General features: G+C 49.3%; 1 protein-coding gene across 2 annotated transcripts; it reads left to right on the top strand.

Annotated features, from left to right (window-relative positions):
- Positions 1 to 23,250: 23,250 nt before the first annotated feature.
- Positions 23,251 to 68,535, top strand: MIDN (midnolin). 2 transcript variants are annotated; one of them, XM_035118677.3, is made up of 8 exons: positions 23,251 to 23,661; positions 39,275 to 39,497; positions 41,855 to 41,942; positions 42,809 to 42,871; positions 54,402 to 54,788; positions 56,406 to 56,538; positions 57,792 to 58,088; positions 66,327 to 68,535. In XM_035118677.3, exons 2-8 carry the CDS (start codon positions 39,283 to 39,285, stop codon positions 66,587 to 66,589), a joined length of 1,446 nt encoding a protein of 481 aa, XP_034974568.3. In that variant the 5' UTR covers positions 23,251 to 23,661; positions 39,275 to 39,282; the 3' UTR covers positions 66,590 to 68,535. The 2 variants fall into 2 exon arrangements, with proteins under 2 accessions (XP_034974568.3, XP_034974569.3); XM_035118678.3 differs by lacking the exon at positions 23,251 to 23,661 and adding an exon at positions 38,425 to 38,819.
- The last annotated feature ends 2,195 nt before the right edge of the window (positions 68,536 to 70,730 follow it).

Raw genomic sequence — 70,730 nt, 5'->3', positions numbered from 1 at the left:
CACTGCCTCTTTCCATATGAACCTACCCTGAGATCATCTTCTGAGTCCTTCCTTTCTGTGCCTCCTCGAGAGGTCCAGAGGGTGGCAACACGAGAACAGGGCCTTCTCTGCAGTGGCTCCCTGTCTCTGGAATGCTCTCCCTAGGGAAGTTCGCCTGGCGCCTTCACTATACACCTCTAGGTGCCAGGCAAAAATGTTCCTTTTTAACCAGGCCTATGGCTGACCTGATCAACACCCTATACCCTTTAAAATGTGGCTCTTTTGGGGGGGGGTTATTGGATTATTGTTTTTATTTTTATTTTATGTCTTTTTTTGTGAACTGCCCTGAGACCTCCAGGTATAGGGCGGTATATAAATTGAATGAATGAATGAATTTACTTTTGATCCAGCATTGCAAATCCTGGTCAGCTCCTTCCCTTTGACAAAACGCCTAAGCATCTGTCCCGAACTTCTGGCCCCATAGCAGCAACTCATAGAATCATAGAGTTGGAAGAGACCACAAGGGCCATCCAGTCCAACCCCCTGCCAAGCAGGAAACACCATCAAAGCATTCCTGACAGATGGCTGTCAAGCCTCTGCTTAAAGACCTCCAAAGAAGGAGGCTCCACCACAATCCTTGGTAGCAAATTCCACTGCCGAACAGCTCTTACTGTCAGGAAGTTCTTCCTAATGTTTAGGTGGAATCTTCTTTCTTGAAGTTTGAATCCATTGCTCCGTGTCCGCTTCTCTGGAGCAGCAGAAAACAACCTTTCTCCCTCCTCTATATGACATCCTTTTATATATTTGAACATGGCTATCATATCACCCCTTAACCTTCTCCTTCTATTCTCTAGGCTAAATATACCCAGCTCCCTATGCCGTTCCTCATAAGGCATCGTTTCCAGGCCTTTGACCATTTTGGTTGCCCTCCTCTGGACACGTTCCAGCTTGTCAGTATCCTTCTTGAACTGCGGTGCCCAGAACTGGACACAGTATTCCAGGTGAGGTCTGACCAGAGCAGAATACAGAGGTACTATTACTTCCCTAGATCTAGGTCTTGCAAAGCTGACCTCTTGGCTTGCTGCAATCAGCATTCACCCCCACTGTGGCAGCCTAATATTAAAACAGCCGGCAGCCCTCTGCCGGGATCCTGTGATTCATCCAGTCCTCCGGGGAGCTGGCGCTGAGGTTATTCGTGGGCACAGGGAGGGCTCTCTCGAATCCTTTCGCGTCTCTCTGGGCGTTCTAGGATCTGAGGCTGGTTTTGGAGGAAAGGAGCCTCGTGCCAAGGAAGAGCGGGATGCCAGAGCCGGGAGCATCTGCCATTCCCGATCATTCCAGGCCAAACAAGCCCAGCTAGACAAACAGAACCATCTGCCGCGAGTCTAGAAACCCTGGCTCGCAACAACTTGCTGGCTGCGGGGTTTCAGCCGGCGCTGGGAAAAGGAAGAGGCTGGGATTTCTGGGTTTCTGGGTTTGCAGCAGGAGGGAGGGGGGAACCTCCTGTTGCCCAAGGGCCGCATTCCCTCCTGGGCAACCTTCTGAGGGCCACCTGGCAGTGGTGGGCGGATCCAGAGGCAAAAGCAGGGTGGGGAAAACCCAACGTAAAGCTGGGTTCGACAGGGGGACGGGACTGACTGCCTCGGAAAGCAGCCGCCTCTCCTTCACCGGCGATCTTGATGCCAAGGATTCTACATTGCCGGGGTTGGGCTGGATGACCTTTGGGGTCCCCTTCCAGTTCCAGTTTCTGCACGCACGCAAACCTCTCCATCCCCCTCCCTTTGGCGCAGGGTTCAAAAAGAGCACATCCCAGCCGAGCAAAAAACACTTGGGGCGGGGTGCAAAGCAGGCCGAGGAGTGTGGCCTGGGGAGAGTTTCAAGGGCCAAATAGAGCGGCATGGGGGACCCATTTGGGGAGGCTCTAGGCCTAGGCCTCAGGACGTGGGTGACGCTGTGGGTTAAACCACTGAGCCTAGGGCGTGCCGATCAGAAGGTCAGTGGTCCGAATCCCCGCGACGGGGTGAGCTCCCGTTGCTCGGTCCCTGCTCCTGCCATGGCTTTGGGTTCGAGAAGCGCGGGGACCACCCTCACCTTCCTGAGTCTCGGGCAGCGTGAGAAACTCAGATATAGAAGCCCATCGCCGAATAGCACCTTAGACCTGGGTTACGGTTGCCACCATGGAATAGCTAGATGCCTTTTTTCTTTAACAATGAAATTTATTATTGTTGTTACTGTTATTACTGTTATTATTATTGTTGTTGTTGTTGTTGTTGTTGTTGTTGTTGTTGAAGGGACCCAGGTGGCGCTGTGGGTTAAACCACAGAGTCTAGGGCTTGCTGATCAGAAGGTCGGCGGTTCGAATCCCTGCAACGGGGTGAGCTCCCGTTGCTCGGTCCCAGCTCCTGCCCACCTAGCAGTTCAAAACCACATCAAAGTGCAAATAGATAAATAGGAGCCACTCTGGCGGAAAGGTAAACAGCGTTTCCGTGCGCTGCTCTGGTTTGCCAGAAGCGGCTTCGTCATGCTGGCCCTATGACCCGGAAGCTGTACGCCGGCTCCCTCGGCCAGTAAAGCGGGTCCCTTTAGCCTTTACCTTAGGTCTCAGGTTCCCGACCTGTGAATTATAGGTGGCTGGCTAATATCAAGCCATAGTATTGGTTGGGATATAGCTATTGTTGTGACGTGGGGTTTGTGATTTCAGCTCTCTTGACAAAACATGCTGGAGACAGTTCTCTAGTAACAGCTCTTTATTAAAGTGAACAAGACTGAAGACTGAGGAGAGGAAAGCTACATTTATAGGGACAGGGGACTAGCTAGGAAGGGATACATTTTGGAGGGAACAATATCAAGCAATCACAGTGCTGCCTTTTGGAGGAAACCAATAAGACAGAGGATCCAAACACAGCAGCTTAAATGAACCAATAGTAGCTGTACCCTCTGGAACCAAAAGGCAGTTACTTTATCCTAATGCAAATACAGACAATAATAATACAGATATAAAATCCTTTGACTCAATACACAACACCCCTCCCCCCCTAGTGAGCACAGCAGACGTAATCCCTCAGGTACTGTGGGGTCCTACAACTTCTACCTGATCTCCTGACAACAGGTGTTGCAGGTTCTGGATTGGGTGTTACCTGTGGTGGAGGGGCTGCTATAGGGGTTTCATCAGGAACAGATGGAGTCCCAGACATCTCAGGGTCCCCGACCTGTACCTCGTCATCATGAGGACTAGCAGACCCTGGTTCATTTGCTGAAGCCCCTGGTGACTGTACCTCTGGACCATTTTCACTCTGGTCTTGCAGCTGTGCGTCATTAGCCAGGGATGAATTATCTGACTCCTCCCTGCTGAGCGCCCGGCGCCTCAGCTGATCTATATGTCTCTTCCAAACTTGCCCATTTTCCAAGGTCACATAATAGGACACAGGTCCACTAGCCCGGGTGATCACACCGGCCACCCACCGCGGACCTCGTGAATAGTTCCTCACCCAGACCAGATCTTCAGGGGCGAGATACCTTGTTGTGTCAGTCTCAGCCTGGGGGGTTGCTCTTGAATTACGGTTTGGCATTTTATCTGGGTGGACATAATCCAGCACCGTTACCAGTCTTCTACCTAAGAGCAGCTCGGCTGGCGACTTGCCCGTCGCAGTACACGGCGTCGCATGCTGCAAAAATAACATTCGCGCAATGCGAGCCGACCAGTTACCCTCCATTAAGCGCGCAATGGATTCTTTGGCTGTTCTTACCATGCGCTCAGCCTGCCCATTGGAGGATGGGTGAAAGGGCGCGGATGTGACCCCTCTTATAAAGTTATCAGCCAAGAATGCCCTGAATTCTTGGGATACAAAAGCTGCCCCATTATCTGATACAATGGTCTCAGGTAACCCGTGGGTAGCAAACAGCTGCCTCAACACCTTGATTACGGCAGCTGATGCCATGCTAGGGACCATCGCCACTTCTAACCATTTGGAATATGCATCAACGATAACCAAAAAGACCTTCCCTTGGAATGGCCCAGCAAAATCTATGTGCAGCCGGCTCCAGGGAGTCCTGGACTGCTCCCACCAGTGGACTGGTGCTCTGGCCACTTCTGGCCGCACCTCTTGGCATGCCTTGCATGTTCGTACCCATTGTTCTATGTTCTGGTCCATTCCAGGCCACCACACATAACATCGGGCTAGCGACTTCATCCTGACCATTCCCGGGTGTCCCATGTGAAGCGTCTCAAGAACCCTGTTTCTCAGTGGTGCTGGGATTATCACCCTATCTCCCCATAGGAGACAACCCTTATGCATGGACAATTCGTGCTGCCTTGTCGCATAAGGCCTGAATTTTTCTTCATGCGGACCACCTGGCCACCCCCTCCCCACCCAAGTGAGCACACGGGAGAGAACAGCATCTTTCCTAGTTTTCTCAGCATCATAATGTGCTCCGCCGGAGCAGGATCCTCATTGCTCCCGCCAGGAAGGGGCAATCGACTCAGCGCATCAGCATGGCACAACTGTTTCCCCGGCACATGGGTCAAGGTGTACTGGAACCCATTCAGGAATATTGACCAACGCAACATTCTGGGGGAGAGAATTTGTGGCGTTTGTTTGTTTGGGTTGAACAACCCTAACAGTGGTTTGTGGTCCGTTTCAATGGAGAAATGGCGACCGTACAAATAATCATAGAACCTTTTGATTCCGGACACAATAGCCAGTGCCTCTTTATCAATTTGAGCATAGTTGCGCTCTGTGGGCGACAACGTACGGGAATAGAAAGAGATGGGCTTTTCCGACCCATCCGGTTCCCTATGACTCAGCACAGCCCCCAGACCGTATTGAGAGGCATCACATGCCAGGACCAGCGGCTTTGACTCATCATAATGAGCAAGGACGCTCCTGCTACTCAGCATTCCTCGCAAGGAGTCAAAAGCCTTCTGCTGCTCCCGCCCCCATCGCCACACATTCTTTTTCTGCAATAGTCTATGTAATGGTTCAGCTACCGAAGCTTTCTGGGGTAAGAACGAATGATAAAAGTTAATAAGTCCCAGGAATGACTGCAACTCCGTCTTGTTCTGTGGTCGTGGTGCCTCGATGATGGCCTTAATCTTAGCATCTGTGGGGTGGATGCCTGATGCATCAATTTTAAACCCCAAGAAATCCACAGTTGGCACCCCAAAACTGCATTTTTCTTTTTTCAGTTGCAACCCCACCTCCTTGAACTTGAGCAACACTGCACGGACACGCGCAACCAGTTCCTGTGGGTCTTTTCCAGCAATCAAAACATCATCAAAAAATGGCAAGACCCCCGGCAGACCTCTTAACAGGCGTTCCATGAGCCCTTGAAAAATCCCTGGGGCCACACAAACTCCGAACTGTAATCTGTTAACTCTGAACGCCCCTTTATGTGTGACAATAGTCTGTGCTTCCGCTGATTGTGGGGTTACTGGCAGCTGTTGGTAAGCTTGTGCCAGGTCAATTTTGGCGAACACCTTGCCCCCAGCCAGTTTAGCCAACAGATGTGATACGACTGGAATGGGGTATGAGTTTCCCCTGAGTGCCTTATTGATAGTACATTTGTAATCTGCACATATCCTGACTTCCCCATTTGCTTTAAGGGGTGTGACGATTGGAGTCTCCCACTTAGCAGAGTCCACGGGTGAGAGAACTCCTTGCTTGACCAATTTATCCAGCTCTGCCTCGATCTTGGGTTGCAGTGCAAATGGCACTCGCCTTGGTTTGAGTCGGACTGGAGCCACCCCGGGGTCCAACTCGAAGTCAACTGGGGGCCCTTTATAACAACCCAGTTTTCCATTAAAGAGACCAGCAAATTCCTTGCATAATACCTCACTCATCTCAGGGCAGGTTTGGATTGAATTAAGCCCTGAGATACTCAGTCCCAGGGCAGGGAACCAGTCAGTGCCCAGGAGACTGGGGCGACTGCCCTTCGCAATCACCAGTTTGAGTACAGCCTGTTTGTCCCGGAACTGTACTCTCACGGCACACATTCCCATAACATGGATGCGGCCTGCTGAGTACGACTGCAAGGTTGCCGGAAAGGGCTCCAGAGGGGGCAACTTACCCCTGGGGAAGAATGTCTTCGCGGTCTGGTCCGACACGATGGTGAATGCGGATCCGGAGTCCACCTCCATGTCGCACTGCTGACCCTCAATCTTCACCTTGACGTGTGCCTTGCCTTGCGCTGGAAACTGCACGGCCCTCCCGTTGATCTCCGTTACGTAGTGGCAGTCCTTTAGAAAACGAGTTGCTGTGGGCGGTCTGCGATGCTCCAGTCTAGGTGCTCCTGTCGCTCCCGACGCCGCCGATCTACAGACCCTGGCGATGTGACCCGTCTTTCCGCACGTCCGGCAGATAGCATCTCTGAAACGACAACTCTTCCTTTCATGGTTTCCGCCACAACCTGGGCAACTGCCTCGGCGATCTCTGTGCACTGTGCAGGCCTGACGCACCGACTCGACCCCACGGACTGGGCTCTGGCTCGGAGTAGCCTCTAGCTCGTCCATGGCATGCGCAACTTCTATCTGTGGCTTAGTGGCCTTGCGACTGGCATCAAGCTCCTCTCTTTCATAATTCTCCGTGGCGGTGGCCTCTTTCAAGGCTGAAGCAAGGGTAACCTCTTCTTTAGCCACGATGCGTCTTCTGGCTTTCTTGCTGCTCAGACCACCAATAAACCGATCCAGGAGAGTCTCTTCCAGATTTTGGAAGCCGCAGTGCTGAGCGAGCTTCCGGAGTTCAGCCAGAAATGTGGATACAGACTCCCCAGCATGCTGCTGCCTCTTATGGAACTCCATCCGCCGGGCCATCTTGGTCTCAGTAGGCGCCAAGTGGCTTGTTAGGCAGGCAAGAATATCTTTGAGAGATGTCTCACTCAGCTTCGCTGGAGCAAGTAATGCCTTGGCCAGCTTGAAGGTCTCGGGCCCACAGTAGCTCAGGAATGTGGCCCTTCTTTTGCTGGCATCGGTGATCCCTTGAGCCACTGCAAAGAACTCGAAGCGTTCGACGTAGTCTTCCCAGGTGTGGGGCTCTGATGGCTGGAAGGGCTCCAATACCCTTGGACTCTCCATTGTCCTAGCGGGCAGGGTCGTCTTCTCAGCTGGCCAGTGAGTCTTGTTCTCAGCTGCAATCCGGACTCTGAGGCAGGGTTGTGTTTAACCGCTCCTCAGCATTCCGGATCCCACCTTCGTCGCCAGTTGTTGTGACGTGGGGTTTGTGATTTCAGCTCTCTTGACAAAACATGCTGGAGACAGTTCTCTAGTAACAGCTCTTTATTAAAGTGAACAAGACTGAAGACTGAGGAGAGGAAAGCTACATTTATAGGGACAGGGGACTAGCTAGGAAGGGATACATTTTGGAGGGAACAATATCAAGCAATCACAGTGCTGCCTTTTGGAGGAAACCAATAAGACAGAGGATCCAAACACAGCAGCTTAAATGAACCAATAGTAGCTGTACCCTCTGGAACCAAAAGGCAGTTACTTTATCCTAATGCAAATACAGACAATAATAATACAGATATAAAATCCTTTGACTCAATACACAACAGCTATGAATGATAAATTAACACGTGCCGTTAAGGTAAGATGGGGAACATGCAGGAGAAATGATTTTGAGGAAACATGGAAGATGTTTGTAGAAATTGTACTGTTAAAACGGAAAGGGGTCAAACCATCTCAAGAGGTGTTGAAATTTTGGGAGGTTGGATAGTTACAATGGAATGGTCTCATTGGTGGGGGGGCCCCACATTTTTATTCTTAATTATTTATTATCATCACTTTGTCAAAAAATAAAATAAAACCCATAGGATTTTTTTTTTCATCTTGCCCAGAGTTGTTATCCGTGACCTGCCAGTAGGGTCTCGGGCAGCCAGGAAAGGATCCTTCTTCCCACTATATACCACAAGTGGTACCGGTAATAATGCGGTTGCGTTGGGGAACAGCTAATAGAATCGTAGAGTTAAAGAATTGAAAGGGAACCTCAAGAGTCATCTAGACCAACCCCCTGCAATGCAGGATTCACAGCTGAGAGGAAGAATGTGAGAATGCTCGGGTATAAACCCAGCTTGAATCCACCAGGAATGCACGGTTGTCATGTGAGAGGTTCGCTCAAAACTCCTGTCTGGAGGGGCCCTTGTTGTTGTTGTTGTTTAGTCGTTTAGTCGTGTCCGACTCTTCGTGACCCCATGGACCAGAGCACGCCAGGCACTCCTGTCTTGCACTGCCTCCCGCAGTTTGGTCAAACTCATGTTCGTAGCTTCGAGAACACTGTCCAACCATCTCTTCCTCTGTCGTCCCCTTCTCCTTGTGCCCTCCATCTTTCCCAGCATCAGGGTCTTTTCCAGGGAGTCTTCTCTTCTCATGAGGTGGCCAAAGTATTGGAGCCTCAGCTTCACGATCTGTCCTTCCAGGGAGCACTCAGGGCTGATTTCCTTCAGAATTGATAGGTTTGATCTTCTAGCAGTCCATGGGACTCTCAAGAGTCTCCTCCAGCACCATAATTCAAAAGCATCAATTCTTCGTCGATCAGCCTTCTTTATGGTCCAGCTCTCACTTCCATACATCACTACTGGGAAAACCATAGGTTTAACTATACAGACCTTTGTCGGCAAGGTGATGTTTCTGCTTTTTAAGGTGTTGTCTAGGTTTCTCATTGCTTTTCTCCCAAGAAGCAGGCGTCTTTTAATTTCATGACTGCTGTCACCATCTGCAGTGATCATGGAACCCAAGAAAGTAAAATCTCTCACTGCCTCCATTTCTTCCCCTTTTATTTGCCAGGAGGTGATGGGACCAGTGGCCATTATCTTAGTTTATGTTGAGCTTCAGACCATATTTTGCGTTCCCCTATTTCACCCTCATTAAAAGGTTCTTTAATTCCTCCTCACTTTCTGCCATCAAGGTTGTGTCATCAGCCCTGGGACGATGCAATAAAAACTGCGGGTGTTTGCCTACCGGAACCTGAATATGGGCAGACTCTGGACAGATCGAAGGAAAACCTTCTTCACATGGCGCGTATAGTGTTGGATTTACATATAAGCTAAACAAGCTGCAGCTTAGGGCCCCACTCTCTTGGGGGCCCCGAAAAGTTGAAAGGAAAAAAACACCTGCATGTACATTTCAAAAATATAAGATAAAAAACTAATAAAATAAAACCCACATACAGCAACAGTGTTTTGTGTTGTGTAGGCTCCTATGATGTAAGTCATGGGCCCCGCCTGCTAGCCTGCTCCCTAAAATATCCCTGGTTTGCTCCTTTCTATATAGAGGGTGCCTACATTCTGCATGGACTGGTTGCTTGGCAATATGTGCAAATGGCTCGAAATACCTATTAGGTCCACAAATTAGCATATATTCAACACCAAAAAAAAAGTGACAATTTGTTGTTGACAAAGGACAGCTGGACATATAATGGGCCCCATTACCTTCAGTAGCTGAGGGCCGCATCAAACCTAGATCTGGCTCTGGGCGCGTAGTTAAACTGCGGAACTCGCTGCCACAGGACGCCACCAGCTTGGATGGCTTTAAAAGAGGATTGGGCGAATTTGTGGAGGAGGCAAAGTTCTATCAATGAACGGCTAGTCCGTAGGCAAGGAAGGGAAACAAAAGATGGTCTCAAGGAGAAAACTTTTTTCTGCTAGCGCAGATTGTTTGCAGAACCTTGAAGCCTGCCAGGTGTGTGTGTGTGTGTGTGTGTTTCTAGTTGGGCTGCTGAGTTGCACCACCTGTCTATGGCCTTTGCACTCAAAGGTGTGGGTCGGGTCTCCAGGCAGAACTTGTGCAAGGAATGTTTGCAAAGGGCAGGAAGCAAGCCATGCCAAGGTGGAATCCTAAGTCTGAGAATCTTGCTGGGTGGGGAGTATGCTGGAATCTGTGCTAGGCTGGCCCAGAGATAGAAAGAAGACAAACTCCCAACTAGAGAAGAATGGCTGATTAAATTGATGGATTATGCAGAAATGGCAAAAAGGACCAGAATCGGCAAGACCAAAATTTTAATAAGGAATGGGGGAAATCTTTTTAAAAACCACTGTAAACAGCTAAAATAATAGTAGGATTGGAATAACACTTGTTGTTTAATGTTGAGTTTTGGATATAATCAGTGCCGGATTTGCGTATAAACCAAACAAGCTATAACTTAGGGCCCCACTCTCTTGGGGGCCCCCAAAAATGTAAAGAAAAAAACCGTATGTACATTTCCAAAATATAAGATAAAAAACAAATAAAATAAAACCTAATGCAGCAACAGTGTTTTGTGTTGTGTAGGCTTCTAGGATGTAAGTCATGGGTCCCACCTGCTTGCCTGCTCCCTAAAATATCCCTGGTTTGCTCCTTTCTATATAGAGGGTGCTTCCATTTTGCATGGACTGGTTGCATGGCCACATGTCCAAATGGCTTTAGATACCTACCGGTACCTAGCAGGGAAGAATGGCTATGTAAACTTTGTGAATACTTGGGAGTTAGCCAAACTGACGGACATAATAAAACAAAAACCAAAAAGTTTAGTGAAGAAGGAATGGGGCTGTTTGAATGAATACTTCAAAAAAAACCAAGGTTCAAGGGTAAAAATCTGGTTGAGTTTAGAATGACCTCGTGAATAGAAAGGGAAAGAAATATATATATCACACACACAAATTAGGATTGAGATAATAAGGAAATACAGAAAGATATAATGAGACTGAAATGAAGTGTCATGAGATCGGTGGAAGTCTTTGTTTTATCAACTTTGGTTATGTAAGGATGAATATGGTGTTGGGAATATGCCTGTCTGTCTTCTTTTTTCTTTACAGGTGGGTAGCCGTGTTGGTCTGACGCAGTCAAAACAAAATAAATAAATCCTTCCAGTAGCACCTTAGAGACCAACTAAGTTTGTCATAGGTGTGAGCTTTCGTGTGCATGCAGGTGTCTGAAGAAGTGTGCATGCACACGAAAGCTCATTCCTATGACAAACTCAGCTGGTCTCTAAGGTGCTACTGGAAGGATTTTTTTATTTTGTTCTTTTTCCTTTGTCTTATATCTTCGTTTCGTTCCTTTTTTTCTTTTTTCTCTTTATTTTCTTTCATTCTTTGTTTTGTGTTTTAATCTGTAAGATTCGGAATGGTTTCTTTTTTTGTTTTGGTGTATTGTTAAATTTTGTTGTTAATATTAATAAATATATTTTTTTTAAAAAAAGGAATGTCAGAGGGAGGGACACTCCCCACCCCCTTGCAGGTTTCCACCCAGACGAGAGGTGCCAAGTCCCTCTTGAGTCTGTGTGTGGGAGAAACTCAGCCACAGCCCAGGAATAGCCAAAGGAGGTTTGCACCAGGTCAGGGTTTGCTGAGAGGCGTTTATTGAGCCAGGCAAGCTGTGTGGGAGAAAGCTGGAGCCAACCGGAGACATCCCTTACCTGCGACTGAGGGATTTAAGAGGCATGTGTAGGAGAGAGCTCCCAGCCTAGGAATAGCTGGAGGTGCCACAGGTCGGGATATTAGCACAGCCTGTGTGGGAGCGTTGGGAGAGAGATTGAGGGCATGTGTGTGGCCCTGAATGGATCGGAGATCCGGGCCCTAAACGAACAAAACGAATTTCAACAGGGAGCGACGTCAGGTTCCGCACTGGAAGAACCAGATGCACAAATTTTACAGCAGTAGCTTGGTTCCCGGACGGCTTGGCTACCGAATAAATTGGCTCCCGAACACCGCAAACCCATAATAATAATAATAATAATAATAATAATAATAATAATAATAATAATTTATTATTTATACCCCGCCCATCTGGCCGGGTCTCCCCAGCCACTCTGGGCGGCTTCCAACAGAAAAATAAAACACAATAATCTATTAAACATTAAAAGCCTCCCTGAACAGGGCTGCCTTCAGATGTCTTCTAAAAGTCTGGTAGTTGTTTTCCTTTTTGACATCTGTTGGGAGGGCAGGCGACACCACCGAGACGGCCCTCTGCCTAGTTCCCTGCAACTTGGCTTCTCGCAACGAGGGAACCGCCAGAAGGCCCTCGGTGCTGGACCTCAGTGTCCGGGCAGAACGATGGAGGTGGAGATGCTCCTTCAGGTATACTGGACCGAGGCCATTTAGGGTGTTCCAGTTTACGAACGTTTTTTGGAAGCTGAACATCCAACGCGGCTTCCGATTGAGCGCAGGAAGCTCCTGCAGCCAATCGGAAGCCGCGCCTTGGTTTTCGGACAGTTCCGGGAGTCGAACGTTCGACAACCAAGGTACCACTGTACATGTGAAAAGTATCTAAGGTGTCTTGGTGAACCATGAGCTGAACATGAGCCCGCAGTGTGATGCAGCAGCTGCCAATAAAAATAATCTAAGGCTATTCTAGGCTGCGTCAACAGAAGCCGTGTTCGGGTCAAGGAAAGTCATAGTCTCACTCTATTTTGCCTTGGTCAGACCACGCAAGGGAATACTGTGTCCAGTTCTGGGCACCACAATTTAAGAAAGATATTGACAAGCTGGAAGGTGGGCAGAGGACGGCGAACCGAGATGATCAAGGGTCTGGAAACCAAGCCTGATGAAGAACAGTTGAAGGAGCTGGGTCTGTTTAGCCTGGAAAAGAGACTGAGAAGGAGATATGAGAGCCTTTTCTGGGAGGAGATAGGAGAGACTTTCCCTACGCTCAGAAACAGGCCAGATCAAGTCACGTTTCCTAGTGTGCCAAGAGTGACCCTCCTTTCAATCATCTCTCAGCTGTGAAGCTCAGTGAGTGACCTTGGCCCAGTCCAACTCTCTCTCTTTAAGCCTGTCCTATTCTGCAGGGTTGTTGTGAGGTTAAAACAGTGGAGGGGTGATCTCAACGCCACCATACTCATTTTATTTATACGCCGCCCTTTCTGTACCTGGAGGCTGCTTGCAACACGAAATATTTGCGCCATTATTGTCTCCCGAGGCAGACGGATGCCGGCTAATAGTCTCTGGCGGTAAACAAAACACACAACCGAACGAGTTCTGTAAAAACAAAAATACGGGAAAGGGCTTCGGGTGTCCTGCCGAGTGCAGTGGCGAAGCAGTGCTCCGCCTGTTGGATTTCTGCCTGTTGTTGTTGTTCAAAAGCCAGGATCCTCTTCCTGGGCCTGGAAACCAGGGTAGCACCTCATGACTGCCGGGGAAGGTGACTCAGGGTACGTAGATGGAGAGGGAGAAAGGAAAGGTCACCGCTTCCTCGACTTGCCAGCGCTGTGATTGCTCTGCCACCAACCCTCTCTCTCTCACACACACACACATACACACACGCGCACACTGAACGCATGCAAATCTATTTGTGCAATCCGAACACAGCCCCCTCCCACCTTGCGACGCCGTTCCTGGCAGGGGCCGTGTGCGTCGCAGAACGTTTACACAGAGGAAGAGATAAATATATCTGGAAGCTTTGCCTACGTCAAGAGCCAGGGAGTTTGCGGGGAGTGGAGGCTGGTTAGCTGACAAAAAGTGTCCTGGTAGGATTGCGGTCCAGGGATCGGTGGAAGGGTTTTGAAGCCCCGATCTTCCACCGCTGAATCTGGCAGCAACACAGACCCTTTCAAAGGAGACGCGCCGTATTAGTGTCATTCATTAATGCATTTATAGCCCAGTTTTTTTCTTTTCTTGTCTTTTTTAATAAACATTTTATTAGATTTTCCAATTTAAATATCTAATCCATTTTCCAATTATACAAATTATACAAAAATCAATTAAACATTTTATCCAAATCTTCTGCCAAATTATAAAAATTTATCGACTCCCCGTGCTCCAGACTCAGAAGGCCTAATCCTTTTATAACGCTGCAATTCTTTCCCTATATCCCAGCTTCTTCTGACCAAGGAGCTGCAGGTCGCTGGCCCGGTTCTGCTCTCTCTCTCTCTCTTCCCCCACCTGAATCGGTACAACAACCCTGCGAGGGAGGATAGGCTGAGAGAGGCAGCGACTGGGCTAAGGTCACCCGGTGAGCTTCGTGGCCAAGGGGTGGGGATTCGAACCCTGATCTCTCCCTGCTCCTAGTGCGATGCTCTAACCACTAGGCTCTTGTGCTGTCAGATATGAGTGTGGGGGGAAATAAGGCTGTCATTGACGGCTCATTGGGACACATGTGAGGAAATAGCTGGTAGAGCATGAGATCCTTGATCTCAGGGTCATGGGTTAGAATCATAGAATCATAGAGTTGGAAGAGACCACAAGGGCCATCCAGTCCAACCCCCTGCCGAGCAGGAAACACCATCAAAGCATTCTTGACATATGCCTGTCAAGCCTCTGCTTAAAGACCTCCAAAGAAGGAGACTCCACCACACTCCTTGGTAGCAAATTCCACTGCCGAACAGCTCTTACTGTCAGGAAGTTCTTTCTAATGTTTAGGTGGAATCTTCTTTCTTGTAGTTTGAATCCATTGCTCCGTGTCCGCTTCTCTGGAGCAGCAGAAAACAACCTTTCTCCCTCCTCTATATGACATCCTTTTATATATTTGAACATGGCTATCATATCACCCCTTAACCTTCTCTTCTCCAGGCTAAACATACCCAGCTCCCTAAGCCGTTCCATGGGGTTAGAGCCCCACGTTAGGCAAAATACCTACCTTCAAAACCCCAGCTCCCAGGGACAGGTGATAAATGAGCCGTACACCGAAAGCATCGCCAAGGCACATTTAAAACACGTGACTTCACACAGAGAGAGAAACCCGGGGAGTTTTCTAAGGGTGCTGAAGAGTTGTGGCTCTGCAAAGAAAACAGTTCTTAGGATTCTCTAGCGGGGAACCGGATGCAGTTGGGGTGCACTTTAAATGTAGTTTCCCCACCCCCACCCCCGTCTCCAGGAGTTGGTGTTTCATGATAGACTGCCTCTAAACGTGGAGGTTCTGCCTAGCCTTCCTGGTCCACACAGGTCTTTGGTTCTGATGCAACAGGACTCCTTGCATGTTTTGTCTCTGCTCCTAACCCTTGAATGCGTTTACCCGAGAGCAATTCAGAGGTGCTTACTTCCCCGTAGACGTGCCTCAGATTGCTGTGTGAATTGGTGCACTCAGTGCACAGCCTGGGAGTCAATTTGGACTCACAGCTGTCCATGGAGGCACAGGTCAATTCTGTGTCCAGGGCAGCTGTCTACCAGCTCCATCTGGTACTCAGGATGAGACCCTACCTGCCCGCAGACTGCAACTTATCCAGAATGCGGCAGCCAGACTGGTGACTGGGAGCGGCCGCTGAGACCATATAACACCGGTCCTGAAAGACCTACATTGGCTCCCAGTACGTTTCCAAGCACAATTCAAAGTGCTGGCGCTGACCTTGAAAGCCCTAAATGGCCTCGTCCCAGTAGACCTGAAGGAGCGTCTCCACCCCCATCGTCCAGCCCAGACACGGAGGTCCAATGCTGAGGGCCTTCTGGCGGTTCCCTCCCTGTGAGAAGTGTGGTTACAAAGAACCAGGCAGAGGGCCTTCTGGGTGGTGGTGCCCGCCCTGTGGAAAGCCCTCCCACCAGATGTCAAGGAAATAAACAACTTTCTGAAGGCAGCCCTGTTTAGGGAAGTTTTTAATGTTTGATGTTTTGTTGTGTTTTTAATATTCTGTTTGCCGACAAAGGTCCGTATAGTTAAAGCTATGGTTTTCCCAGTAGTGATGTATGGAAGTGAGAGCTGGACCATAAAGAAGGCTGATCGCCGAAGAATTGGTGCTTTTGAATTATGGTGCTGGAGGAGACTCTTGAAGCTGAGGCTCCAATACTTTGGCCACCTCATGAGAAGAGAAGAATCCTTGGAAAAGACCTTGATGTTGGGAAAGATGGAGGGCACTAGGAGAAGGGGACGACAGAGGACGAGATGGTTGGACAGTGTTCTCGAAGCTACGAACATGAGTTTGACCAAACTGCGGGAGGCAGTGCAAGACAGGAGTGCCTTGCGTGCTCTGGTCCATGGGGTCACGAAGAGTCAGACATGACTAAACGACTAAACAGCAACAATATTCTGTTGAGAGCTGCCCAGAGTAGCTAGGGAAAGCTAGCTAGATGGGTGGGGTATAAATATATTATTATTATTATTATTATTATTATTATTATTATTATTATTATTACTGCTACTACCAGGACTGGTGGGACTGAATTCACGGCCTGCTCCTGAGCAAGGATCTGGCCCTTCCTCCTCCAGGCTTATCATCCAAGCCTCCGCAGAAGCAGATTTCTGAGTCACTGGAGGAAGTGGGAGAGATAACCGGCAGGAACCTGAGCAAATGGACTGTCAGAAGGAAAGGACTGTGTACCCTCCAAATGTCCCAATTCTCCGGGGAATTGCAGAATCAGTCCCAGTTTCTGATTTTATCCTGCTTTCCCCCCCCCCTTTTTCCTCCCCTCCACGTCTTGGAGAACAATTAAAAGTGATCTCTCTGCGTGCAAAGAACGGAGCCTCTCTTTATCCTGAAAATAAAATCCCTGCGCCAAATGAAGGAAGCGGGGGTGCTGGGTTGCAAAGCCCTTCCTAAAATTTTGAAGGAAAAGGTCACCTGCCCGCTTTGAATCGTTTCATTGCAATGCGGCCTTTTCTCTTAGGAAACGCAAGAAGCGTTGGTTCCTTTGTTGGAAACGGAGCCTGACGCCCTCTGCTCAGAAGGAAGTCGCACTATATTCAATGGAGTTTACTCCCAGGTAAGTGGGTCGAGCTTGGACAGCCTTACGCTGCAATCTGAAGCTTTCCACAGAGTTCAGCAGGACTTGCTGTCTGGTGTGTTCCTGATCCTTCTCACAGTATTATTATCATCATCATCATCATCATCATCATCACCCGCCTTTTCCCCTGACAGGGACTCAAGGCAGCTTACAGCTAAAATTGTATTTTGTTCCCTTTATCTGCGGAAGGTGACGTACGTGATCCCTTCCCTTCTCCTTTACAACAACCCTGCGAGGTGGTGCAGTTGCCATTGCCTCAAGGTAACTGATGTCGATACATAGTTGATGTCTATGCATGATCAAACGCGGAAGAACTTTCCCTATTTTCATCGGACAAACGTTGGAGGCTATGGGACCGTCCTTCATACCATGGCGATGGGAAGAAACAGGCCCCGGGGGCCAAAAGCAGCCTCTATATATATGGCCCTCAGAACTCTCCCCAAGCCACACCCCTTTTCCCCAGGCCACGCCCCTTCACCCCGCCTCCCCGGAGTGTTTTTGCCCTGCTGGTGGACTGAAGAGACTAGCCATGCTCCACCCAGTTTTGCCTCTGGCCCCGCCCACCGCAGCCATGTGACCCCCCCCCCCCTAACAGAATGGGAATGTGGCCCTCAGGAAGAAGAAAGACCCGAAGAATATAATAATATTAATAAAAGCACTCAAATAACATCGGCCGTAACTGACTCGCAGCGTCCCATAACCCGAAAGCATTATCAGGAAGGGGAAATGGCCAGTTGTGTACATATTACAGTAACATACCGGTAACAAGGGGACGCAGGTGGTGCTGTGGGTTGAACCACAGAGCCTAGGGCTTGCTGATCAGAAGGTCGGCGGTTTGAATCCCTGCGACGGGGTGAGCTCCCGTTGCTCGGTCCCAGCTCCTGTCAACCTAGCAGTTCAAAAGCACATCAAAGTGCAAGTAGATAAATAGGTACCGCTCCAAGCGAGAAGGTAAACGGCGTTTCCGTGCGCTGCTCTGGTTTGCCAGAAGCGGCTTTGTCATGCTGGCCACATGACCCAGAAGCTGTACGCCGGCTCCCTCGGCCAATAAAGCGAGATGAGTGCCGCAACCCCAGAGTCGGTCACGACTGGACCTAATGGTCAGGGGTCCCTTTACCTTTACTTTTACCGGTAACAAAATACTGTGCTGCTGACTCACCGGCTACAGCTTTCAGCTGGCAAAAAAACCCCATCACATTTAAGGTTTCTTTATATCTGCTTCATTCATTCATTCATTCATTCATTCATTCATTCATTTCCTTACAAAAGCTTCTCACACAGAGAGAGAGAGCAGGCAGAAGTTGAGCAGGGCTTGCGCACCAGGTGATGGGAGATACTTGGCACACTTTCCTCACCTCTCTGCCATGCCCAAGGCACACGCTATACTGTATATTGTATGGATTGGGCAAGATTAATATGCCTCTCAAATAGATAAATAATCGTAACCTCCCCGAACAGCGTGGAACACCGGTTGCCTCTTTGCCTCCTTCTCAAAAGCTATAATCCAACGGGGAGAAGCCTCGTTCAATCACTTGGGAAGACAGGCGAGCTAATGCCAGTGTACTGGAAGAAGCAAAGATCACCAGTGTTGAAGCAATGATTCTTCAACATCAACTTGGTTGGACTGGTCATGTTGTGCGGATGCCTGATGATCACCTTCCAAAGCAACTCCTCTATTCTGAACTTAAATGGAAAGCTTAATTCTGGAGGTCAGCAAAAGAGGTTGAAAGACCCTCTCAAGGCCAATCTTTTAAAATGTACAGTATAAACAATGACAATTGGGAAACACTGGCCTGCAAGTGCCCCAATTGGAGAACAGCCTTTACCAAAGGTGTCATGGGTTTTGAAGACACTCGAACTCAGGACGAAAGGGAGAAATGTGCTAAGAGAAAGGCACGCTTGACAAACCCTCACAGGAATCAACTCCCGCCCGGAAACCAATGTCCCCACTGTGGAAGGGCGTGGGGATCCAGAATTGGCCTCCACAGTCACTTACGGACTCACTGTTAAAACCGTGTTTATGGAAGACAATCTTACTTGGCTAAAGAAGATTGCCAAAGAAGAAGAAGCAGCCCCTGAGCATGCACAAAGTTTTTGCTCCCTGCCAAAGTAAACACATTTTTTGTAGTTAAGAGGGAACGGCTCCAGGGCACCTCTCCTGAGTCAGACCCCCCTCATCTTGCCCAGGTATTGTCTACATCTGCCTCCAGAGTTTCAAATCAGGAGTCTCTACTGGAGATGGCCTTGAGGACTAGCAACTCGCAGCATCTGCATGCCCAGCCGCTTAGCTGCGGCCCTACACCTCCATAAGGATACAAGGTGACCTGAATTCTCCCTCACCCTCCTTGCTACTATTTCCTCTTTCCCTGCCCGTATGTTTTCATTTCCCTGTCCTTGAGATCCAGTGACTCAGCCCGCAAAAAAACCAGCCCTCATTTCTCATTTTCTGTTTGGACTTTTTGATTCACCCAGAAACACGGTTGGGCTCTGAGGCATCGGCTGAGTGTTCCTGGGCGAGGGCCGCAAACAAACAAAAGAAATGTTTCGGCCAGGGAAACAAGGGGTGGGGGAGAGCTTTGCCTGTTGGATTTCTGCCTGCCTTGCCACTATTGTTTTTTTAAAAAAAATCCTTTTAAGGGCAGGCTCCAATTCATGCCAGGCATCTCATCCTCGGAAGACCAAGAAACCTCGCCCGTTTTCAGGAAAGCCCTGTTGTGCAAACGGCACTCTGGATATGCTCAGAGGACGCTTCCCTGTTTGGTCCCTGCTTACACCAGGGGTCAGCAAACTTTTTCAGCAGGGGGCCGGTCCACTGTCCCCTCAGACCTTGGGGGGGGGGCTGGACTATATTTTTTTGGGGGGGAGAACAAATTCCTATGCCCCACAAATAACTGAGAGATGCATTTTAAATAAAAGGACACATTCTACTCATGTAAAAACACACTGATTCCTGGACCGTCTGCGGGCTGGATTGAGAAGGCCATTTGGCTGGATCCGGCCCCTGGGCCTTGCTTTGCCTACCCATGGCTTACACCTACTGGATTTGCTGCTCTCCCCCCCCCCCCGCACTTCCGTTCATCTGCTTTAAACAGAGAAACAAGACAAAAATCCCAAACTTTTCTCCCTCCATGATGCCACCTGATAATAAGCAAATGAATTCCTGCCGTAGTCTTTAAAAGTCGCTTAATTGGAGCATGTTCTCCACCTTTGTTGGATTATTGCTTTTCCACAATCACATTTCATGCTGCCGGCTCCAGTTCCTTTGGGCTGGAGCTGGGCCCTCCAGCATGCAAAACAGACGTGAGCTCTTCCTAAAGAACAGCTAAGAATCCGGCCCTCATTGTTCTCAGTTTTCAAAGGAAGCTGCTTTCTGCTAAGGCAAACCACTAATCCATTATCTCGGTGTTAACTACACCGGGCCCTTCTCCCAGCCCTGCCTGGATCTGGTGCCTTCTGCATGGAAAACACTTTTTTTAAAAAACAAAAACAAGGCTCTAGTCCTCATGTTGATTAACAAAGGGCTGGTTTAAACAGAAACAGAATCATAGAATTGGCGAGTTAGAACTACAACATGCTGCGATGCAGGAAAATGTTGGTCCCAACGTGGGACTCGAACCTCAACCCTGAGATGAAGAGTCCCTTGCTCTGCCACTGAGCTACCTACCCTACAGAAGGGGTCTCATACAGAGTCAGACCATGGATGCGTCTAGCTCAGTGATGTTGATGCTGGCTGGGATTTTGCTGGCCTGATGCAGAAGATGAGATATTGGGGGGGGGGAAGGGGAGAATTATGAGTAAAGGGTTGGTGACGACTGAGTCACAGGTGGGTCAGAGACCAGCTCAGCACATGAGAATCCCCTCAGCAGCCTGACCCACCCGTGTGGCTCATGCAGTGACCAAGACTGCTTTGGGACACCTGTCAGCTCGCATTCAGCACACATTTCTAGTGATGGGGAGCCACTACTAAAAAGGCCCTGATGTTGGCTCCCTGGGGCTGACAACCCCCCCCCCACTAGGCATGATTCACAAAAATGGAATGTCTAGTTGCCATTTGGGGGGTAAAACGGCTCTAAAGTCCTATTTTCGCTGACTGTGATTGATTCTCGGATATCTGGCTAGTTCAGAGGACAACCCTGAGCTGGGCTAAGAGAGCTTTGAGGACTGAAAGAATAAAAGTCACTTGATCCAGGGGCAGTCCACATATTTATTGTCCTGTCCCTACCTCTTGTTCTTAATGGTGACACAGACCATTCATAACTTCATAATATTCTTCACAACCATGAGCAGGGCAGTGGGTTGGGGTAAGCGAAGACAAGTGACAACAATTCACAATAACGTACTTCAATGCGCCTGCTCAAGCTGCACAGAAGCAGCATTTTGGTTCCTGAAATTCATTCCGATGGTGCAGATAAAATATAAGGGATAGAATTCTACAGAGTGGGGTATTAGCGTGTGAAAACGGTCCCGATCCAACAGTCCCCAGGCATGCACCTCCAGATGGCGGAGATGTCAGACGCCATCCTGGCACCCGGGCATCTTCACCTGGTCGCAAGCGGGCCGATGGCTTGGCAGATTTTAAAGGCTGGGTCCTCTTGTCTAGCATCTTGTCCTCACAGCACCCAACAATCTATTACTGTACAGTGGTACCTTGGTTCTCAAACGCCTTGGTACTCAAACAACTTGGAACCCAAACATTGCAAACCCAGAAGTAGGTGTTCTGGTTTGTGAACTATTTTCAGAAGCCGAACGTGCTCCGTTTTGAGTGTTACACTTCCGATTTGGGTGTAACCCTGAGGTCTGTCTGGTTTTGCTATTTATTTATTTTTAAATTTTTATTGAGGATTTTCTTTACAAAGGTAATGCAGTGCTCCTAATTTTTCCATTGTTACAGATCAATCTTGCTTGTTGAGACATTAGGAAGAAGGGGGGGGGAGAGGAGGTGGGCGGGATGGGGGAGTGGGGGTGGGGTGCCTATGTTTCTGTTTTTCTTGATATATGCAGGGGTTCAGGGTCAGCGTTGTTTGTGCGGGTTCTCTGTTGTTTGCTCGTGTTCCTTCGTTGGTGAGAGAGGTCGGGGGTTGGCGTAGGGTGCGATTATTCATTTGTGGATGGCTGTGATGGTCTTTGGTTTCTTGTGTGAGTGGGGTGGGTGGGTGCTTTTGATTAGTTTAACCATATTGATTTGTATGCTGTCGGTGGGTTTTTGTCTTTGTCTTGTTGGGCTGTGTAATTGATGAAGGGGAACCATATTGGGGTGAAGGTGTCTTCTTCTGTTTGTCCCCGTGTCATTTTCAGCTTACTGGTTAGTTTTTCTAGTAGGGCTGTTTCCCATACTGCTTGATACCAATGGTCCATGTCTACTCCTGACAGGTCTTTCCAGTGTCTAGTTATGATGTTTCTGGTTGCTGATAGTAGGTGGGTTATGAGTTCTTTGTATTCTGTGTGGGCGTTGTTGTCTTGGAAGATGTTTAATAAGGCCGGTTCTGGGGTGATTTCTAGCATTTGCTTTGTTATCTTACAAATTTCTCGTATGGTTATTGTCCAGAATGATTGGATTTTGGGGCATTCCCACCACATGTGGAGGTATGTTCCTGTGGAGGTGCACCCTCTCCAGCATTTTGATGAGGTTCCCGGGTGCTCTTTATTTTGCGTTTTTGTTTTTGCGGCTCTTTTTCGTTTTGTTTTTGTGACTGTGTGGAACCCAGTTCAACTACTGATGGATTGATTGTGCGACTGCAGTACGCTGTTTATTGCTTTCGTTTTATGGATCAATGGTCTCATTAGATAGTAAGATTCATGTTCAACTGCTGTTTTAGGGGCTGTTTTTAAAAGCCTGGAACGGATTGATCTGTTTTGCATTACTTTCTATGGGAAAGCGCGCCTTGGTTTTGGAACTCCTTGGTTTTAGAACGGACTTCTGGAACGGATTAAGTTTGAGAACAAAGGTACCACTGTATTATTATTATTATTATTATTATTATTATTATTATTATTGGGTGGAATGGGGACAGAGGAACTGCAATATCTGGGTTGGGTATGTTTAGCCTGGAGAAGAGGTGATAGCATATCTGAAAGGCTGTTGTCAGCCTTTTTCTGGAGCAAGACTATTTTTCTGTGGCTCTGGAGGGGAGGACCCAAACCGATGGAATCTGACAAGAAATGAGATTCCCATAAGAGCCGTTCAAGGGTGGAACAGACTCCCTTGAAAGGCGGAGAGCTCTCCTTCCTTGGACAACAGAGGTTGTGTGGCCAGAGAGGGATTCTTTAGCTGCACCTCCTGCATTGCAAGGGGTTGGGCTGGATGACCCTTGGGGGTCCCTTGCAACTCGTTTGGTTCTCTGGTTTTGGGGCCTGTGGCAGGACGCTGAGTGGGAAGCATTGAGCAGCCGCCATGGGCAACTGGCCCAGAAAGAGAGAGGGAGAGGGAGAGAGAGAGAGAGATTGAGAGTGGCAGCCAGAGTCTGGCAAGCGGCCGTCTATGTTCAGTGTTGCGTCAGCGTCAATGTGCAAATCCCTCTGCTGAGTCTGCAATGCTCAGCAGGACTTTTTTGCTCTCTCTCATTCTTTCCCTCCTCCTCCCTCCTCCCTCCTCCTCCTCCTCCTCCCTCTCCCAAGCCCCACCCAGCATAATGTGACTGTCAGCCCTTGGGTTCTGTGTGGGATAAAAACTTTTTGCGCACCTCCCAAACATTTCATTTAATAAAAAAAAGGAAAGCAAAACCGCAGAGCTGCTGGGTGGCAGAAGCGAGAGACTCGGCTGAGCACCACAGGCAAAGCGGACGACGCCTCTGGAGAAGGATTAAATACAGTACATATTTTTCCTCCCTCTCTGAAGTGGGAAGGAGCGAGATTCACCTTGTGTGTGTTTTTCCCCCTTCCACTCTGCCACATCTGCAAGAAAGGATCTTTTCTTCTCCCGAAGGGTTTCCCCCGCCACGTGAGGACCTGCCAACCCGTCTGGAGACAAAGGATACAATTTTCCGCTTTGGGGAGAAATTTCCTGGAAGGGTTTTTTTATTTCGTTTTTGGGAGCGATTCGGCGAAGAAGGCGTTTCCTGGCGGATTTTGGTGAGTCCCTTTATGACCCGACGCGGTTTGGGTTCTCTGTAAGGATTGCTTCCATCGGATCCTCTCTCCCCACCCCACGCCCGGGCGGTGGGGTCCGTCCGTGCCTGCCTGGCTCTTGCTCCTCCGGGGTCAAATCCTGCGCCACTTCGGCAGATCCTTCCCCCACCCATTCCCACCCCCCATCTCGACGGGAAATGCTCAAAGGGGCTCCTCTCCAAACCGGCCAGACAAAAGAGTTCCCAGGGAAACGTCTGGCCTCGCTCAAGCCTCCTTTCCGTGGATCACATTTCAGAAGATCTCTTTGACATTTTCCATGTTGTCGCTTGGGCTTCTGTGAGGAGAAGGGGGGGTGGGGGGCAGGCACAAATCAAAACCAGTCTTTCCACCATGAAATCCGTCAAGCGTTTGAGTTTCAATTGCCACTGCAGTTGTGCGTTTTTACGCACGCACTTGTCTATTGAACATAGAATCATAGAATCATAGAATCATAGAATCATAGAGTTGGAAGAGACCACAAGGGCCATCCAGTCCAACCCCCTGCCAAGCAGGAAACACCATCAAAGCATTCCTGACAGATGGCTGTCAAGCCTCTGCTTAAAGACCTCCAAAGAAGGAGACTCCACCACACTCCTTGGCAGCAAATTCCACTGCCGAACAGCTCTTACTGTCAGGAAGTTCTTCCTAATGTTTAGGTGGAATTTTCTTTCTTGTAGTTTGAATCCGTTGCTCCGTGTCCGCTTCTCTGGAGCAGCAGAAAACAACCTTTCTCCCTCCTTTATATGACATCCTTTTATATATTTGAACATGGTTATCATATCACCCCTTAACCTTCTCTTCTCCAGGCTAAACATACCCAGCTCCCTAAGCCGTTCCTCATAAGGCATCGTTTCCAGGCCTTTGACCATTTTGGTTGCCCTCTTCTGGACACGTTCCAGCTTATCAGTATCCTTCTTGAACTGTGGTGCCCAGAACTGGACACAATACTCCAGGTGAGGTCTGACCAGAGCAGAATACAGTGGTACTATTACTTCCCTTGATCTAGATGCTATACTCCTATTGATGCAGCCCAGAATTGCATTGGCTTTTTTAGCTGCTGCATCACACTGCTGACTCATGTCAAGTTTGTGGTCAACCAAAACTCCTAGATCCTTTTCACATGTACTGCTCTCAAGCCAGGTGTCTCCCATCCTGTATCTGTGCCTTTCATTTTTTTTGCCCAAGTGTAGCACTTTACATTTCTCCTTGTTAAAATTCATCTTGTTTGCTTTGGCCCAGTTGTCTAATCTGTTAAGGTCATTCTGAAGTGTGATCCTGTCCTCTGGGGTGTTAGCCACCCCTCCCAACTTGGTGTCATCTGCAAACTTGCTCAGGATTCCCTCAAGCCCATCATCCAAGTCATTGATAAAGATGTTGAACAAGACTGGGCCCAAGACAGAACCCTGTGGCACCCCACTAGTCACTACTCTCCAGGATGAGGAGGAGCCATTGATGAGCACCCTTTGGGTTCGGTCAGTAATCCAGCTACAAATCCACTGAATGGTAGCATTGTCTAGCCCACATTTTACCAGCTTCTTTACAAGAATATCATGGGGCACCTTGTCAAAGGCCTTGCTGAAATCAAGATAGGCTACATCCACAGCGTTCCCTTCATCTACCAGGCTTGTAATTCTGTCAAAAAATGAGATCAGATTAGTCTGACATGACTTATTTTTCAGGAACCCATGCTGACTTTTAGTGATCACAGAGTTTCTTTCTAGGTGCTCACAGACTGTTTGCTTAATGATCTGCTCTAGAATCTTTCCTGGTATTGATGTCAGGCTGACTGGGCGGTAATTGTTTGGGTCCTCTCTTTTCCCCTTTTTGAAAATAGGGACAACATTTGCCCTCCTCCAGTCTGCTGGAACTTCGCCTGTTCTCCAGGAATTTTCAAAGATTATTGCCAGTGGTTCTGAAATCACCTCTGCCAGTTCTTTTAATACTCTTGGATGTAGTTCATCTGGCCCTGGAGACTTGAATACATCTAAACTAGCCAAGTATTCTTGTACTACCTCCTTACTTATTCTGGGCTGTGTTTCCCCTGCTGAATCATCTGCTCCATATTCTTCAGGTCGGGCGTTGTTTTCTTTCTTGGAGAAGACTGAGGCAAAGAAGGCATTGAGGAGTTCTGCCCTTTCTCTGTCCCCTGTTTGCATTTCACCATCTTCTCCTCTGAGTGACCCCACTGTTTCCTTGTTTTTCCTTTTGCTACGGACATACCCATAAAAGCCCTTTTTGTTGCTTTTAACCTCTCTGGCGAGCCTGAGTTCATTCTGTGCTTTAGCTTTTCTGACTTTGTCTCTACACGTGCTGGCTATATGTTTGAATTCCTCTCTGGAGATTTCCCCCCTTTTCCATTTTTTGTACATATCCCTTTTAAATCTTAACTCAGTCAAAAGTTCTTTAGATAGCCAGCCTGGCTTCTTTAGGCACCTTCCATGTTTCCGTCTCATTGGTATTGCCTGAAGTTGTGCTTTTAATATCTCCCTTTTAACAAACTCCCAACCATCATGAACTCCCTTCCCTTTTAGTATTACTGTCCATGGGATTTCACCCAGCGTTTCCCTAAGTTTTCTGAAGTCGGCTTTCTTAAAGTCTAGAATTTGGACCTTAGTATGCTTGGTTGCTCCTTTCCGCTGGATAATAAACTCCAGAAGAGCATGGTCACTCCCACCTAATGATCCTGCCACTTCTACCCCACTAACCAAGTCATCACTATTGGTTAGGACCAGATCTAAAATGGCTGATCCTCTTGTTGCTTCTCCCACTTTCTGGACAATGAAGTTGTCTGCAAGGCCAGTGAGGAATCTGTTCGACCTTATGCTCTTGGCTGAGTTTGACATCCAACAAATATCAGGATAGTTGAAATCCCCCATTACTACTATCTCACTTCCTTTGGAATGCTTGGCCATCTGTTCCAGGAAGGCATCATCTGTGTCCTCAGTTTGGCTTGGGGATCTATAGTAAACTCCCACAATGAGATCACTGTTGTTTTTCTCTCCCTTAATTTTGACCCAGATACTCTCAATTTGGCTTTGAAGTTTTAAATCCTGGATCTCTTCACAGGTATACATATCCCTAACATATAAAGCTACTCCTCCTCCTTTCCTGTTTGGTCTATTTCTCTTAAATAGATTGTATCCCTCTATTACTACATTCCAGTCATGAGACTCATCCCACCAGGTTTCAGTGATGCCTATTATGTCATATTTAGTTTGCTGTACCAAGAGCTCAAGTTCATCTTGTTTATTTCCCATGCTCTGTGCATTAGTATACAGACATTGAAGACCGTTGATCATTCCCCCATGTCTCTTATTTAAGGATATTTTCGTCCCACCACTAGGTCTGCATGCTGCTTGCTCCATTTGGTCCTTGACATTTGGATGATCATCTTCAGCATTTGATAGACTCCTACCTTCAGGACCACTGTCTCCCTCCCCCACATAAGTCAGTTTAAAGCCCTCCTGATGAGGTTTTTGAGTTTTGTGGCAAAAACATTCCTCCCAACTTTTGTGAGGTGCAGTCCATCACTTGCCAGAAGTCCATCATCAAGAAACTGCAGACCGTGATCTAGGAATCCAAACCGTTCCTGTTTGCACCATTTGCGAAGCCAGTTGTTCACTTCCCCTATTTTTCCCTCTCTCCCTGGGCCATGTCGTTCAACTGGGAGGACAGAAGAGATGACAATTTGTGCATCTAATTGCTTCAACTTCCTGCCCAGAGCCTCATAATCATTTTTGATCTTCTGTAAGCTATGGCTTGCAGTGTCATTGGTTCCCACATGCACCAAAAGGAAGGGGTATTTGTCGGTGGGTTTTATTATTCCTTGCAGCCGTTCTGTTACATCTTTGATCTTGGCCCCAGGTAGACAGCACACCTCTCGAGACATCTTGTCAGGCCCACAGATCACTGCTTCTGTACCCCTCAGTAGGGAATCCCCAATCACCACTACACGCCTCTTCAGAGGCTTGGTTGGGATTCTTCTATGTGCTGTCCCTTCCAAGGTTACCTGCATATTTCCAGAGGACTGACTTGGTTGCTCGTCTTCATATTCCTCATCAACTGTGATGAGGGAGAGATCCTCAGGTGGAGTCTGTTCCTCGTCTTCCATGAGCACTTCAAAACGGTTGTTTAATTCTAAGCACTCAGAGCGATCCCTGGGCCTTCTACTTCTATGAGTCACGTTCCTCCATACATCTGGCTGCTGTGTTGGGGAACTGACCTCCTCCTCAGGGAGATCCCCTGTCTCCTCCTTGGTGCAGACAGTGTGCTCTGCTGCATCCAAGAAAAGCTCCAGCTCTTTAATTCTCTGGAGCGTAGATACACGCCCCTGAAGCTGCTGCACCTTCTCTTCCAGAAGGGCAACCTTGTTTTCTAGTAGGGCAACCAACTTGCAATTGTTGCAAGTGTAGCTACCCACATCCTTTGGCAAGAAAACAAACATTGCACAGGAATTGCAGGTGACAATGGTTGTTCCCTCCACCTCCATCTTGAAAACCTTGAGGTCAAGGGGGAAAGAGGAAGAGGCCTAGGTCCCCCCTAACAAACGTATGAGACTTGCTGCCCTAGGTCAAAAAGATGGGTAAAACTGCGCGCGCCGATAGGCGCGCGCCGCTGCACTCCAAGCTCTGACTAGCTCCGCCCACAGCTAATCACCTGAACTTCCTGACTCACACTTCTAGGTGAAAGGTCACAGCCAGAAACAAACAAGGTCACAGCCAGAAACAAACACCCACACAAGCCTGGACAGTCACCCAAATCCAAGAGGCAGCAGCCCTAGAAAACCAGCACAAGCACACAAACAAGTAAGAAAACAAATAAGCACACAAACTTACTCACACACAGCCCCAAAAGACAAAACCACAAAACCTACAGAGTGTCTCCCAAGCTCAGCTCACCTTCTGCTCCTTCCTCAGTCACTGCACTCCAAGCTCTGACTAGCTCCGCCCACAGCTAATCACCTGAACTTCCTGACTCACACTTCTAGGTGAAAGGTCACAGCCAGAAACAAACAAGGTCACAGCCAGAAACAAACACCCACACAAGCCTGGACAGTCACCCAAATCCAAGAGGCAGCAGCCCTAGAAAACCAGCACAAGCACACAAACAAGTAAGAAAACAAATAAGCACACAAACTTACTCACACACAGCCCCAAAAGACAAAACCACAAAACCTACAGAGTGTCTCCCAAGCTCAGCTCACCTTCTGCTCCTTCCTCAGTCACTGCACTCCAAGCTCTGACTAGCTCCGCCCACAGCTAATCACCTGAACTTCCTGACTCACACTTCTAGGTGAAAGGTCACAGCCAGAAACAAACAAGGTCACAGCCAGAAACAAACACCCACACAAGCCTGGACAGTCACCCAAATCCAAGAGGCAGCAGCCCTTGAACAGACTCACACGGGTCTACTGTAAACGAACGCCCGTCTGTTTCATGTACACACGGGTCTCTCTCTCTCTCTCTCTCTCTCTCTCTCTCTTACACACACACACACACACACACACACACACGTCTGCCTTACAAGCACACACAGAGAGGGTCAATTCACACACACACGTAACCCATGAGACTTGCTTCAGAGAGAGTAAGCAAGCGAAGCGCGCGCCACCGTGGAGCTTACTTCGGAGTAAGCGGGGGGAAAGCCTCAGATCGGGCCTCCTGAAGTCCCACGAACTAGCAGCCAAATGGATCTTTGCATTCTCTCTCTCTCTCTCTCTCTCTCTCTCTCTCTCTCTCTCTCTCTCTCTCTCTCTCTGCTCCCCCTTTATAAATAAATTCCACCGGGTTATTGGGAAGGCTCTCCGAAGGAATACCCTGTTATTTGGGGGGGGGGGCCTCTTGCGGAGGAAGGCAGGAAGGAGATTCACACCATTCATCAAAAGCTCCTTTCTTTTACATCCGAGTCCCCCCCCCCCTCCCCGCCCTTGCCGTGTTAGAGAGAGGCGAGAGCCAGAGACTCCTCAAGAATAATCTTCTGTTCTTGTGGATAAGAGACTCAGCCAAATTCCGGGGTGGGAGGCCGGGGGGGGGGGCGAGAGAAATAATAAGGTCTGAAGGATCTGTCGGGGGCGCGGGGAAAAAAGATACCCTTTTGCCCTTTAGCTTTCTGAATACAGCCCAGCCTAAGCTCCATTCCTTGAGGGCTAGAGGCTTAATACACGCGCGCACGGCTGTCTCTCAGGAAGCCCAAACTGCAAAATTATTTAAACAATTTTTGGGTTTGTGCGGGTGGGTGTTTTCTTCATTTTGGAGGGGAGGGAGAGGGTGGTTTGTTATAACACCGCCTCTCTCCTCTCTCTTTCCATGGAGTTATCTGTCCATCTACGTCCGAAGGGAATGGAAGGCAAATTTGTGCCTTAAATTATAAATCCATGAAACGGGGGGAGGGGGAGAAAACCACTTTTAAAAAATTAGATCTGGAAACTGTAGTCCGTAATCTTAACTGGCTTATTTTTCAAGACGGAAGGGCATCTTCCATTGCTCGATTCAGCTGTGGGGTTTGTGGTTGTGGTTTTTGGGTTTTTTTTGCTTTGCCCAAAACTGGGGAGACGGAGGAGCCACGCAAACATACTGCATTCTGCCCACGTAGGTATTCCTCCCCGTGTGTCTCCCACCCCCTCTCATTGTTAACGCTGCCCATTCAGCTGCTCTCCCATTCCCCCCCTTCCTCTTCCCACCCCGCATTTCCATGACCCGATCAAAGGGGGGGCTACTTTAGCCTCCAAGGACACAAGCCCTCGAGGGCGCCACTTCCAGGAGGGGTTCCTGAAATCATCTGTCGGGGGGGGAGGGGCGGAGAACCCACACAGAGTCTGGCAGCACCTTAATTTCGGTTCTGGAAAGGGGCAGGGACCCAACCCCCACCTGGCTAACCTAAGCACCCTGCACTTTGAACCCCAGGCCGCCGGAGAACTGCCATTGTTTGCTCCCTGGCCAAATGCACTCTGCGGGTATTCGGAAGCCTGCAAGAAAACTAGGCCTGTGTTTGGATAGTGGTGGAGAATAGCCTTGGCCGTGTGTGTGTGTGTGTGTGTGTGTGTGTGTGTGTGTGTGTGTGTGTGTTCTTTCCCAGTCTTTCCCAGCGCTCATTTGATCTCCACAACAACCCTGTTAGGTGGGTCAGGCTGAGAGGCAGCGGCTGCTCCACCCCCCCCCCCAAGGCCAACCTGGTCTCTCCCAGCCTAACCACTACACCGCAATGGCTCTCTTATTGTTTCAGGCAACCCTTGCGATTGCCTGTTTCGTGAGCCTATTGGGCCCATTTCACACACCTGTTCCACTGAGGCACCCGGTTTCCTCTCCCTGCTGAAATAAGCAGCAGTAGCAGCGGAGACAAGAGAGATGCCAGAGTACTCCCTTATCTAATAACCTCTGTGAGAGAAAGAGGAGAGGCTGGAGGCTGGGATCTGCTCCGAGGACGTTTGGAGGTGGGAGGTATCGCATAAATCTTTCCCTGCGCCTTTGGTTAAGAAAGGAGGCTGGCGAGGCGAGTGGGCGAGCCAAGAATGTGTCATTCGGGCACTCAGGTTCGTTTTATTTTATCCCCCCCCTCCAAACGCCCTGTGCGATTGGCAGAAGCTGTTGGGGAGGACAGCATGGGGCACCCTCCTCCCTCACCACTTTTGGACCTACGCACACCTCGAGCATAGGGGGGCCGAAAGCCGCGATGGTGCTCTTGCGTTTCACGGAAGGTCCTTCGTGCAGCTCCCTCGTAGTGCGAGGGACGCTGCTGGCAAAGCTGGGGCTGGCATGGCCCTCTTTTGCCAGGCGTCACAAGCTTCCGGGTGGCAGGGGACTCCTCGTCAGAGAAGGACAAAGAGCCTGGTGGGACCCAGAAGCTTGCTCGCTTGCTCTTAGGCCAAAGAGGTGACAATCTTCCAAGGAAGCTGAGTGTGGCACTCGCAGCTTGCTAGGACCTCAGGCTTACTGGGCCAAAGTTGGGGGCAATGGGATTGTCTCTAGAATGGCTAGGAGGTATTTCTCACCCGGCAGCCTTCTGTTCCTGTGAGGTAGGAAGGACCATGTGTAAGAAAGCACTCTCCCATGGGGAGAGGGGTGGCATTTCCAGGTGCTTGTGTTTTCCCCTTAACTTTTTACACGCCTTCCAGCGGTGACAGTGTGCATCCCATAATTCTCCTGCTTCCCTTTGTTTTGCTTAATAAGGATCTCTCTCTCGCTCTCTCTCTCTCTCTCGCTCTCGCTCTCTCGCCTGCCCTGCAGATCTGCACCCCACATTTAAAGCACATTCAATGCCTATTTAAAGCACTCTCCATACAAAGAATCATGGGAACTGTAGTTCAAGGGTGCTGGGGGTTGAGGCTTGGTGGCGGAGCAAACTACAGTTCCCGGAATTATTTGTCGGGCTCCTCGCCCCCTTTCCCTAGCAGCAAACGGCACTCTGCACATGCCCCTCTTCCTTTTGCCCGGCTGAGCCTGCTTTGGACTGAAAAGAGCCTTTCTCCCAAACCCCTTGCAGCCTCTTCCACAAAGGGCACTCGCTACGTGTTAAACCCCAATACGCAGAGTTAGGCCCCGTTGAAATTAAAGGACCTAAGCCAGCCATGCCCGTCAATTTAAATCCATAAGTAGGAATTAGATATATGACTTGGATACTTTGGATCTTTTAAAAATCTACCTCCCTCTGAAAAGCAGGTCAAAGGGGGGGGGAGAGAAGGAACATTATTTGTTTTAAAATATAAATATATATGGGTCAGAGATGTATTGTTTTGCTTATGAAAATCTCTCCAGCTGACATACAGCCCCCCCCTTTTTAATTCTGGGACTGGGCACAGATTGCCCAAGATGGAGGGGATTTCAGCCCTTTGGCCCGGCCACCCCTCCTGACTCCCCCCACCCCCAAATATGCCTTAACCCCATCCCCCAAATGCACCTATTGTTCCTGGGGCCTTTTAATCTCCCCTTTCCCCACCAGGGGGTGCCCTTGTTTTGCTGGCTCAATCCAGAGCCACTCCAGATCAGGTCCCCTGATCTGACAATAAGACAACAGAGCGGAATAATGCCGTCGCCCTCAGGGGTTTACTCAGCACGGACAGGATCAGGCCACCCTTCAGCAGCTTCATAAGCTTCCCCAAAAGAAGAAGAAGGGAGCGTTGGAAACAACCACGAGATTTCTCCCATCACTGTGCGTCACGACCTCAAAGGACCCCAGATTTAAACCTGTGGGTGTCAGATTATAGATGACATTGCTTCGTAGGGGTTCCTCGTCATCTGGCTGCTTGCGTTTTTTTCTCTCCCACCAAAACCCACCTTTCCCAGAGAATAATATCCCCCCTGCTGGTAAAATTGTTCCAGTTATCTCTAGATCACTCCAAGCTCTGTTATCCTGGCCGTCTGCAGAGCTTGAAGGGGGGCGGGGCAGGCTGCCGTCTTATCTACGGTAAGACCCCCGGGGCTCATCTGCACTATGTGTTTAAAGCGGTTATCGTAACATTTTAAACAGTCCCCGCAAATCATTCTGGGAGCTGTAGTTTGCTTAGGGCAGGCTTCCTCAACCTCGGCCCACCAGATGTTTTTTGGCCTACAACTCCCATGATCCCTAGCTAGCAGGACGAGTGGTCAGGGATGATGGGAATTTTAGTCTCAAAACATCTGGAGGGCCGAGGTTGAGGTTGAGGAAGCCTGGCTTAGGGTGGGTGCGCACACACACACACACACACACACACACACACACACACACACACCATTCCCCTCCCAGTTCCCACAATTCTGGGAATCATAGCTCTGGGAGGGAGAGTACGGCGACCCCCCTCAAAAAACAAAAACCTCTTGGTGCCCTTAACAAATGGCATCTCTCAAAATTCTTGACTATTTAAAGTGGTATCATATGGTATGAATACAGCCATGGTCCCCCCTTCAAAGAATTCTGGGAAGTGTAGTTTGTTAAGGATGCTGGGAGCTGTTAGGAGACACCCCTGTTCCCTTCCAGAGCAGTTCTCAGCACTGATTGACAATTCCTCCTGTTTCCCAGGGAACTCTGGGAACCATGACTCTCTTGAGAGGACCAGAGGGTCACCTAAGGGCTCTGAGCAGCCCTAGCAAACTACACTTCCCAGGATTCTCGGGGAGAAGCCCTGTTTAAAGTGGCAGAACGCTGGTTTTCTGTGCTTAGCCCAGATGGGGCCTCCCGTTCTCTGCCTTTGTCCTCCGATCCAAGGCCCTTTCTCCCGCAACTCTTCGAAATCCCTTTCAGAGAATTCTGCCTCTTTCCAACCAGGGCTCTTAGACCCTTAATCCAGGAAGCTGTGAAGAAAATGTCCTTGCACCGCAGAAAAGCCACATTCCCTTCCCAGAGGTGGGCTGGAGCTGGAATTTTATCCAAACCCACTGGATAAACCCGAAACCTTGGAGAGGTTTTGCCAGTCATTGTAGGCAATTCTGAGCCAGTGGTCTCATGTAGCAAAAGGCAGTTTCCTACGTCCCCATCAGCCCCAGACAGTGTTAGAAACTCAGCTATATATGCTAATTGCCAAATGGTACGTTAAACGGAGGTTATGGTTGCCACAATGGAATCTCGAGGCGCCATTCCCCCCCTCCATGGATATTATTATTATTATTATTATTATTATTATTATTATTATTCATTTGATGTATATTTCAAAGGGGAGGGAATCTCAAAGCCATTTGCAGCACATGAGAACATCAAATTAAACAATCCAGAATAAAAGAGATTCAAGGAAAATATTTCAGGTCCTTCTCTAAGGGACATTTTGCTTCCCCCCTATTTATTTACCTGTAATTTATAGAGCTGCCCCACAGCAGATGTGCTCTAGGAAGCCAGCGGGGTGTAGTGGTTAGAATGTCAGACTAGGACCTGGGAGATCAGGGTTCGAATCCTCACTCAGCTAGGAAGCTCACTGGGTGAACTTAGAGTCACCCGCACCCTCTTAGCCTACCTCTTAGGGTCGTTGTGGGGATTAAGTGAGGAGGGGAGCGAACCCTGTTCTCCTTGGAGAAAAAAGGTGGGAGATAACTGCAGCAAAGGAAGCTGGAGATGTCACTCCCCAACCTGGCACCCAGAGATCTCTGCATGGTTGCAATCGGAGCCGCGCCAGTTGCAAAATTTGCCTGGCGCCTGAGGAATTTATAACTCTGAGTCACTGTAAGCAATATTGAGCTAGAATAGATGGACCTGTGGTCTGATTCAGTATAAGACAGGTCCCTGTACCCCTATTTGGGAAGGGTCGTAGCTCAGAGCAGCTGCTTTGCATGCAGAAGGTTAACCCCTCGGGTAGGGCTACGAAGACCCCCACCCTGTCTCCTCATCCGTGCTGTTGGTCACTGAAGCTCAATGCTGCCGTCATCGAGCTTCAGCATCAGTACGCTCCTATTTAAATCAACTTCTGATTTAATGAGGACTAGAGTCTTGATTACTTGCTGCATCTCCAGGTAGGGCTAGGAATCCCCCCCCCCGGGCCTGAAACCCTGGAGAGCTGCTGCCAGTCATTGCGGGCAATACTGAGCTCAATGGACTGTTGATTTGACTCAGAATGAAGCACCTCTTTCTGCCCCTGAACAGGAAAGTTAAGATGATGAGGTATTTCTTGATGCAGAGCAGCCTGGTTTGGCCAAGGAGAGGTGCAAGCTTGCGGGTATTAACAGAGCGCTGGTGGCAAAGAGCCCTGTGAAACCGTCAAAGCTTGCCTGTTCCCTACACCATTTAGTCCCAGCAAAAGAACCCCCGCGTTGAGCTCCTTTGGGCATCTCAGCTCAGCAACTGCAGAGCTACTAGGCCGATTTGATTGCACTGGTGACAAAACACCCCAAACCCACAAACGAAATAGCCAGATCTACCAACAATTCATGTGCGCCTCCATCAATCGTGCTGGCTGGTCAGGAGTGCCTCTGAGGACATACAGAGTCATTTTCCCTGGCTGTTAGCCCTAACCACTAAGCCAATTTACCATTTTCTGTACAGCTTAGCGTTGGCTGCAACCTACCCGATAAGTACGTCTAATATAGAATTTTGCTCGTTGATTAATCTGGCATTATTGGCTAGGCAGCTAACGCATCTCCCTTGGTAGTTTATTCTAGAAACGCCTGCTTCCTTCCTTCCATAAATCTAATGTATCCCCTTTGCTACATTCAGTGAATTTGCTGGGTGCTGCACAGGTATAACTCTCAAAAGGACTAGAAACATGCTTTCTTTGAGAGGGATGGAATGAGCACAGGCCCATCTGCTCTGGAGAGATTTTGGAATGTACCTCTCAAGCCTCAAGAAGCTGCTTCATAAGGAGTCTGACTGTTGGTCTATTTGGCTCACTATTGTCTGTGTGGGGCCTAGATTCAGAAGGAACCCCCTGCTGGATTAATTTTACCTCTAGCCGGCGGTGGGTCAGACTGGATGACCTCGTGGTTTCCTTCCATGAATCCTATAAAGACATTTTGAATTGTAGCGCTGATGGACGAAGGCAACAACCCCTCCCAGCTTCAGGGAATAACAGCGCTGACTCCTTGCTCTGACAGCCCGGCCTCTGCAGCAAGGCAATGTGGCATAGTGGTTAGAGCGTTAGATGGGAACCAGAGGAGAGCTGAATTTGGACCCCTCTTAAGCCAGGAAGCTCACTGGGTGGCTTTGGGCCAGTTCTGCTGCCTGCCTGCTTGCCTCTCTCTCTGCTCCTAACCTACCTTATAGAGTTGTGGTACAGGTAAAGGGTAGGGTGGAGAGCTGTGTTTGCTGCCTTGAGGCTCTTAGAGGGGGTAGAAATGCAACTAATCACAAAAGAGACACCAGGAGGGATGCCAATGCAAGCATCATTTAATAATAATAATAATAATAATAATAATAATAATAATAATAATGTTCTGCAGAATTGCACACATAGACTTTTCCTACACCAACATAAAGGGTAAGCAAGAGGGCAATAATTGGTAGAGAACCTGCTTTTCAGATGGATAGGGAATAAAATTATTATTATTATTATTATTATTATTATTATTATTATTACTGCTGCAGGTTGAGTCCCTCACATCTGCAGCCATAGTTTCCTTCCTTGAAACCCTGGGCAGCCGCTGCCATTCAGTGTAGTAGACAATGCTGAGCTTGATAGACCAACAGCCTGCCTTCTACGTTCCTATTTCTGTGGTGCTCTGTGCATGCTCCAATTCATCCTTTGTTTATCATATTTCACCGTGCTTCCATGAGGGAGTTCAAGCCTCTAGCTTGCTAGACACATGTCCCTTGTGAAAAGAGAGTTTTCACCTTAAGGTTGTATCCAACCAATTTTAAACCAGAGTAGGCCATTAATTTGGACCATGGAGGTCCATTAATTTCTGTTGGGTTTATTCCGGGTATAACCTAACTTGAGATAGATCCAATTTTTTAAAAAATGGCTCTGGGTCCCTACAGTTCTGTGGGGCACAGATGTATTTATTTCTGATTAACTCTGCAAAAGCAGGGGGGACTGCTGCACAGGGCTGTTGTATAAATTTTCTTGCGGGGGAGTATTTTGGGATTACTTAATAATGAGTAGAGATTGGGTCTGTCTGGATACAACCAGGAAGCCGGTTTTTCCCTTCTGGACTTCTGTGTATGTTGCCATTCGCACAAGAGGTTTAGCAGAACAAACTCTGTGCATGCTCAGAGGCACTGTTAATCAGCGAATACTCATTCAGAACAGGTCTCAGGGGCAAGGGAATATTCTGCAAGGCTCCATCAGGGAAACAGAAATGGGAAGACATGAGAAGGAGGGGAGTCAGTTTTGAATTTTCCTCGTCAGCCTAATTATAAATACCACTTGCTCAAAATAGTTACTTCAAGGGTATGTGGAAGGCATGTGAAGAATTTCAAGCTACCCTATGAAAACTCAAACTTTCTCCTCCCCCAAATAAATGGGATGGGGAAGGTATTTTCCCCTGATAATGATAATCATCATCATCACTTTAAAACAACTCTCCTAAATTATCACGGTCTGCATAAATCAAGACAATAAATAATGCCTGTTTACAAGAAATAAATAAAGGAGAATTATATTTCTAGTTTTTGAGTTTCCAGGTACCTAGTCCACCTAGTTTGTGCTTTTTGATATAGATACTGTTTTGTATTTTGATACCTCGTTCACCTCTTTGCGGGGCTCTTGGTCCAATTAGCGATGTACAAATAGTATTGTTAATAATAGTAACAAACTAACTGATAATAACATAATAATATGTACTGGACTGGTCGTAGGCAAGAAAAGCTATCCTAAATCTTTAAAAACGTGATACAATATTGTATCTTGATACAATGATAATAATGTATCTGGTTGTATCCAGATACATTATTATCATTGCTTATTAATACCATCACCATCATTACTTATTACATTTATATACCACTCTTCATATGAAGCTCTTTGTGTGTCTCAGGGCTCCAACCCTTCCCTTAAAAAAAGAAAACCCCACTATTTTTCTTTTAAAAAAATTAATTACGACAAAAAAGACCAACCTGCCTGCCTCCTTGCAATTACATCCTCACCATTTCCTCACCATTTGGGCTTACATATATACACACACAGTACAATCTCTCACACACGTCTCATTCTTTAATAATGCTCTTTGTTGTAGGAATAATATATTATGAATGGCCCTTTAAAAAAAAAAAGAGCGGGGCGGGGGAGGAAATACTGGGGCCGGCTCTACCCCTCCCTCGAAAAAAAGGCGTGTGGGCGGAGAAAGGGGGGGTTAAAAACTCCATCTTGCCACCCAAAGGCCCCTCCCACTATGGCTTGATGGCGCTGGGTGCGCGAGGCATCCGGTCTCCTTTTCCACGTGGGGGAGAGCCAGCAGCCGGCCGCCATTGGCCCGCCGCGCTGGCGTCTCGGCGTTCGGAGGGCTGGGATTGGCAGCGGCGGGGCAGAGAGAGAAAAGAATGAATGGGGAGGGGAGAGAGGTTCCTCCCCCGTTTGGAACGTTGATACATTATAACTTTCGCTCCCAGCCGCCCCGCCCCCTTCTCATTCTGGCTCTTCCTTCCCCCTCTTTCATCTCCCCTCCTTTCTTCTGCGCTGGTTAGTTTCACGCCAGACCTCGGGAGCAGCAGGAGCAGCGGCAGCCCTGGCGGCGGCGGCTGCGGCGGCGGCTGCTTCGCTGCTCCGTCTGTGTGGCCGCGGGTTCGAGCCTAAGGTGGGGCGGAAGGAAAAAATATATATCTTTTTAAAAAATTCTTTTTAACTCTCCTGTATTTCAACCAGGAGGCAGGCTTGGTTTTGTGCGTGTGTGTGTGTGTGTTTTACAAAGTCGCCTTCCCATTGTCTCTTAAGAAGAAGGGGGAGGGGAGAATTGAGGAGCGTGAGTTTTGGGGGAGGAGGACAAAGGACGCCGCCTCCTTCCGCGATCTTTGCACGCGAGCGGCGGCGGGGAGAGGGAGGGAGGGGCAGAGAGAAAGCGGAGCGGAGGACGTCTGGAAAGCTTGCACTTGGATTTACTCCGGCGTCCCTAGGGCCCCTCGTGTGAACGCTCGAAGCGGAGTCGCTCCGGTTTCTCGTGGAAACGCCGAGGCGGCGGGAAACGCTCCTTTTGTCTGATCCGTGTCTCCTTGTCTTCCCCACCCACCCCCACCTTTAAAAAAAAAACTCTAGGTAATCGAATGGACCAACCTACCCCCAGGAGCTGCAGCCGGGGGCCCCCAGCCTGCGACGCCGTTCAGAGCGAGCCGTCCATGATTGTGCTCGTTCACACGACCACCGGGGCCCGGTATGAGCTGTCTGTGCCCGTGGAAGAGACGGTGGAAGGTCTGAAGCGGCGGTTGTCCCAGAGGCTGAAGGTCCCGCGGGAGAGGCTGGCGCTGCTGCACAAAGAAAGGTAATTACACGTGTGTGTGTGTGTGTGTGTGTGTGTGTGTGTGTGTATTGCTAATCCCCCCTTCCTTTTACTTTCTTCCTCTCCACGCCATCCCGAATACCCGGGTAGAGGAGTTAGGCTTAAATCGGGAGCTCGCGGGGAGCAAGAAGTTCGGGTTGCAGCCTACTAAGTTTTACTCGGGAGTAGACCCGCTGGCGTCTCCGTGTCAGTGGGTGGTTGTGAACTCTGCTCGGCAGGAGATTTGTGGGAAAGGGATGTGTCCCGAGTTCACTGTGTCTCTTCCCTTCGTTGGGGGTGTGCGGGCTCTACTCGGGAGGAGACCTATTGGAAGGAATGGGCCTGAGGAAGCTGTGCGCCCTTTTAATTTCACACGGTCAGTTCCAGCGGGGAGCTTGGGGTCCAGCGCCTCGCTTTTTGACCTGCATCCGGGAGCCCGAGGCGTTGTTCTACTCGGGATTAGGGCTCCACAACTGAATCCAGTAGGGCTTAATCCCAGGGCAACCAGGGCCTGATGGGATCTTGGCGGTGCGGTGTGTGTGAGGGTTGGGGGGGGGGAGAGAGAATGGTCTACTCGGGAGTAAGCTCGCCCGGGAAGCTTTGCTGTGCAGCCAGTGCGTGTGCCGGCGATCGCACCCTGAGAGGGGAAAAACTTTTTTAAGAAGGGCAGGAAAGTAGCGGATCTCGTTCAGAGTAGACTCGTTGAAATGAGTGGATGTTAGCTGCAGACCTGGGTCCGTTCCTTGCAATGGCTCTTTAAGTGGGCTGGATCATGTCTACTTGCTTTTGTGAAGTGGGTGTGTTTGCACCCGTGCACCCGTATGACACCCTCTTGACCCTCCCCCTTTTTTATATCCCTGCTATAAACCTGTCTTTTGATACGTGTTGGTGCATATTTGCCTAAAATCGCCTTAAATGTATATATTGTCATTTACAAGAGCCTCCGGTTCTTTTGGTAATGCCAGACTAGGACGTGTAAAAGGTGTGTGTGTAAAAAGAGATTCCTTCAGCCTAGATTTTGTGTGTCCCCAAAATACTTAATTGTCCCTGAATAGCCCCCATCTCCATTTCTCCTCCTGTTTATTAAGGGGGGGGTCTTGAAAGACCACACTCTGAAATGCCCTTACAATTTCCTTGAGATATTTGGTGAGAATACCCCCCCCAAAAAAAATCTGTCCTGGCCTCTCTTTTTTTGGTTCCCACTAAAGGGTTTTTTATGCATAGCTGGAAATTCTCATTGCGGCCCCCAAATCTACCCCCCCAATCCTGGCCTGGCCCTCTTCCTCCTGTCCTTTGTTCGGAAGGTTGATTCTCCATCTCTCTGCAGACGTACCTGCTTTAAAAAAAAATCAGTATTTGAGGATCCCGGAGCCTGTACGTTGCAGGGAATCCGAAATACTGTATTCTCCTGGGGTTTTTAAATTTTTGTAATTTCAGAGGATTTGTGGAAATCTAATTGCAACAGTAACTGATACGGGCCAGGCTGGGAGGGGGGGGTCCTCCTCCTCCTCCTCCTTTCTCCCTTTGTTTAACAAAATCTCCTTCGCTTTGTTAGGGTAGAGAGAGGCAGATCAGTTCCTAAGATGCAAGGAAGCTTTGCCTTTGTGTGATGAGCCCTTGAGGGGGAAGGAAATCTTCCTCCCCCCCCATATTTGTATAACTTCCCTCCCACCCCCTGTCTGATCTACCTTTTATTTTTTAACGCATAAATCCAAAAAAATGCATTTTTATCCTCTTCCTTCTTCGCACAACTAGGTAAAAATAGGGAACAGTTCAGACTTAAAAATAAGGTGCCCCCCTCCCCACTCAAAGGGAATAGTAATCAAGAGTCGATTTTTCCCTTTAGGTACTGGGCCGTGCAATATAATGGTGTTTTTTTTAAAAAGCCCCCCGTTTTACAACCATACATTTATCCCTTCCTCTCTCTCCCCCTTGGAAAACTATGGCAATGGCTGCAATTTCTCTCTTTAGATACAATGGGTTTTTTTGCAATAAATGAATAAAATATCTATCCGGATCTGTCGCTGAAATTGTCTGGCAGAGTGGGTTTGTGCAACGAGATAGTTGTTTGACGGATGACTGCGGAATACCAGCTGCCCTGTCTGGGGGGGGGGGGAGAGAGAGAGACTTATTATATTGTGTTTACATAAGGAGCGGAAAGGGGAGAGGCTGAATGAAGATACTTCCCCCCCCCAAAAAAGGAAATTACTGAAAAGATGAATAATCAGAGGTTCTGTGTTCCGAAAGCAATTTAATTACCATTTGTATTTTTGAAAGTAACAATGCTTTACCCCCCTCCCTCTCTTTCTCTCTCTCCCCTGCTCACCCCCCCCCCAAACAAAAATACTGTATCCTTTTAGTCGACTTAATTCGGGAAAACTTCAAGACCTGGGGGTTGGAGACGGCAGCAAGTTGACTCTGGTGCCAACGGTGGAAACTGGCTTAATGGTAAATAAGTTTCATTTCTTATCCCCACCCCCAGCATCAGGAGGGGCCAAGATTTGGCGCCCACTGGGTGCTGTGAACTATAACTCCCAACCGCCCCAACTTGGGTGTGTGCGAATGGCCAGTGATTATGGGAGTTGTAGTCAGAAGGCATTGACTTTGGCTACCTGAACCAGCAGGTTATTCCCTCTCCTGCAAAAGACTATGGGTGCCTTAGTCATCGTCTAAGGCAGGCATAGGCAAACTCAGCCCTCCAGATGTTTTGAGACTACATTTCCCATCATCCCTGACCACTGGTCCTGTTAGCTAGGGATGATGATGGGAGTTGTAGTCCCAAAACGTCTGGAGGTCCGAGTTTACCTATGCCTGCTCTAAGGCATTAATGACGGCAATAGGTTTTTTTACAGAGCCAGGGAATCGTGGAGTTGGAAGGGGGGCCCCCAAGAGCCATCTAGTCCAGCCCCATGCAATGCAGGAACCACAGCTAAAAGTATCCCTGGCAGATGGCCACCCAAACTCTGCAGAAACTAGTAAAATCCTGCCCACTTTTTTGTCCGCCCCTGCGCACCACTGGCATGCGGCCCCCAGAAGATTGGCCCTGGGCACATTAGGCCCTCGGCTGGAAAAGGTTCCCTAACCTTTAATTTTTGGAGCACCTCTGCAAGCTAACAGGTCACTCAAGGGCAGCTCAGGGTGGGGTGGGGAGGAAGCCTCCTCTTGGGCTCTTTTCCCTCCTGCTCGCCTAGAGGAGAATAGGAATGCTCTGTAGGCGACTAGGCAAAGTGTCGATTTTTGGAAAAAGAGATTTATCCTCTCGTCTTCTTGTTTCTCTTCCCCCCCCCCCCAAAAAAAAACCTCACCTATTACAGTCGCAAGCATCCAGACCGGAACAGTCCGTAATGCAAGCGTTGGAAAGTTTAACAGAAACTCAGGTAAGGACACCTTCGGCTTGGGACGTGTGTGTGTGTGTGTGTCTGTGAAAATTTCTCCCTGAAATCCATTGCCTGAAATCTCCCTGCGAGGACTACAGGGATTGGTCAGTGGCAGCCTGCCTCAGCCCTGGTGACCTCCAGATCTGTAAATGCCTGGTTTTCCTAAAATTTGGACCTCCCCTGTGCATTTAAAAGAAGGATTTCAAAAAGGCTCTGCCTTTAGGTAAAGCTTCCTCCTTTCCTGTTGGGTCACTTCCTTCATCACCGCCTTATTGACTTGGGAACTTTTGTGCCGTTAATTTTGTAGGTCGGTTGTACGCCTTCTCCTTTTTCTTTTCTATCGGCACCCTGAAACTACGGTTCCCAGGATTCTTGGTGCACCGTGACTGCTTGAAAGTGATATAGCACTGCTTTAAATGTAGAGTGATGGGACTTGAGAGGGGGAGCGTAGGACGTGCTCGTTTTTTTTTTGGTGAGGCTTAAAGGCCATAGAGCTGAAGGAGGAAGTATGAAAGAGTGCCGCTCTGTCCCACTTCCTCTTTCATCTCTATGGGCTTTTCGAGGCTCCGGATGAATTGCACCAAATCTGAATCTTCGTTTTATTTGAGCCTGTTCTGGTGGAGGGAGGGCAGAAGCGGCTAGAGGGGGGAGGTGTTGCCGTGGGGCTCGCTCCGAAATTCAGATGCGCCTGTGGGGTCTAGATAAGTTGGCAACCCCTGCTAGGGAAAGCCTAGCCTTTTGAAGGATTTAACTGAATCCTGTAAGGGAAACTTGTGACTATTAAAGGAGGGGGTTTGTCTCCCACATCACAATGGGCTTTCAGAGCTGGGGGGTGCAGACCCCTTGGATAGCCAGGGTTGTCAGTATTATTATTATTATTATTATTATTATTATTATTATTATTATTTATTGCTAGCTGGCCCTGCCACGCGTTGCTGGGGTTGGGCAAGTAATCCTTCAAGGCTAGAGGAGAAAGGTGAGGGTCTCTCAGCTATAGGTCTACTCTGAGGAGGGCTATCATTGCATATGGCTCATGGCATTTTAAATTACCTAAATGACTCCTGGTCTATTGCTCTTCCATGGTGAATGAATCCAAAATGCTCTCAAAAGAAAATGTGGTGGCTGGCCAGAAATATCTCCTCTTTATAACCCCCACCCCTCTTGCAAGCAAAGAAGTTCCCTTAATCTGCCAGCTGCCCCATTTCCTATCTCTAGCTTTGTCCCTCGCCATTAGTCATGCTAGCCACAGGAATGAACGAACAGAACTAACCGCAATTTGAAACACATCACAAAAAGGAAAAAAGGGTTGGGGAGGGAAGAGGAAACCAAGCGGGCTTGAGGGGCACCGATACTTAAAATGGTTGTGGTCCCATTGAACTTAGTGAACGAGGTGAACTGGGGAGGGTGTCCACTAATTCCGGGGGTGGGGGCAGCCTACTCAGAGTACAACAACTCTGGATGAAAACCTATTGTGTTTATAAGCCTCGTGTGATCAAAACGTGCCTTCTGATAATGTGATTTAAAATTAAGGTGTGAGCCCCTTTCCAGTGGCCCACTGAGTCCAGTATCCTGTTCTCAAAGTAGCAAACCGGATGCCTGTCATTTAATTTCAATAGACCTACAACTTGTAGTATTCACCCACTTCGGGGTGGTTTTTTTTGCAATTATTCACCATCACCAACACCAAATCACAAGAGCATTATATCACTTATAAGGCACCTCAAATTTACTACATGGAGCCCAGGGTTTAAAAAACTAAGCTGGACCTCCCCACATTTATTTTAAAAATGAGTATATAGGAGGGCAATGTTGTGAAACGGTCACTTAATTTTTTTTAAGCGCGGAGGGGCTTGTGGCTGGCAGGGAAGAGAGATTTGGGGTGCAGAGTCAGTAGCAGCAAGGGGGTAGGGGGGGAAGAGTCCCATTTCTCCTTCCTCTCCCCCCCCCCGCACCCCACTGCCTGGTCATTATATGGAGAAGAGGAGGATGGGGAGTTTTAATTTATTTACTGCTCCCTCCCCCCACCCCACCCCCACGGGAGTAAGAGCCTCAGGAAGAAGCAAGGGTGGAATTTGAGGGGGGGTGGTCTATTGATGGAAAGGGGGGTGCACGCCAGGAATGCTTGCATGCCTGGGGAGGGGGGTAGGTGGAGCTGAGCCGAGCGCCAGCCAGCCATCTGTTTCTGATGGGGCTGGCTTTGATTATTCTGGCTTCTGCTTAAACCCACATTCCTTCCTCTTTGCTGAGACTCTGCCGCTTTGCTCTTGGTAGCAAAAAAAGTCTGGTGGGAGGGGGTTTTTTGGGCGGGGAGAGAAGGGTGCAGAATCTGGTTGCGGGAGGGTGGCCGGGTTTAAGACTTGCCCTGGACGTTTTGATGCTTGCCTCCCCGATGGCATTTATTTCAAAGTTCTGCTCCATTGAAGTGAACGGGCCCTAGTTGTGTCATAACGGCTGTGCTGAATCAGGCCGAATGGTTTTGGCGCAGAATCCTGGCTAGCCGCATGCTTTCCCTTTAATTTTGAGTGTGTGCTACTTGAAATCATAGTATGCATTTAGTATGTGTTATTTATTTTATTTGTATGCTGTCCATCTGACGGGGTCTCCCCAGCCACTCTGGGCGGCTCCCAACAGAATATTAAAAACACGACAGAACGTTAAAAACTTCCCTGTACAGGGCTGCCTTCAGGGGTCTTCTAAAAGTCAGGTAGTTGTTTTATTTCCTTGACATCTGATGGGAGGGCGTTCCACAGGGCGGGCGCCACCACTGAGAAGGCCCTCTGCCTGGTTCCCTGCAACCTCACTTCTCACAGGGAGGAAACCTCCCTCAGGTCCCAGGCTGGGTGTCAGTGTTAAAGCGCAACTTTTTAAAACAACTTTGCAACCATAACAATTACCATTTAGTGCATCTTGCTTCATAAATATTCATTCTCTGTTTAGTAATAATAATTTATTTGTACCCCGCCTATCTGGCTGGGTCTCCCCAGCCACTCTGGGCGGCTTCCAACAGAAAAATACAACACGATAATCTATTAAACATTAAAAGCCTCCCTGAACAGGGCTGCCTTCAGATGTCTTCTAAAAGTCTGGTAGTTGTTTTCCTCTTTGACATCTTTTGGGAGGGCGTTCCACAGGGCAGGCGCCACCACCGAGAAGGCCCTCTGCCTAGTTCCCTGCAACTTGGCATCTCTCAACAAGGGAACCGCCAGAAGGCCCTCGGTGCTGGACCTCAGTGTCCGGACAGAATGATGGAGGTGGAGATGCTCCTTCAGGTATACTGGACCGAGGCCATTTAGGGCTTTAAAGGTCAGCACCAACACTTTGAATTGTGCTCGGAAACAAAATCAATATTATTCGTCGCCGTCTTCATATTGTGAAACGTTGCATTGTTTTTAATGTTGTAAACCACCCTGAGATCTACGGGGATGGGGCCGTAAACAAATTGAATAAATGATAAAGCTGGCTAGAATCTGTCACATGTCCCCAGTGTGTGTGTGTGTGTGTGTGTGTGTGTGTGTGTGTGTGTGTGTCTGTCCATCCATCCATATGGCAAGCTCTGCCCCCAAAGGCTTGCAATCTTTATTATTATTTTAAAACATACATGCATAAACACACACACACACGAGGAAAGAGAGTTGGGAAGGGAAGAGGAAACCAAGCAAGCTCAAGGCACCAAAACGCATGCAAGCACCCAGGCCACTGGCACCCATCTTTTGCAAAACCGCGGCCACGGCCACCCCTGTTTCAGCCCAAGGTGATGGTTGGAAAGAGAGATTCCCTGGAGAGGAGAGCTAGTAGCTTTTGCATTCTTCCTAGGACAGGGAAATGGTGGGGGGAACCTCTCCTCTCCCCCGTTCCCCCTAGCAAACTTTTTCTTCCCATAGCTTTTGCACAGAAAGGGAACTCCCAGTAACTGTCCGAGTATTTACTTGGGGAGTGGGGGGGGGGAGACAAAACTAGGAAGCCCCACCCTTCATTCATCCTGTGGCTGTTCTGCTTTCCTCAAACGGCTGCCCGCCTTCCTCTTGCTAAGAGCAGGAAAATCTGCTTCCTCTAATGTTTGGGGTGGGTTTTACGAAAAATCTGCCTTCCCCAACGCCCTTTCCTGAGATCTGGGTGCAGGGCCGGGTGGGTGAAATGTCTCGCTTCCGTTGGTTGAGAGAGGGTGGGGGTGTTATAATTTATTTACGGTTGCATTTGCTGCGTTCTCCAAGGCAGCTCTCTTCCCCCACAACCACCCCGCGAGGTAGGTTAGGCTGGAGAGGACATGCAATTGCAGGGGGGATTCGAACCCGGATCCTAGTAGTATTATTATTGAGAATCTCCCCTTTTACAAGTCTGTGTTGCTCGGCTGAAATCATAACCTCTCCTGGGTTGTGTTTTGTTTTTGGGATGGGCACCGATTCTGGAGAGGAAGAATCGGTTCCTCCCTGACGTAGGGTGTTTTGTTTTTCTGTGTGTGTGTTTGTTTGCTTTGCAAGGGGTGGGGTGGTCCAGGAAGTCTGTAGGGTTGCCCCTCCAGTGATGCATGCTGCCCTCCTCTCAGGGAGGGCGCAAACCGCCCGCCTGCCCCACCCACAAAGCGTGGCCGTGGTGCCACCCTCCCAGAGCGGCAGGGAAGCGGGCAAGGCTGAGGGTTACCTCGGGCCAAGAGTTTTCTGAACACGTCGGAGAAAGAAAGAATTCGGTGTACTCTGAGTCATCCCCTGGTTTCTGGGAACTGGGGCTCAGCTCTCGAGCTGGATTCAGAGGCAATCAATTTAAATTTCTTCCTTTGCGTCCTCTCTCACTTTCCCCGGGGGGTGAGGGGCGAAGGCTTTCTGAATCCAAGCAGGAAAATAATATTTTCTTTTCGGGTGGTTGGCACAGAAGAACATCTCTCTCTTTCTCTCCCGCCCTCAACCCAAACCCATTGCCATCTCTCTAGAGAACACGGAGGTGGGTTTTTGTGTGTATGTGTGTGTGTGTGTGTGTGTGTGTGTGTGTGTGTGTGTGTGTGTGTGTCTTTTCCCCACCCACCCGGTTCACTCCCAGAAGAGTGTGCGATTGTGAAACTTGCGTCCTCTGGCGTAGATAAGAGGTTGTGTTGCAATCACGGTGACTGCAGGGTTTTTTTTAGTTCCCACCCCCCTCCTAGTTTGTGGAAAGGCTTATTGGCGGCCTTGACGCATTTGTTGAGGGTGGCAGGTTCCCTGAGCATGTGCAGAGTGCATTCCCCCACCCGCCCAGGGCGGGTGTGCAGTTGTGCAACTTCATCCTCCAGAGCAGGTAACAGGTTTTGAGTTTTGATTTTCCCCTCTACTGTTTTGCAGAAAGGTTTATCTCTGCTTCCAAGGCAGCTGGCTTTCTGAGCGTGTGCAGAGTTTCATTCTCTTCCCCCCCCTGCCTTTGGAGTGGGTGTTTTGCGCGAGGTGTGTACGTGTATTTCATATTAGGGGAGCTGACGAGTTAAGGGACATCGGCCAGAGTGTGGGCTCAGCCTAGCCGCAGCCAAGTGATAAAGCAGCTGTTTTGCATGCAGAATGTCCCAGATTCCAATTCCCAGCACCCTCTACAGGTAGACAAGAATGAGCCAGCCAGACAAATAGGCAATAAAGCAGCTTCCTGTGTTCCTGGCTGTAAACCAGGAAGTGGCAACAATTCCTTAGAGCAGGCACAGAGTGCCTGGCAACCAGAACCAGACCTACAGAGCTAAGGGATTTAGGGAACTGCATATCCACACTGGAAGGTGCAACCTCAAGCCGTCTTCCTTCCCATTTGTAAAAAAAAAAAGTGGTGTCTCTATGAGCCTGCTTACTTTCCTCTTCCCTCCCCAGACCTCTTTCCTTTTGTGATGTGTTATTTGAAATGCGCCGCTTCATTCATAAAGTGGGAGGCATACCGCTAGGGTCACCTAGTCCAACCCCTTGCAATGACTCAGACCTGGGTATGTTTATTTTCCTTCTTAAAACGCCCCCCCAAAAAAACTTACCTGCATTAGCGCTCTCCCCCCCCCCTCTCTCTCTCTCTCAAAAACCAGGCCAAATAACGTATAAAGCTGGCACCTGAGTTGGCCAACATGGTGTCCTCCTGGCATTTTGGGACTCCCAGTTCCCACCCGCCCCTTGCCCCCAGGCATCAGCTGTGCTGGCCGGGAACTGTAGTGCGAAGCACCTGGCGGGCGATGGGAGTGTGTGCCAGGCGGGTGTCCTCGTTCGTGGTTCCTTTGACCCGTTGTCTCTGATGACAGGCTGGACCTGGGTGCTGCTTCTGCCTATTTGTGTGTGTTTGGTGCCTGCTTGCAGATAATGGGGCCTCTTCCTCTCCTCTCTCTCTCTTTCTTTCTTTCTCTCTCTCTCTCTCTCTTTCAAAAGAAGCGAGCGCCAGGGGAAGATTTTATTTTTAGTCCTGCCAGCGTCCTGTGGCACTGAGGTAGCTGGTACTCAGGGCATCAGGCTCCGGTTAATGACAGCGAAGGGCGAATCTCCTCCATCTTCAGCTTGGCCTCTGACGTCAGAGGAAACGCGAGGAGGAGGGCAGAGCGAGAGACGGGCTCTCTTCTGCGGCAGGGGCAGAGTGCGTTAATGGTTAGAGCGCCAAGCAGAAAACAGATGGCAGTTTTTTAAAAAAACAACTGAGGAGGGGGCGTTGAGCCTTAGGGGGCTCAGAGCTATGAGTCACGGGTGGGTTTAGTTTTCTCCAAGCTGAAGAGGCTTGGAGAGCCCTCAGTTCTTATTTCAAAGAGCTGTGGAACTGCAAGGGGGATCCCCAAGAATCATATAGCCCAACCCCTTCCAGGGGAGCATTTTTGGGGGTTTTTTGGCATCAAATGCATGTAGATTCTAAGCTATTTCCCCTGTACTGGTGCATAATCCTGAATTAATTTGATATTGGTGTTTGTTTGGCTCATTTCTCCCCCCCCCCCCCCGGTGCTATATCTTCAGTCACGGAGTCTGTGAAATGGGTTTGCAATATCCTCTGAGGCTGCAATGCTATAATGTGCGGTCGTTATTTCATTTGTTCTCTATTGCTTCGCGCTATTAAAACGCTTTGTGGTCAAGTTTATTGCCCTTGCAATTTGCTGGGGCTTGTGTGTGTGTGTTCCTTTTTTATTTATCAATGGCTGGCTTTTCTGGCGCCCCAGCCCTGCGAGGTGGTTCTCTGCATTTCTTCTCCCTCGTTCTACTGGTGCCTAGTTTCTATAATAAACAGATAATCTGTTTGGCTGGAGATGGGAGGCAGAATACACCCCCCTCCACAAAATTTATCCCCCTTTTGCCAGGCAATCCCAAAAGACTCCTTGAGCGCCACTGAAATCCCAGCAGAGGGGCTGCTTACGAATTTACAGCAGTGGGGGGGGGGGGAGAGAGAGAAAGAAGAGTTATCCTTGGACGAAAGGCTCCCCCCAGACCTTTTCTGCATATGGAAATTGCCATCTGGGCTGGCGTGAAGCTTTTGAGAACAAAGGAGCGCCTTCCATTCAGCTGGTGGAGCGATATTTTTTTTTGGGGGGGGGGAGAGCCTAAAAAAAAAAAGCATGCATTTTTTTTCTGATGGAGAGGTAGAAAGATTCTCTTCCAGCTGCGTGCAGCAGACAGCCCCTCCCCTTCACTGTTTAATCAAAATCAATAATAAATACTGCTTGCTGCACATTTCACGGTGGGGGGGGTTAACCTGGCGGGTGTCCAGCAGTCTTTTGTGCCGCCGGTGGGGGCGGTCGCTGCAGGGAGAGACAAGGACCGGGAGTCGTGACTTGCAGCCGGCGGATGGGGGGACGGACACACGAGGGTGCTTTTGATGGCAAAGGCTCCATTGCGGCTGGGCTGATTTGGAATTTTGTGACTGGCGCATGCACGGGGGGGGGGGTGCCAGACGCCTGGAGATTTGGAGAACCCAGCTTCCCCCCCCTCTGCTTTCTGCCCCCCCAGCTCTCCAGACTTGGGGGTGGGGGGAGGCCAAGTTTCTAGTACTGTAGATCTGCCCTGGGTCACCTCAAGCCCTCATTGAGGTTGTCATAAAGGGAAGCATTTGTTCTGGCCCTGATGGAAGAGGCCATCCTTTGCTTCCTTGCACTCGCAGATAGACTGCCCTTTTGCATGCCTGTTCCATTTACTAGCGGTAGCTCCAAATATTTGGTTGCGCTTACAGTCTTGGGCTTCGGATGCAAATGAAGGCAGGAAGGGTAGACCCTGTGACAGAGGACAATCTTCGCTTCCCTGGGGATAGCAATGCTCAATCTACAGCTAGAGGGGCTTCACTCTGCACATGCTCAGGAGCCCCTCAAGGTCACCATTCCTGGGTATTTTTTAGCTAGTTCCATCCCAGTGTTGGCTAAGAGAGTAAAGACACAGTTACCAGGTCTGAATATTCTAAAGTGCATGATTTGTTACATCAATTTATATTTTTTAACAAACTGGGTTTTTGTTTTGTTTGTTTTTTGCTTGATGCTTTCGGCATCTTGTTTTGTTTTGTTTACGGCATTGTTCCTGCAGAAGAGAGCAGAGTCGACATCCGTCGCACTTATTCTGTTTAGATGCGTTCCAACCTTTTGAAAATAATAAGTTGCGTGCTAGAGGTGGTTTGAGGTCTGCTTCTTGCAGATAGCAGCCTGCTAACCCAACTTCCCGGGTGTCCGAAACTCAGCTTCGCTGCTTTTTCGCCCACTGCCTGTATCCGGCCGATTCACTTGCCCCCCCCTCAGTTCCCACGAGTTTCTCAGAAACTTCGAAGCCGGGGTGGGTGGGTGTTGTCTTCCGTGTGTCGATGGGGCATGAGCAGTTGTGGGGGGGAAGTCTAGGGGGCCGAGAGCATCCCAGCAGGTGCCGGGGGGAGGGTTGAGCAGGGTCATGGATGACGCAAGGAGCGTTTTTGGGCGATTTTAGATTTATTTTCTCTCTCCCTTTCGCTTACGTTTCTGCAGCAGCAGGAAAGAGTTTGTTTGTGTGCATTGCAAAAAAAAATAATTCGGAAGTGTCGGTTGAAGAACTCCTAAGCAATGATAAAAGCAGAAGGGGAACTCTGCTCCTAAACCCCCCACAAATCCCTAAGGCCTTGTATGCCTCCTTCCGGCAACTCCTGCAACCAGTCTGGTTGCCGAACGCTTTGCTCTGCTTCCCTTTGGACCCCGAGGCCGGGGATTGAGCTTGGCGCCTTCTGCATGCGGCGCAGGTGTCCTAGCGCAGACCTTTGTAGCCCTTCCATTTCGTAGAATTGTCGGAAAGGGACCCCGAAGCTCATCTAGCCCAACCCCCCCCCCAATGCGGGAACCTTTTGCCCCACGTGGGACTCGAACCCAGAACTCTGGAATTAGTAGTGCCTCGTGGTTTTAAACACTCGCACGCTTCTCGGCTGCTTTGCAGACCCTTATCTCGGTGGCGGGAACCAGATTATTATTCGGCTTGCTTCTCTTATGCTTTAACTTCTTGAGTTGGCAAGGGCAAAATGTCTAGTTAACGTCCTTTTAAAAGACTCCACCCTAGACCAGCGAATGCCACCTGGTTAAGCAAATATTTACTGCTGTCACCCCACACCAGCCCCTCCCGGGGACCAGGGCTTGTTCTGGGGTTTCCCCACCCAAATCCCGTCAGATCGCACAGGTGTGTTGGGTTTTATGGTCTGCCCACGGTGGTTTATGATTCTCTCGGGGCATTGACTGCAACGAGGTGGAGATGCGCGGCGGGGCCTGTGTTTTGAGAAACCCGGCCCTCAAATCTGCTGGCTGTCTCCTCTCCCCCTTTGCCACTCCAGTGGAGCATTAGCCCTGGCAGGCAGAAATCTGTCAGGTGCAGCTGCTCTCAAACTTGGAATGACGGGAGGCATTCCATGTTGAACAGGCTGCCTGCCACGTGACCCAGCCTTTGAACTGTGAGCAGTGCGGTTTCGATGCGAGGACTTTGCTCTCGATTTGACTAATCCTCCGCTGGAGACCTGGGCGAAACGGAAACTGTTCCTAGGTTGCTGTGTTTGTAACGACGGGAGGAGGCATAATAATAATAATAATAATAATAATAATAATAATAATAATAATAATAATAATAATAAATTTTTATTTGTATCCCGGCCGAGGCCGGGCTCAGAGCAGCTAACATAAAAACAACACAATATGCATAAAAACAGACAACAATTAATTAAAAAGCAAGACCCGAACTGTGAGCTGCCTCTGAAACCAGGCTTTTTCCAGGTAGCTGCTCACCTGTGGCGAGTTGGGCTGGGTCTCCAAGCGACTCTATGCGGAAGTGGGGTTTTTTTTTATTTAAAAAAATCCTCCCCTGTTCCTCCTTTGGAGAATTCACCCAACGCTGCATAAATGCTGTCCAGCTTCTGCGAGGTGCGGTCGTGGAGTATGCGGGGTGTGTGAGAGAGAGCAGGGAACCAGCGAAAACAGACTCTGAATACTGAACCCATTTCCATCTTGAGCACTGCGCTCCCAGAGCACAGTGAGGTTTGCAGCCATGAGGTCTAGCAACTTGATTTTCACTCACTACCCAAGTACATTTGTTATCGTACGCTGCTCTGGGACTTAACGTGAGGAGCGTATCCAAATCTATTCATCCACTACATATGTTTGGAAGCCCGGTTGCTTTGTGTCTGTTCGCATTTTGAGATATCGTAAACTGAGTTTTCGCAACTGCTCAAGGAACAGGTGTGTTTGTCCATTTGCATGCAGCTGGGGGACCATTTCGACTCAAGAAAGCAGGCCGAACCTTTTGAAACAGCCCACGATCTCAAAAGGAGCTGGATTTGACCACTGGTTCCAAAACTGCATGAAATCTGACCACTTGATCTCAAAACAGCACTGATTTTTAACCTTGTGGCTTCCAAGCTGTGGTGATTTTGACCCCTTGATTTCAGGGTGGACTTGATTTAAATCTTTTTTTTAAGAAAGACTCATTCTTGCTGGTATAATCTTAATTTTTACAACCAGCTGAAGGTTTTTGACTGTTTTTACAGTTCTATCAAAAATGACTGCTTTGGTTATACTATTAGAAATAAATAGACAGGTAATTGTGAAATTTTTGTGTTAACTGCTTATATTTGGACAACTTTTCTGGTAATTGTGAAATTTTTGTTTTAACTGCTTATGTTTGGACAACAGCAGAAAAGGAGAAAAATAATCATTTCCTTAATAACAATTTAAACAATTTATTTAACCAAAATGATAACATTATAGCATATGTATCAATGTTTGTTAACTGATGTGGTTAAATGGGTTTAAAAAACAACAACAAACCAACTTTGAGTTTTACACACTTGAAAAACTTAAAACACATTAATAGCCTTTGGAGTATAATGTAACTTAAATAGAAAACTATCTTTAGAAGAAGAAAAATTCCTCCAAAAGCATTTTATTTTAAAAATCCAATGGAAATAAAGAAAATTCTGATTTAAATCATAAAATCATTTTTAAAAAAATATTTAAATCATTGAGTTTTATCCACTCTCAGCGCTTGTGGTCCACCCCCCTTCTGCAAATTCCGAGGTGTAAAAATGAATCTGGCTTGTTTTGTTTTTGATACCTGCGTCTTCTCATCTCCTCCTCTTCTTCCCTCCCCAGGTAAATGACTTCCTGTCGGGTCGATCTCCTCTCACCCTGGCCCTGCGTGTTGGGGACCATATGATGTTTGTCCAGCTCCAACTCGCGGCCCAGCAGAACGGCGGCCAACTTCAGCACCGCCACCTGATCGCCAGCCGCGGCGAGCCCCCGGCGGCGACGCCCCCGGCCGGCCCCAACTGCCCCGCTCTCCACGGGGGCAGCCATGCCCCAGACTTCGCCCGGGTCCCCGCCCCGCCCGCTTGCCAGGAAAGCCCCGCCTCCCCATCGCAGGCCCCGCCCACGTACTGTAGCTCCGCCCACCCGACGCCCGTCACGGCCGGCATGTTCCGCTCGCATGGGGCCCAGGCGGCGAGCGGCAGCGCAGGGAACGCCTCTTCGTGTTCGGAGGTGAGTCGTGGTCTCGCCTGCAGCAGGCCAAGGGGAACCTAGTCCAGCCCAATCTTTTTGCCCAGCACGAGACTCGAACCCACAACCTGAGCCTCATGTCTGAGCTATTCCAATGGGGGATTGTTTTAGGAAAATAAGGTTTTCAGTGTCGGGGCCCTCTAGGTCTGAATTGGGTGAGGGGGTCTTCTCGTCCACCGTCACAGGAAGAAAATATGTCTGGTTTTGGTGTATTGATGTCAGAAAAACCAGGCAGTATAGGAAGCAAGGGTGCCTGATTTGGGAAGCCGTGGTGCCAAGAATCTGTTGGCTCTGGTTGCAAACTCCCGTTGATTTCTCCACCCTGCCTTGGGAAAGGAGACTTTCCCACCAGTGTGCAATGAGCAAAACTGCCGCAGATCCTCGCCAAGGGCCGAGTTCGGCAGCAGGGCAAGAGGAAGTTCGTGCTGGAACCGAATGTTGAGAATTGGGGGGTAGGAGTTAAAAAAGCAAGTTTCGAGTCCCCAGTGGTTGCAAAAGGCAGGTGTGTGGAGCTCATAAGTTGAAGGTGGGAGGGTTGCTTCCGATTTTCTTAGCTCGCCTCTCCGCAGTGAGCAGCTCGTGGCAGCTAAGCCCTGCTCTTAAGTAGACCCGTTGAAATTAATGCACGCAACTAACAGAACGCAAGCCCGTTCATTTCAGTTGGGAAGTGTTAACAGCATGAGGGTCATCGGTTCAAGTCCCACGTTGGGCGAAGGATTCCTGCATCGCAGTGGTTTGGACTCTGTGACGATCCCTTCCAACAGTTATATGATCTCACTGTATCCCCCCCCACACACACACCTTGTTCAAAAGTTTAACCAAGGGCTAAAACCAGGGTCTGGTCTTCAAAGCTGCTGCCATCCTCTGGCTCCTGAGCATGTGCAGAGAGCCCCTGCATGAAAGCTTTGAGCCCCACATTTGGACAAAAGATTCCTGCATTGCAGGGGGTTGAATTGAGTGACCCTCGTGGCCCCTTCTACAATTCCATGAGTCTATGAAACTCCACGATCTTGGGCAGAAGCCTCTTAAGGTTCTAGTCCTCATGAGGGGCCGATTTAGATAGGGAGCTCCCTTGTACAGACCACTGGTCCTTCTGCTTATGTATTGTCTACACTATGGGCAGCGCCTCTCCAGAGACGTTCCTGGCCCTATCTGCAGAGCATTAAACGTTTGGGGGGGCCTTCAACATGCAAGGCAGGTGTCCTGGAACCAAGCTGTGGCCTGTCACCAATTAGGGCCAGAAATCTGCCGCATGCAAAGTAGAGCATTGGTCCATCTCGTCTGCACTGACTGGCATCGGCTCTCGGGGGAGGGGTTTAGATCTCCCTGGAGATTGAATCTGCATTCAGACCAAATGCTCTCCCATTGAACCCACAGCTTTTCTTGCCCTGCCATCAGAAAGCACCCTATGTTTATAGAAAAGCCTTTTCTGAAGATGGGTTGGGGCAGGGGTTTGCACCTCTATTCAGGAGGTTTTCTAAGCAGAGGTTGTCCGGAATTCGTTACCTGTGGTTCTGGGGGTTGGACTAGATGACCCTGGGGTGTCCCGTCCGATTCTTTGCACAGACTTCAATTTTTTTTCCTGCCCTCCTTTCACAGGTTGATTGCGCCACGCGGAGCAAACCTTCGCCCAGTGCCAGCCAGGTTCAGCCTTCCCGACCCCGTAAACCCGGCGCCGTGATCGAAAGCTTCGTGAACCACGCTCCAGGTGTCTTCTCGGGGACGTTTTCTGGTACGTCTCGGTTGACCCTTATCTTCTCTTCCTACAACCCCTCCACCTTCCGTGGGAACAAAATACAGCTTCATGTTGGGGTGTGGTGTGGTGTGCAAGCTTCAGAACATCACAGGATGCTTCTCCTGGCTGAGGAAGAGTCCTGAAGCTGACGGAAGCCCATGTGCCATTTTTACAAATGAAAATGGACCTGAATGAACCATGGGAGCCAAATGATGGGTTTCTGTAGGAAGCAGGTCTGAACCTGATCTGTGCTGGTTTCCAACAAGAGAAACCTAAGTGAATTTTGGAGCTCAACATTTCTTTAAAATTGTATCTGTTTGCTGCTATTATTATTATTATTATTATTATTATTATTATTATTATTATTATCATTTATTAAATGGGCTTGTTAGTTCTGGTTTGGGAAATCTGTGACAACCCAGCCCCTTCTAAGGATGTTGCAGGACTCTGGTATATCCACCAGCATTAGCCAGCATGACTAGTGGTTGGAGATAAATTGGGGTTGTATTCTAGACTTATTCAACTATTGGTCCCTCAAATGTTGTTGGCTAAATCTCTCATCATGCCTAACCACTGCTTGGGGGGGGGTAGTGGGGGTTTGTAGTTTGGAGAGCCAGAGTTGGAATACTCTCTCGTTGTCCAGCAACATTGAAGAAACTCATCAGGGGGGGGGGGTTAAGCAGAGGTTGGGCCGGCCACCTGCCAGGGATTATTTTGCTGTGATTCCCAATTTCAGAGGGTTGGACTGGATTCTGTTGATTCTAAGAGGGGTGGGATGTACCCCAGCCAAGCTTTTAAAAAACAAACAAAACAAAACAAAAAACCCTAAGGAAAACACTCAGAGAGTTTGCTCCCTAGCCCAGATTATTGCCACTTCCTCTTCTCATGAGGACTAGAAACCTGCCCTTCGAAAGCTTTAGCATTCATCCTAAGCGAACACAGGAAAGGGAAGTTAACAAGACTCACATCAGGAAGAACTTTCTGACAGTCTCCCTCTGCAGGTGGCGGCCTCTCCTCCTTCCTCCTCGGAGGCTTTTCGGGAAGTTGAGATTCCTGCGTTTCCGGGGGTTGGGCTGGATGACCTCTGGGAGTGTCCCTGCCCACTCTACAATTCCGAACTCTCCCTTCCGACCACAAACACAAATTCGGGGGGGGGGTTGGGTTATACCGGGATGTGTTTGGATTGAAGCTTGCGAAATGATAAGCTTGAGGACTAGCGCCTTGACCTTGCTTCTGCTTCTCCCTCGCAGGCACCTTGCACCCGAATTGCCAAGACAGCAGCGGGCGGCCCCGGCGGGACATCGGCACCATCTTGCAGATCCTCAACGACCTCCTGAGCGCCACGCGGCACTACCAGGGCATGCCGCAGTCCCTGACGCAGCTGCGGTGCCAGACCCAGTGTTCTCTCTCCTCGGCCTCGCCGTCGCCGCCCCAATCCCCAGATCTCGCCACCAACACTACCTCAGAGAAAATCACAGCAGCTGCTAGCCAGTCCTTATACTTGGGGCCCCCGTGCGCCAGCCAAGTGCCAGCCTCTAAGCCTTCCGGTGAGTTGGGGTGTGTGTGTCTTACTCCCTCTGAAAAAGAGCCCGGAATATGGCTCGGCTCCGGCATCTAACGAAAAAGCCTCTGGTCATGAGGGCTAGGAACTTGCTTTGCAAAGGGAAGGGCTGTTGGTCAGTGAGGGAGCCGCTGCTTTTTGCATGCAAAGGGCCAGAGTTCGAAAGCCGGCCTCTCCAGGTAGTAGGGCTCTGTCTGAAACCCCTGCTGGTCAGCACAAGTGCGCTAGATCGAGTGATGCACAGAATAAGCCAAGTCCCAAATTTGGAACCATGAGGGCTAGCGTCTTGACTTTCGTGGCTCCGCAAGGAGCAGCCTTGTACATGGATATATTTTAGTCAGTGCCATAGCCCCAAGGAGCTTTCCTCGCACAAGTTCAGTTCTCCGGCGGCACCTCCCCTGCTTCCGAAACCCTGGAGAGCTGCTGCCGGTCAGTGCAGGCAGTATTGAATTAGATGGGCACGTTGCGTTTGCTCCTTTTCCCCATTCCTCCCTTCTTAAAAAATGCAGCCTTGAAGGGCCTCTTAACGTCTACGTGGAAATGGGGCACAGCAAAAGGAGAGGACTTGATTTATTTTATTTATTTTATTTCATAATGGCTCTTCCCCGCCCCCCTTTTGCCAAGTGATAAGTTACCCCGGCTGTGCACGGTGGGGTGTTTTGTGTTAAATGCAGAAACTCTCCCTGGAAGTCGGGGAGGGAGAGAGAGAGCGAGGAGGAGAAAGATGTGCTCCTGATTTTCTATTTGGCTTGGATATATTCTAGGTCAGGGTGACCCTGTTTTCTGCCAAGGATGTAGCAAACAGCTTCTGTCTGGATGCTAAAAGGTGGCATTAAACGCTTTGCAAACCCGGGAGACGTCTTCTGGAGCCTGTTCCCAGTTTTAGCCTCTTTCGTTGGGTTTCCGCGGTGCAGTTTGTGTACGCCGGCCTGCCTGCCTCTGCCGAAAACGGCTTTTTCTCATGCATGCTTTTAATGGGCCACTTTGCCTTCACAACCCGTTCTTCCCAGTTTGGATCTGCTAAATTGGGGGTGGGTTCCCACCCCTTCCCTCTGGCGAAAGCGAGAATCTTCATTTGCGCTCCTTTTCAGTTATCTGCCCTCTTTACTCTTCTTTTGGCAGATCTCCCAAGATCTCTGCCCTCAGGCGCTTACAGATTAAAGCCGATTTAGACCGCTCCAGAGGTTTTGAGCAGCGCCCCCCCCTGCCCCCTTCCTCCGTTCACTGGTGGGAACTGTAGTTTGAAGCGTTCAGAGGGCGCCGGGCTATGGAACGCTGGGGGGGGGGAGTATGTGAATGAGTTTTGACCATCCTATCCTACTTATTTTAAGTCCCATTGGGCTGAATGAGTCATTTTGCAGCCGAGGGACACCTGGGAATGCCCTGCGAGATCGTAGTTTCATTTGGGGGAATCATAGGATGGTAGAGTCTTCTAGTCCAACCCCCTGAAATGCAGGAACCTCTCTTGCCTGAACTGGGTTTAGAACCCATGACCCTGAGATTAGGAATCCCATGCGATCCCAAAAACCTGACCGAATGTTGCATGAGGAAGAGCTGGATTCGTTCTCCAGAGACGCTGGGATCCCAGCACAACAGTGCAATTTCCATGGTCCTTCCCCGCCACTCATTCAGTCCCCCACAACAACCCTGCAAGGGAGGTTAGGCCAAGAGGCATTGCAACCGCTGTCCCCCGGGAAAATAGGGTGCAGTTCGAACCCTGGTCTCTAATGGGTCCTAGTTCAAAATTTTACCCACTGGGCCACTGTTGCAGTGAGGAACTACAGAACTCCCTGCCGCAGGAGATCCGTTGAAATTCACATCCTATTCCTTCCGGTGGGTCTACTCTTGAGTAAACCCCAGTTGGCCACCCCACTTCACCACCCCCCTTTTGTGTGCTGTTGATTTTATTCTTCCTCACTAGCTACGTTCTCTCTTCATCTCACTGTTGCGAGTTCGAGTTCCGCCGTGGGCGAACATTTCCCGCATCACAAGGGGTTTGGGTCTGGATGACCATCAGGGTCCCATTCCTCTTATCCATGTTGTTTTGCAAGCCCTGTGGGGCCGAGTAATAATAATAATAATAATAATAATAATAATAATAATAATAATAATAATAATATTTATTTATACCCCACCCTCCCCAGTCAAAACCGGGCTCAGGGCAGCTGACAAAGTAAAATTACAATAAGACATAAAAGATTAGTAGATTAATGGAGTGGGGGTGATCGCTGCTACGTGGATTCCTTCCTCCCTCTCTCCTTTTCTCTCTCTCTGCTTTCACGCCTCTTCCTCTCCGAACCCTGTAGGCTGGGTGGCAAAGGCCCCCCCCCGTCACAAAAATAACAAGGCGAGTTGGCGGGGGTGCAGCAGAAAAACCGACATGGTTCCTGCTTTTCTTTCTCCTCGGCGGCCCACTCCCCCCCCCCCCCGCCACCTCTCTCTGTGGCTCAAACGGAAAAAATTGGAGGCTCGTCTTCTGCCTGCCACCCTGTTTGACGTCTGCGGGAAAGAGGTTGACAGCTCTCTGTCTGGCAGCCAAGTTCTGGCAGGGCGGCGTTCCAGGCTGGGAGGACAAGGGGCGGCTCTGCCTCCCCCCCCCAAAAAAAAAATCTGGCCATAGCCTCCGACTTTCCTTCCCTGCCCCTCCTGCCTCTCTTTGTGTCTCTACCTCATTTGGGTTATTTTTTAAAACACGATTGGGTTTGCAATTTCCCTTGCTGTGAGCATTTCAGGTAGCAGACAAGTGTGGGATTTCCCCCCCCTCCTCTCCCTCTCTCCCTCCCTCTCTCCCTCCCCCCCCTCTCTCTCACCTGCTCTCCTCCCCTCCAGGAATTTTGGACCAGGCCATGCTGGATTTGAACCCGCTTCATCTTGGTTTGACCTACACCCAGCCCAGGCTACACACACACACACAAAAACCCAACAACTGCACTGTGTTGCTGTGCAGGAACGAAAGGGAACGCAGATGAGCCTTGGCCGTAAGCGGTAGCTGCGAGGCTGTTCCCGCTGCCCTCGATTTAAGTCCCTAGTCCTCATTGAGGCTGGGGTGGGGAGATGGCTCCAGGCTTAGACACCCTGTATGGAAACACAAAAGCATTTGGTGGGACCTAGAAATACCCCGCAAGATTTGATGGGGCTTAGAAACACCCCGCAAGAATCACTTTCCCCCTCCCTTGGGGACCTCGGACAGCCCACCCCACACGCTCTCCAGAACCCTTGAGCTCCTCTCCTCCTCCTCCTCCTCCTCTTCACACGCTGCCCTATATCCGTCGCACGACACCTGCCAGAGTGGGTGCCCCCCCCATCTGCCCCCCCTGCCGAAAGACTGTCACCTGGTGACGTGCGACGTCTCTGCAGTTCTTTACGCTTGTGCATGAATCATGAGTGTTGTGCATAGTTCGGATTCCACCCTCCGAGCCTGCTGCTTGCTGGCCGGTCCCCCTCCGCTGCATATCTCCCCAATCCAGCCACTTTCCTTCCTTGGGGGGGGGGAGGAGTTGGGCGGAAACTGTTTTTTGGGGGGGTGGCGTGGCTGCCAGAACATGCCGAACTGTGTCAAGCGTGGCTTTGCCCCCAGTTTTTGTGTGCACACCTGCAAGTTGGCGGTTGCGTTCATCAAGGGGGCGACGGAGGAAGCAAGCCCCACCCCACCCCCTCATTTCTTAGATCCTCTTAATTTTTTTTCTTCTCACTGCTTAAAAACAGGTCACCTTCCTTTCTTGCCCCCGTCTCTGAACCATTAAAGGTTTTGATGGCTGGTGTGTTGGTAGTGGGGCTGGGGTCTAGGGGGCAGACCGCCACTTCCCGACCTAGAATCATAGAGTTGGAAGAGACCACAAGGGCCATCCAGTCCAACCCCCTGCCAAGCAGGAAACACCATCAAAGCATTCTTGACATATGCCTGTCAAGCCTCTGCTTAGAGACCTCCAAAGAAGGAGACTCCACCACACTCCTTGGTAGCAAATTCCACTGTCGAACTGCTCTTACTGTCAGGAAGTTCTTCCTAATGTTTAGCTGGAATCTTCTTTCTTGTAGTTTGAATCCATTGCTCCGTGTCCGCTTCTCTGGAGCAGCAGAAAACAATCTTTCTCCCTCCTCCATATGACATCCTTTCATATATTTGAACATGGCTATCATATCACCCCTTAACCTTCTCTTCTCCAGGCTAAACATACCCAGCTCCCTAAGCCGTTCCTCATGAGGCGTTGTTTCCAGGCCTTTGACCATTTTGTTGGCTCCAAATGCTGCTCCTTTTCGGGTGGGGGGGGTAACGTTGTTGTTGTTGTTGTTGTTCCAAAAAATGTGTCTGGATTGAATTGGAAGAGCCCCAAAGCTGGATCAGGCCACAGAGGACCCAACTAGTCCAGCACCCATAGAGCCTAGGAATCAAGATAGACTGCGTGAAAGGAAGTACGGCGAGAAAAGAGCAGCCATTCAGGTTTTTTGGGGGTGGGTGGGATGTCCCATTTAAATGGGAAACCTTGGCTAGTTTGCAGGTAATTTTTGCAGGAATCTTTCACCCAACATGGGGCACAAAACCCCACAATACTGAGATTTAAGTCTCATGCTCTACCGACTGAGCCACGGGTAGGCAAACTAAGGCCCGGGGGCCGGATCCGGCCCAATCGCCTTCTAAATCCAGCCCGCGGACGGTCCGGAAATCAGCATGTTTTTACATGAGTGGGAATCTGCTTTTATTTAAAATGCATCTCTGGGTTATTTGTGGGGCATAGGAATTTGTTCATTTTTTATTTTATTTTTCAAAATATAGTCCGCCCCCCCCCCCCAGAAGGTCTGAGGGATAGTGGACCGGCCCCCTGCTGAAAAAGTTTGCTGACCCCTGGACTGAGCTATCTCAGTTACGGTTTAGGGGTTTGCTTTTTATTTTGCTTGGAAATTGTTAGAAATCAGAGGTTTTAGAAGCGAAGTTCAATGGCTTATCTGTCAAGGATTCTTACGCTGCGATTCCTGTGGGTTGGGTCTCCGGTTTTGTTTCGTTTTGGCCCACGTTGCTGGAAAGAGCATGGGGGGAAAACAGTGCCTCTGTCCATGGGCAGAGGGCTCTTCAACCAACTCACCTCAAGTACAGGGTATTTAGTTTTTTTTTGGGGGGGTGGCATGCCATAGTCTCTGCAAAAGCATCTGCCGTAAACAAGGCTCTCAGGAGTGAGGGGCCTGGCGAGGCCCAGGGAGACTCCCAAGGGCCTGGTGCAGAACTCTGGAGGGCCACATGCAGAGAGCCAGTGGTTAAGAGTGTCAGGCCTGTTAGCAGACCCAGGTTCGAATCCCCACTCTGCCATTAAGCTCCTTGGGTGGCCGGTCATTGCCTCTCAGCCTAGCCCACCTCTCAGGGTTCTCCCCCACCACCACCCGCCAATTCATCCTCGCAACAACCCTTTGAGGTCGGCCGTGAGATGACTGGCCCAAGATCCCCTCCAGTCAGTTTCTTGGCCGATTGTGGATTCGAACTCTGCACCTCCAAGGTTGATATGCGACAGATAAAAACGACGAACGGCGATCGTCCCTTGATTTAATTCTGATTTTTTAACAAAACAAAAATTGCAGGGAGAGTCGAGGCAGCTGTGAAACCCCATGGATTGTTGAAGAGACCTCCCCAATTATGAAACCCTTTTGCTGTGTGTCTTGCCTGTCCACAGAGTCAGTCTCTCTCTCTCCCTCTCTCTTATCCGGAGGCGTTCGTGGTCTCCTCGGATGAATTCCTCTAGAATAAATACCGCCCCCAGATTATGTCCTGCCTGTCACCAACATGGCGCATACTTCCGCCTCCTGCTTCCCTTTGGCTCTCATTAGTGCGCATCGCTCAATCTTTTCTTCTCCTTCGGTTCCCCCCCTTCCCCCACGTAATTTGACGGGGGGGGGGCTGAGGCATGCAGCCTGGCTATCCATCGGCTTTTGCCTTTTTCGGTTTTTGCCTCCTAATCCGGGACTCTTAGCCACCTTGAGGGGGCGGTTTGAGTGTGGTGATGAAAACCACAAGGTTGCAGGTTCCGATATACGCTGAATATTCCTGCATTGCGGGGGGGGGTTGGACTAGATGACCCTCGGGGAGCCCCTCTACAGGCACTGGTGTTTTTTTTTCTAAAAAGAATATATGTTTAGGGGTACTCTCATTTTGACATACATACAGTAAAATGGACAAAACTGCAAAGATTCACAAAACGCTTAGGAGGAGGGGTGTCCTCCCCCCCTCTGAAAAAAAGCACTTGCAAGGTGGGCGTGAGGATTTAAAAGGTACCCCTTGCGTTCCTCGGAGGAAAAGTGAGATATAAATGTAATAAAGACGTCTCCGTGGTCAGGTTTTTGCAGGTTTCGTTTTCGCTTCCCTTCCCACCCCCCACCCCCCCGCTTAGCCGCTTTCTGGCGCCTCCATTCCCCCCCCCCGCTCTTGCAAAAAAACCACTCAATTGTTCTCCCGCCCACAGGCTGCTATAGCAAGCCGCGGAAAACAGAGAAAAAGGCACCCTTTTGACGGCAGAGAGTGGGAGGCACGAAGCCAGGGGTGACGGCTTGTTCTCCTCTGAGAGGGGAAGTGTTCGAAACCCTCCGGCGGCGGTGGGGGGGGGGAGAGAGCTAGAATGAGAAGAAAGAGAGAATATTTTTTTTAAAAAAAAGAAGTGTGCAAGAGAGCCATTGTTTTTGATGCTCCTTGAGCTTCCTGTCTCTGTTGCCATGGAGACAGGGTCCTAGTTCTCCACAGATGCTTCCCCCATGCTGAGGTGATGGAGGTAGGGGGGGGGGTCCTCCATTTCGAGGCTGGCACACCCGGCGCCTGAATTTTTCCTCTCCCCCCACATGCCTCCGATCTTGGTGGGAAAGCGGGGGGGGGGGGAGAGAGGTGTTGTTTTTTACGGAGCTGCGGCAAGCCAGGGCAGCCATCTTGTTTTATTTATTAAATTTGTAGGCTGCCCTCCCGCCGGAGCATCCCGGGGAGGTCGGCAGTATAAAAACACAACAGTGCGTAGAGGAATATTGGCCACCCGTCTTCCTGGAGAGACAGTGGAGTGCGCCTCCAGGGGGTGAAACCAAATAGCATTGGGGTGCAATTCTGGGCCGTGTGTATTTATACCCCGCCCATCTGGCTGGGTCTCCCCAGCCACTCTGGGTGGCTCCCAACAGAACACTAAAAACAGAATAAAACTTCAGACACTAAAAACTTCCCTAAACAGGGCTGCCTTCAGATGTCTTCCAAAAGTCAGATACTGCAGTTGTTTATTTCCTTGACATCTGGTGGGAGGGCGTTCCACAGGGCAGGCGCCACTACTGAGAAGGCCCTCTGCCTGCTTCCCTGTAACCTCACTTCTCGAAGCGAAGGAACTGCCAGAAGGCCCTCGGTGCTGGACCTCAAGGGTCTGGGCTGAAGTATGGGGGTGGAGACACTCCTTCGGGTCTACTGGGCTGAGGCCATTTAGGGCTTTCAAGGTCAGCATCAACACTTTGAATTGTGCTCAGAAAAGTATTGGGAGCCAATGTAGGTCTTTCAAGACCAGTGTTACGTGGTCTTGGTGGCTGCTCCCAGTCACCAGTCTGGGCGCCGCATTCTGGATTAGTTGTAGTTTCCAGGTCACCTTCAAAGGTAGCCCCATATAGACTGCATTGCAGTAGTCCAAGTGGGAGATAACCAGAGCATGGACCACTCTGGCGAGACAGTCTGCGGGCAGGGAGGGTCTCATCCTGCGTACCAGATGGAGCTGGTAGACAGCCGCCCTAGATACAGAATTAACCCGCGCCTCCATGGACAGCTGTGAGTCCAAAATGACTCCCAGGCTGTGCACCTGGTCCTTCAGGGGCACAGTTACACCATTCAGGACCCTGTCCCTCAACAAGCAGTGCTTCTATCTTGTCAGGATTCAACCCCAATCTGTTAGCCACCATCCATCTTCCAACCGCCTCCTGCAAGAGGTTTAGGGTCAGAGTTTTCCTTATCCTAGGTGGGCTGCCTTCCCTCGCGGAGACTGTTTAGATGACAATTGCAGCTCCCGCGATTGCCCAAACGGAGGTTTTTTCAGCTGGCGGATTAGTTGCTCTGCAGTCCCCTGATCACTGAGACCAGCAGGATTCCAGGACCGCAGAGAAAAGAAGATGGTAGACAGGGAAATAGTGTGTTTTTTGCATGGCTTTCTCAGAATTTCCCCGCGACCGTTTTATTTCCACAAGCCCGTTTCCGATGCCTCGTTTAACGTTGCTGTTTTTTCCCCCCTCCCAGGCGACCGGTTGCGGCAGACGGAGAACCGCGCCACGCGCTGCAAAGTGGAACGCCTGCAGCTCTTGATGCAGCAGAAGCGACTGCGCCGGAAAGCTCGGCGCGACGCTCGCGCCCCGTACCACTGGCTCCCGAACCGCAAGTCCAGCCGCACAAACAGCAACAGTAGCGTCTCCAGCGAAGGGAGCCTCGACCTGGACTTCGAAGACTCTGTGTGGAAACCGGAAGTCAAAGCGGACATGAAATCCGAATTTGTTGTAGCATAAAAGGAAGAAGAAGAAAAAATACCAAGACCGCAGGGAGGGGAGGGCGAAGAGACCGAAGCTTTGGGGGGGAGGGAGGGGGTGTCGAACGGGAAGCAGGGGGCGGGAAGAAAGACCATTTAGTAATAATTAATAATACGTTTTTGGTCCATGCGAGCAAAGTCCTTGGGTGCTTTGATCATTTTAGAAAAAAGACACACACACACACACACAGAAGAAAAAAAATTATTTGCTGTGGATCGCGGCGGACGGACCGTCCCTACGGAAATCTCTTTAGGCAGATTGTCCCTGTTGGAACAGTATTTTCTATTGTTTTCGAAACTCTGTTTTTGTTTTAAGAACTGCAACGGCTTGGGATGGAGCAAGAAACAGACGTTCCTTCCCAGGAAGTGGACTTGAAAGGAACTTTTTATTTTTTAAGAATTCGGTTGTCTCTCTCTCGGGTGTGTATGTGTGTTTCCCCCCCTCGTTTTCATTTCGCGGCATTTTTTTTTAAAAAAGGAGGATCCTTCGAACAGCTAGCTGCCTTAGACCGACGAGTGGAAGAGGAGAATGACCCCAGCCGGGGGGGGGGGGCAGTGAAGGGAGCTGGACTTTGAAATGTGCGGAAACTGGGAGGACTTTACAAACCTCTTGGTTTTCCTGGTTTCGTTAATTTTGGGGAAAGGCGGGGGGGGAAGAAAGAGGAGGAACCCTTATTTTGGGTGTTTGTCGAATGCTGCTCCCTTGCCTGTGAAATTGGCTGTGTTGTACCTTCCCGAAAAATTGGAGACGGTTTTGTTCCTTAAAAAACAAGCAAATGCCGAAAGCTTCCCTTTTTTTATTATTTTAACGTTTATCTGTCTAATGAATTGATTTGGTGGTTTCTGTGCATTCTTCAGGAGAAGAGGACGGGAGGGCCCAGATTCTGGATGTGGGGATTGGTTTAAATTTGTGGGGGGGGGGGGTTTAAAGAAAAAAGATGGATTTGAGGATGTGTGCATGTGCGTATGTATATCTCTTGTCTCTCTTCCTCCCCGTCCCGCATCCTTAAATAATATAGCATTTTGACCCCCTCCCCAGTCCTGTCAAATCAAACTGCTTTTCTCCCCCCCCACCCCGCCATTCCATCTGCATTGGGAGGAATCTCCATGCACTTTAGAGGTGTGAATTGTGAAGTAGTAGAAGCCTGGTTTTTTTCCATATTTAAAAAACAAAAACGAGCAGGGCAGGGAGAACGCCCTTCTTGACCTCATCCTGACTTCCTTTCCCCCTTTTGAGAGTTTCCTGTTTTGTTTTTCGCATTGCATTGCTTTTCTTTGCCACGATGCTTTTTTTTTATTGTGTGCATTAAAAATTAGAGGCAACTGGGAGTTTTCTCTCTCCCCCCGCCTTCCTTTATCGATGGAAGATAGTACCTAAGAGGTTTTGCGAGGCGAGAGATCCCTCCGAGACAAACCTCTGCAGCTCCTGGGGGAGTCAGGGGACCTCAGAACTGTCGCATCCCCCTAGCTCAGTGTCATCCGAAGTCCCCTCCTCGCCAGCAGCTCTTCGTTTGCACTCAAAGCACTCCACCACCAATCCTCTATAGCTCCTCCTCCTCCTCGTGGTATAGTCATCTCCCTGTGACTCCCATCGCTCTGGGCTGCCAAGCACCTTTCCCGTGTGAGGTTGCCCGGGATATTAGCCTGGCAGCACCCAGCGCTGCTTCTGCCGCTGCTGCTGTTCCCCGTTCCCGTTTTTTAGCTCCCGGAACAATAACCCGGAATATCCTCTTCCCACCACGCGGCGGAAGGCCCCCTCCACAGATAGAACTGCGATTCCGCACGTGTCCGAGCAGGAATCGAAAACGTAACCTCCCCGTTGTAGAGACCAATATTACTATTTTTTCAGGATCTCCCCCCCATCAGATTCTTCTCTGTTTGTGTGTGCGTGCGCGCTTTTTGAAATAAAGATTTAGTGACATAAAATAGGATCTAGTGATGCTTTTTTAGATACTTGGGAGGGGGGTGTTAAAAAAGAAAAATATTATTTATAGACTTAACAATGATCTGAGCCAGTAATTTTTCATAGGCTGTAGTGTTTTTTGGTTTTTCCTCCTCCTCTTTTTGTGCAAATCTAGCAACCACAGTGTGTGTGTGTGTGTGTGTGTGTGTGTGTAGAGAGAGAGAGAGAATGTGTATTCAGCAATAGGAGCGTAACATAAATGGGGGGTGAAGGGTGAGAATACATGTAGGATAACTTCGGATTTAGGCCTTAAAAGTTTCCAGCAATGTGGATGCAAAATAAAGGCATGCCACTGTTGCTCCAATAATTTCAGTGGGTCTGTAGACGCTGGGGGTTCACCTCTGTTTTCCAGAACAGGACATCCAAACCAGTTGAAAGCAGGCCACGCCTTGCAAAGTTTCCTGGGGAATTTTGTACTGAAGGGGCACAGCTGGGAGATGATATTTTTACCCTCTTGCAAAGGGTTGGACTCTGATAGCAATGGGGCAGTTACAGACGGACTTTCCTCCATTGGACATTTCCCCCCTTTATTTTACCTTTTTTCTTTCAAAGTGTGTATGTCTCTCTGTGTGCTATGTGTCAGATGAAACCATTCCCATGTCCTTGAATCTAGACCTGTGTGTGTGTGTGTGTGTTCACACCGTTACGTTAAGTAAGGGGACACTTGGAGGTTTTTACCGAAACAGCCAAATTAGGTTTTAATCCAGGGACGTTTTAACACTACCTTGCTGCCCCAATGTACATTAAAATAATAATAACCGGCAGGTGGGGAATAAATAGCAGACTGAACTTTAGAAGCAAGTGCCTCATTCTGGAATTGTTTGCACATAAGTTTTGCCATTTTGGTTTTTCTTTGCCTTATGCTGAATTCATGATCCTCTGGTCAAGCCATCAAATCGGCACCCTATTAAAAAAAGTGTCTTGTTAGCCCTTACCACTGCTTTTGGAAATTCAGAGAGACATTTGGGCGGGAGGAGGGGGGGAATTGTAGAGTTGGAAAGGGACCCTAAGGATCATCCAAACCCCTTCAATGCAGGAATATACAGCTGTCCCATGCGGGGATTCGAACCTGCAACCTTGGCATTATCAGCACCAGGCTCTAACCAGCTGATGCGGGTGACGCTGTGGTCTAAACCACTGAGCTTCTTGGGCTTGCCGATCGGAAGGTCGGCAGTTTGAATCCCCGCGACGGGGTGAGCTCCCATTGCTCCGTCCCAGCTCCTACCAACCTAGCAGTTGGAAAGCACACCAGGGCAAGTAGATAAATAGGTACCACTGCGGTGGAAAGGTAAACAGCGTTTCCGTGCGCTCTGGTTTCCGTCAATGTGTCCCGTTGCGCCAGAAGCCATTTAGTCCTGCTGGCCACGTGACCCGGAAAGCTGTCTGCAGACAAACGCCAGCTCCCTTGGCCCAAAAGCGAGATGAGCGCCACAACCCCATAGTCTCCTTTGACTGGACTTAACTGTCCAGGGGTCCTTTACATTTACCTAACTGGCTGAGCTATATCCATGGCCCTGGAGGACTTCTTGAATTTCCTTTCTGTGTTGGTTGGTTTTTAATTTTCCTAGCCTCTGAAACCCAAATGCTCATTAGCTGGGATTTTTTGCACTGGTTCAAACCGTGAGCCGTTAGATGCCGATGCACCCTGGGGGGGGACACCCCACACAATTTGCATGGCTGTTTGTGACCTCTGTTGATGGGCCTTCTCTCCCCCCCCCAAAAAAAAAATCCACATGGGTGATTTTTGAGTCTAGTCCCTTAAAAAGGGAGAGCAGTATCTCTCCCCTCCCCAAATGAAAGAAATCCAAAAGCTGCTTCCTCCAGATATTTTTCCCCAGCCAGCCTAGGCTGATCCTAAAGAGTTGGCCCTGAAATACCTCTGCAAAAGGCAATTTTGGCAATGCAACTTGAGTATCGCCTTCCCCTTGACTGTGCCCAAATCATTTGTAGCTAGCTAGGACACACCCACCCACCCCCAAAAATAACGTTCATGTCTCTAAAAAGGTGCACAGCCACTCCCAAACCCTCTAGCCTTTTCGCGCACCATCCAGGTGGTAGAGCCCCCATTGGCTGGAGGGAAAGGAAACTGCTCCCCCTCTGGCAAAATAGTGTCATTACACTTCCTGTTTCCTTCCCCTAGATGTGAAGTTCCTTTTCG

This window comes from Zootoca vivipara, chromosome 6, assembly GCF_965207765.1.
Source record: "Zootoca vivipara chromosome 6, rZooViv2.hap1.1, whole genome shotgun sequence".
In the NCBI taxonomy this organism is placed as follows: domain Eukaryota; kingdom Metazoa; phylum Chordata; class Lepidosauria; order Squamata; family Lacertidae; genus Zootoca; species Zootoca vivipara.
This window is presented reverse-complemented; position numbering and strand designations above follow the sequence as displayed.

Coding starts and splice junctions, on each gene's coding strand:
- MIDN (XM_035118677.3), top strand. CDS start 39,283: ATGGACCAACCTACCCCCAGGAGCTGCAGCCGGGGGCCCCCAGCCTGC. Junction 41,943..42,808: donor CGGTGGAAACTGGCTTAATG/GTAAATAAGTTT, acceptor CACCTATTACAG/TCGCAAGCATCCAGACCGGA. Junction 58,089..66,326: donor GCCAGCCTCTAAGCCTTCCG/GTGAGTTGGGGT, acceptor CCCCCCTCCCAG/GCGACCGGTTGCGGCAGACG.